Source organism: Canis lupus, chromosome 19 (assembly GCF_003254725.2).
Source record: "Canis lupus dingo isolate Sandy chromosome 19, ASM325472v2, whole genome shotgun sequence".
Classification (NCBI taxonomy): domain Eukaryota; kingdom Metazoa; phylum Chordata; class Mammalia; order Carnivora; family Canidae; genus Canis; species Canis lupus.
Genome location: NC_064261.1, coordinates 24,877,043 through 24,949,131, shown reverse-complemented (window position 1 = coordinate 24,949,131; position 72,089 = coordinate 24,877,043).

Genomic DNA, 72,089 nt, shown 5'->3' with positions numbered 1-72,089 from the left:
TGGTTGATAGTGCCATCTCTCTATCCAGCTTCTTTATGTGGAAATAAAATGAATCCTCTCTCAGAATAGTTTATAACACAAAAGAGACTGAAATAGCTGTGAGGAAAGAAATAATTTTCTCTCAAAAAATGAGCAAAGCTGTCTTCATTGTAATATTCCCAATGTGTCCTTGAGCACTATGTTATTTTGAATTGACTGATTTTATTTTAAAACTTATTTGTTTGTTTGCCTCTCAATGAACTAGGACAGTGGTAAGAATTCAATTAAGCATGTATTTATTGAGTCACTGTTATGTGCCAGGCACTGCCCTCGTAAAAATTCAACCCTGTTCTCAAAAAGTTTTCAATCTAAGAAAGAAATGTGACAACAAATAATAATATGATCAGTGCAATAATAAAAAACAGTTAACAGATATAAGTAGTACTGCGAAAAAAGAAAACTCACTATCAGAAGAATTGGAGAAAGTTTTATAGAGGAAAAAAAGTCACCTAGCAGATTTTAAAAGTTAATGAGGAGCGATGTCACAGCAATAGTAGAATACGGTGCTTCAGGAATTGGTCTCTCCACTGAAATGATTAAGCTAGCAAAAACAGAAAGATGCAACTTTTTTTTTTTTTTGAATACTGGAACCTAGTCAAAAACTTACAGCAACAAGAGGAGTGTTTAATAAGAAAATGAATACTAAAATTAGGTAATCGATTGCTGCATTCATTTGCCTGCCATTCTTTATTCCTCAGCTCAGCATTAACAGTAGGTGTGGTGACCCACATTCTTAATGTGTCTTGCTAATGTGAGAGGTGTCAGAGGGGCAATGTAGACCTTTTCTCAAAATCTGTAATTGTGCATTTTAACTGCCTGATGATTCCCTGAATACTAGCACAAAGGTGTCCCTTTGTTTTACTACCTTGTTATGGAGTGGCCTTCTAGGCAGCATCTGTGGAAAGTATTTTTTTTTTAAGTTTTCATCCATTTATCTAAGAGAAAGAGTGAAAGATGATTTGGATGAGAGAGAAGCAGACTCCCTGCTGAGCAAGGAGCCTGACATGGGGCTCAATCCCAGGACCCTGAGATCATGACCTGAGCCAAATGCAGACACTTTACTGACTGAGCCACCCAGGTATGCTGTGGAAAGCATTTAAAAATATCTCCTGCACATGATCAGCTAAGGCAAAGAGTAGCACATTAAGCAAGCAACAGACAAACCTAATAGCTAGAAAGGAGGAGGTCCAGGAGGAATATGCTTAGGGGAGTAAGGACTTTGAAGGGCTACCATGTATATTGGGGGTCCACAGTACAATGTAAATGTCCAGAGTCAGGTACATGCTCAGAAGATCCCTGAGAGGACACTAGCTTGTTCCTCTAGCAGATTTTTAGACTCTGTATAGAGGAGGTAAAGATGAGTGGCCAGCCTTAGCATTAAATGAGTTCCTCAGTTGGAGCCAATGTGTGATAAAGGGCAGAGGAGAAGGGACATATCTGTCTTACAGCTCAAGGCATTTAAGGAAATTTTGTCAGATCATTGACTGCTGAAATAATGGAACAGAGATTTCAATGATCACATATGATAAAGAATACAGTCTTTTCAAAATAGTTTGGAAAGTCACAAAACAGATAACTGTAGTCCTCAAAAAGCAATAAAAAAAACCCCTGACCAATCTGATTTCCAGACTTACTGTATCATAATATTTAGATAACCTAAATGAAGTGGACAGGTTCCTAGAAACACACAAATTATTGACTCAAGAAGAACTATAAAATCTGAACAAATCTATAACAAGTAAAGAGATAGAATCAATAGTCAAATATTTCCCAATGAAAAGTCCAGGAACCAAATAAATCTAACCATTCAATGCAATCACTATCAAAACCCCAGCAACATTTTGTATAGAAATGGAAAAGTATATTCTCAAATTAATATGGAATTTCAACAGTTCTAGAATAGTCAATACAATTTGGGAAAAGAAGAATAAAATTGTAGGACTCAAAAAAATGTTGTAGGACTCACACTTTCCAAGTGTGAAATTTGAAATTTGAAAACTTACTACAAACTATAGTAATTAAAACAGTGCAGGACTGACATAAGGATAGACAGATGGGCTAATGGAGTGGAATTTAATGGTCTAGAAATAAATAAACAAACCTCTAGTTAATTTACTTTTTTATAAGCAAGGGTGCCACAATCATCCCATGAAGAGAGAATAGTTTCTCCAATAAATGATGCTAGAACAACTGGGTATCCAGGTGCAAAACAATGAAGCATAGTTCATGAAATACATAAAATTAACACAATGGATCAAAAATCTAAAAATAAAAGCTAAAACTATAACACACTTAGAAGAAAACATAGGAGTAAATCTTAATGACATGACCTTTGTTTTTTTTTTTTTTTTTTTTGGTGGATTCTTAAATATGACCCCAAAAACTTGAGTAGCAAAAGAAAGAAAGTATATAAATTGAACTTCATGAAAATTTAAAACTTTTTTCAACAATTATTAAGTGAAAACACAATCTACAGAATGGGAGAAAGTATTTGAAAATGATATATCTACTTAGTGTCTGGTAATCCAAAAGATGTAAAGAAATCTACAACTCAAAAACAAAAAGGCAAACGAATTTATGAAAAATATGCAGGGTTGCCTGGATGACTCAGTCAGTTGAGCATCTGCCTTCAGCTCAAGTGATGATCTCAGAGTCCTAGAATCAAGCCCTCCATCAGGCTCCCTGCTCAACAGGGAGTCTACTTCTCCCTCTCCCTTTGTACCCTCCCACTTGTGCACTCACTGTCTTTCTCTCTCTCTCAAATAAATAAATAAAACCTTTAGGGGCACCTGGGTGGCTCAGTCAGTTTATCATCTACCTGAAGCTCAGGTCACAGTCCCTGGGTCCTGGATCAAGCCCCACGCTAGGCTCTTGCTCAGCCAGGAGTCTGCTTCTCTCTCTCTCCCTGCCCCTCTCCCTGTTCACGCTCTCTCTCTCTCTCTCTTTCTCTCCCTCTCTCTCCCTCTAAAATAAAACCTTTAAATTTTTTTTTTAAAATAAAATCTTTTAAAAAAAGAAAATATGCAATTGGTCAACAAGCACATGAAGAGACTTTCAATATCATTAGTCATTAAACAAATGCAAACCAATACCACAATAAGATTCCAGTTTACAGCCACTAGGACACCTATAACTGAAGACAAATTATCGTATATACATACAATGTAATGTTAATCAGACATAAAAAGGAATAAAAGTACTGGTACATGCTACAACATAGATAAACCTCAAAATCATTATGAATGAAGCCAGACACAAATTTCACCTCAATTAAATATATCTATATTCAATATATATTTAAGTAAATGGAACTTATGGGGGGCAGTGAAAAGGGAATTCCCAGTGGAATCCACACAAATAATGAAATACAATTTACAAATAGGAGAATGAGTATGAGCATCTACAAGTAATTCACTATGGTAGGATCTGACATTTCTAGGCCAGAATTTGTAGGTCAAGAGATCGGACAGACAGGCAGATGACAGTGATGTATACCATGCCAGAGGACTTAATCCAGTGGATGACAGGGAACCACTGGAAGGCTCTGAAAAGAAGAAGAACATGGTCAGATATAGGCTTATACATATCTTGCTACACATTGAATAAAAAGTGAAGGCCTGCAATTATAGGTCAGTAATTATGAAATCTTCTGAAGGAAGTCCATCCAAGAAGTGATAAGGATATGTGTACTTGAGCAGCAGTAAGAGGCATGGAAATAAGAATACTTAAGAAATACTGAAGTGATATAATGGTCAGGACTAGATGACTAATTGGCTTCCATATTTCCAATTGGGTTGTCTGGGTGAATATTAGCACCCTGGGACAGAGGGGAAATCTCATTCAAAATATGTTCTGTCTAAATCCTTGAAAAATCTGGAATAGTGGGGTCAGCTTTCCTGGGATAACAACTTTCATGTGTCACCAAAAGCATATTTCAAGCAGATAGTACAATCTTCCAGGTCACTACTACCATTCAAGAGTCCAATTTACCCCAGTCCTGACTTACCAGTGCCTTTCTCCCGGGGAGTAACCATTATTCTAGAGTTTACCAACAAAGAGGCCTGTTCACGTCACCCATCATTTAAATACTTGTAGTTGATTGCCAACATACAAAGGTTTATAACCTTTCCATTGGATGAAATGCCCTCTGCTTTGCACTGTGCTTAACATCTGGCTATTCTAACAAAGCATATAATTATATTTAATGAATGAAAAGTGTCTGATGGATTGCAGCCAACTGGCTGAATAAGACAGTAAAGCATAAAGGTAATACGCAGAGATTTGCCTGACAGGATTGCAAGGCAAGAGGAGAAGGTGCTCTTTTGTCTAGGTGTACTGCTTTGTGTTCATATCATTTCTAGTAAAACCACTTATTAAGACTGCATGCTGGAGTACACACCATGTTAGGTCCTAGTACACACCACCGTCTACCTTCCAAGAGCTCTTAATCCAGAGGGGAAGGCAGACAAGTCAACAGCCTTAAGAATGTGACAAAAAAATAGGACATAAACCACAAACTGTGTGAGCAAACACTGCCATTCAGACAAGTCTGAGAAGGTAGACATCACATGAAGTTGAAAGGAAGAAGAATTCAAAGAGTAAGCAGCACTTAATAGAACAAAGAAGTAGAAGAGAAATTTAGGCAGAGGCAGCAGCACATGTGAAGCTATAGAGACCTGAAGTAGCATAACAGTACTTTGAGGAATTATACATAGTTCCATAAGGCAGGAAGAAAGTGTGCTACTAAGGGCCAGAGAAGAAGCCAGAAGGATAGCCAGGTCTGGGTCACCGAAGGCCATAGGGCTGAGGGAAACCTTTTGAATGGCATCCTGCAAGATCACTGAAGGATGCTCAGCAGAGGTCTGATGTGAACAAATTTTCTTTTCAACAAGCCTGTGCAATTCTGAGGAGGCGAGGTGGAAGGGGGCTATTTTGGAAGCAGGTAGACCAAGATAACATCAGGAGAAGACTCTTGGAAAAGCCAAGGGAGCAGTGGTAAGATGAGAAGGAGTTGGATGCTGTGAGAGGCATCTACAGGACTAGCGTGACCTTGGGAAAGGCCATGGGAAAAATACTGTTCTGAGACTCAGTTTCTTATCAGTGATATAGAATAACAGGATTTTTTAAAAGATTTTATTTATTTGTCCATAAGAGACACAGAGAGACAGAGACAGAGACATAGGCAGAGGGAGAAGCAGGTTCCATGCAGGAAGCCCAACGTGGAACTCAATCCCAGGATCACGCCCCTGGACAAAAACAAACACTCAACCACTGAGCCAACTAGGCGTCCCTAGAATAACAGGATCTAACTCATAGGATTTTTTATGTTAGGCCCACTAAATGGCAGCCACGTTTGTTTGTTTAGTATTACATAAAAGCAAAACTCCTTAAAAGGCAGATTTATGTTCAGGGCTGGCCCACTCGTTCCAAGTTACAACCTCTTGAGCGTCAGTTGCCTATTTTTAAATGAGGACATTGTTTTTAGAATTAAGTAACGTGGGGAATCCCTGGGTTGCTCAGTGGTTTAGCACCTGCCTTCAGCCCAGGGCGTGATCCTGGAAACCCGAGATCGAGTCCCACATCAGGCTCCCTGCATGGAACCTGCTTCTCCCTCTGCCTGTGTCTCTGTCTCTCTCTCTGTGTGTGTCTCTCATGAATAAATAAATAAGATCTTTAAAAAAAGAATTAAGTAATGTAACTATGACTTTATCACCTAATAAAGGCTCAGTGACCCACCCATTTAGAATTTGCTCCCACTGCCTCCCACATTCTGACATCTCTTATTCCCACATGCTCTACTCTTCTTTGTATTGTTTCATCCTGTAGCCTTTCATCAATATTTATACTACACTATATAACATACTGAATAGTGAATTTAATTATAATGACTTCTTGCTTATAATTTGTCTCTGTTTTCTACCTCCACAACACGCACTGAATATAAGCTCCACAGGGCATGGATCTCATTTTATTCACAGGATAATGCCCAGCATAGTCTAGGTGCTCAGTAAATATTTGCTGAAAAATGAATACATACTTTTATTAACATTTATTAATATCTGATTTATATTAGTATTAATTTTATTTAATACTTGAATATTTAAAAGCCCCTTCTGTCTGACTAGTACTAAAATTCACTAGAGTGGGGCCTACTATTAGGGTGACAACCCATGCTGCTTTATCATCAGTGATACTCACCTCTCAGAGAGTTCTACTAGCAAGACCAGCTGCATTTCACCCAGTCCTCAACCTGATTTAGTTTCCCATGTGAGAGTTTTGAGTTTTCCTCAAAGCTATTCAAACAAGGTAATCACATCTTCCCAAGGGAATCAGGAGATACCCACCTTGTCATTACTACAAAGCCTTCCTCCCATAGGCCCTATTTATTCACTCTATTTCTCAGTGTAACCCCTGAGTGGCCTTGCTTCCATGTGCTGTCTTCCTCCCTCATGCTGTAAATATATGTGAGTAGTAAAATGCTGTAAATCTCACCTGCCCAGTTTCAGGTGCATGTGTTCATCCATCTCATACTATTAAGGCTAGAAAATCTCTCACCAATGGAGTGAATAGGATGTGAGCAGAGCAGAACACAAGGCTTCTGGTTGAATTCTGCAGGGGAGAAAATAGCAATCATAGGGAAAAAGGTGAGAAATCAGGATATTTCTTTACTCACTCTCTTGTCATGTTTCCCTCTGGCCACAACATCTGCCAGGAGCTACGCTATTCATGGATCAACACCACCCCTCAGCCTCTGGCTCTCCTACTCACTCCCAGTGCCCTCAAGCCTCAAGGGTAACGGTGCCACCACATCCTGTATTGGTTCTTCTAACCCTCAAAGCTCTACATAGGACTCCCTTATGAAAAATTGTCTTCAAAATCTCTATTTCCTGCCAGCCCCTGTCTTTAAAAAAATGTGGGTTATTAGCATTTATATGATATTTTAAGCCCCAATACAAGGTGAAGCCACATTAGTAGGTTTAGAAAAAGAATAGCTCCACACACTGAGCTCTGAAGTTAATCAATGTTCAGAAATCAGGAACCTGAAAAGGGACAAGCAAAGGAGATAATGAGGCAAAAAACATTTCAGATAAGAGGAAGCCCCAGGTGACAACCAGCCCTTCCTGTCTATGAACCTCCAAGATGTCCATGGGGTGAGGCTGGTGTGTAAATAGGAGTGCAGAGGGAGGGGCTAATGAGGCAGCCAAGAATCTATCAGGATGACCTTGCGTACAGGGAAGGAAATCAAAGGACCGGGATGTTCCTCCCATAATTTCCTCATATTTCCCTTAATTCATAAAATTTCATTGACCTGCACATTTGTTATTTTAGTCATTACAATAGGGAAATCATTTGAAGTGATCATTCAGGGACTGATCATACTCTTCCACAAACTGATCATCTTTTCTAACAATTTTATGATGTTAATGGATCTGTGGGTTAAGAATCAGATATGGCACGGAGATAATGACTCATCTTTACACAAGATGATCAATCAACAGATGGTGCTTGAATAATCTGAAGGCATCTTTAGTCAGATATCTAGCAGTTGATGCTGTGTATTGACAGGGACCTCAGCTGGGATTGTGGTTAAAAAAAAAAAACCTACAATAGGTTTCTCCATGTGCCCTCTGTTTTCTTATATCTTATTGACCTCAGAGAAGTAGTAGTTTTTCAAAGAAAGCTCTCTACTCCAAGCACAACTGCTCTAGCTAGGAAGGTAGACACCTCAAGAGTTGTACAACATCAATTCTACCACATTCTATGGATTACAAGTGAGTCACAAGCCCACTCAGTCTCAAGAAGAGGAGAAATAGGTTCCACCTCTTAGTGGAGGAATGAGAAGTTCTATAAAAGCATATGGAAAGAAAATTATTGTAAACTTCTTTGAAAAATGCAATCTACTATGTTGAGTACTATTGGAATTTTTCCAAACCTCTTTTCTCTTAATTTGGCTACCCATTTGTTCTCACTGTTTCTAATGTCTCAATAAGGAAGCTAAAATTCATAGAAGTTAAAGTTCACCCCTGAAAACTAGAGGAATAGGGATATACCTGAACCTAAGTCTGTCTCACTCCAGAAAAAGTACACACTGCCCTGAGCCATGCTGAAAGTATTAAACCTAATAGTGAAATGTTTAAGAAGACCATGTACTTATTATCTAGAAAATTAGAAAACAAAACAACACCAACAGGACATATGACTTAGGTTAAATAGACAAATCCCCAGAAAGATACAAGCTATTGAAATTGACAAGGAGGAATATAAAATTTGAATAGATTCAGGAATAAGAAACATTAAACTAACAATTGTAAAAATACCTACAAAAAAGTCCCCGGTCCAGAATGATTCACTGGTAAATTCTATTAAACATTTAATAGGCAAAACCAATTCTCACAAACTTTTCTTTAAAGGTAGACTAGGGGGATCCCTGGGTGGCGCAGCGGTTTGGCGCCTGCCTTTGGCCCGGGGCGCGATCCTGGAGACCCGGGATCGAATCCCACATCGGGCTCCCGGTGCATGGAGCCTGCTTCTCCCTCTGCCTGTGTCTCTGCCTCTCTCTCTCTCTCTCTGTGACTATCATAAATAAATAAATAAATATTAAAAAAAAATAAATAAATAAAGGTAGACTAGGAAAGAACTTCTCAACTTCTCAACTTCCCAACTCATTTATGGAGACTAGCATGACCATGGTATGAAACCAGAAGAATAAAATACAAGAAAAGAAACCTATAAATCCATATCTCTTATGAATATAGACACAAAAATCTTCAACAAAGTACTAGCAAACGGAATCCAGCAACCTATAAAAAGGACCATGCACCATGACCAAATGGGAATTATCCCAGGAATGCCAAGTTAGTCTAACATCCAAAGATCAATTAATGTAATATATCCTACCAATAGAATAAAGAACAAAAAATTATGAGATCATCTACATAGATACAGAAAAAACATTTGATCAAATTGAACACCACTTTACAATTAAAAAAAAAACACTTTAGAATAGAACTTACTCAACTAATAAAGGGCATGTATGACAATCCACAGCTAACATCATACTTAATAATGAAAGATTGAATGCTTCTACCCAGAGATCAGGAATAAGACAAGAATGTTTGCTTTTACCACTGTTTTGCAATATTATGCTAGGGGTTCCCATCAGGAAAATTAGTCAAATATATGTATGGAATCCAGATTGAAAAGAAGGAAATAAAACTGTACTCATAGATGACCTGCTCATGTATATTGAAAATACTAAGAAATAGATTGGAACTAATAATAAAATCAACAAGATCACAGGGTATAAAATCAACATACATAAATCAATTATATTTCTATACACTTTCAATAAACAACACATAGAATGGGAGAAAATATTTGCAAACGCTACCTATAATAAGGGACTTGTATCAGGAAATAGAAGAAACTCTTACAACTCAATAATAAGATAAATAATCCAATGTAAAACTAGGCAAATGATTTGAATGGTCATTTCTTCAAAGACACACAAAGCCCAATAAGGACATGAAAAGGCATTCAATATCATTAACTATCTGGAAAATGGAAATTAAAACCACAATGAAATACCACTTCACACTCATTAGGATGGTTATAATCAAAAAGACAGATAATAACCTATGTTGATGGTGATGTAAAGACATCTCCTGAGACATCACTGGTGGGAATATAAAATAGTGCAGGTGCTTTGGAAAAAAGTGTGTTAGTTCCTTAAAAATGTAAACAAAGAGTTATTGTTTGATCCAACAAATCTACTCCTAGGCATTAGCCAAAAGAAATGAAGGCCTATATCTACACAAAAGCTTGTACACAGATGTTCATAGGAGCATTATTCAACAATAACCAAAAAGTGAAAACAACTAACAAATGGGTAAATAAATGTGGCATGTCCATGCAACCAAATATTATTTGGCAATAAAAATAAATAAAGTATCAATACATGTAACAGCGTGGGCAAACCTTGAAACTGTTTTGCTAAGTAAAAGAAACCAGTCACAAAAGATGCCATATTATACGATTCCATTTATATGAAAGTGCAGAAAATGCAAATAGAGAGAGACAGAAATTAGCAATTGTTTAGGCTGGTGGGAATGAGAAAGTTTGGAAGAATGGGAATGATTGAAAGTGCTTACAGGATATCATTCTGAGTGTTAAAAATGTTCTAAATTTGATTGTTGTGATATTCGTACACCTCTGTGAATATACCAAAAGCCATGGGATTATACATTTTAAGCTGATCTATTGTATGGTGTGTGAATTATATCTCAATAATCTTCATACGTTAAAAACAACAACAGAAAAATCTAAAGTTGTCTACAGTAAATGATTTTTATTTCTTGAAATTTCATCTCACTTTTATTTTGACTGAGAAAGACCTTCCCCCATCAGAAGCAAAAATTTGCATCTGAGACACGAGATTTGGTAATTCTCACCTACTGCCTTTCCCTTCTAGGCTTCCCTTAATCTCCTTTTGGCCTTGGTGGAGATGATGGTCAGCAGGCTGAGAAAACACCTGTTTCCATATGGGCAGTCCCTCTGGAACAGCATCAGGTGTCTCCAGAGTTCGAGATGCACTCCTAAAAGCCCGGAGGCCTTGTTCAAGCCGTGTAACACTGAGCATGCCTCTGAACTTCTCTGGATTTCCCATAACTTCTTTTCTTATTACAAATGCTAGATGCTAAACCATGGTCTAGCTGTTTCACAGGGCCACTATGAAAAATAAAGCCAAAGTGTGTGAAAACAATTAGAACACTTTTAAACTGCTTTACAAATGTATATCAAGCTGTGACAATTGTGCCAACATCCTCATCTCACAGACGAAGTACCAGGGGACCAGGGCTGAGTTCCTGGACCACACAGTGGCAGAGTCAGGCCTAGAATCTGAGTTTTAACTTATCCCTTTTCCTCCAGACAAGACTGCTGGTCACCGTTGAGCTGTTCTCAAAACACCATACCCGTCTCCCAGCAAATTACAGGAATTGATCTTGGCAATACTTCCATGTGGTTTTATAAATCAATTAGGTTTTAAAATATACTGTAAATTTCTGCATCTGCTACTTTGGAATATCGATTGTATCTGTCAAAGATTTATGTGAGTCAGGAATTCTTGTTTGATGAGGTTCACTGAAAAAGATTAAGGAAGTATCTTAAGTAGCCATCAAATGGACTGCTCAATTATCAATAGGCAGATTGTCTAAAATACTTTTTCTCTTTCTGTGCATTACCCTCAGGAGGGGAACAAATTAAGAGGTCAGGTTTGAAGAAAATAATTTATATGAAAAGTGTTTTGTGACTGTCAAACTTGTGAGGATACATATATTATTTAAAAGAGTTCATAATAACACAATAATTATGTACACTATAATGTTACATTAAAAATCAAGAACCAAAATTGTCTATTAACTACATTAAAAAACCTATACACATAAAGAAAAAAAAACGAAAACTATAAAGGATCCCCTGGCCACCCTTGAATAGGCCTCATGCATCTATCTGATAAGCTGCCTCCTCATAAAAGCAGGCCTGGCTTTCAGAAATGCTGGAAGGTCTGAGTCAAATGAGGAAGAGGCTTGACCCACATGGCTGGCATGAGCAAACCTCCTCTGTTTCCCTAGATGGTTCAGAAAGTAGGCTCATTACTTTGCTGCCCATGCTCATACCTGGTGTACATGTGGCCCTGCTGACCGTCTCAAGGGACACAGATGCACAAACAACTCAGCTTCTGTGGGGGCCCCTGGACTTCCAGGACTTTACAAACATCCACATACATGGACATACAGAGGAATCCACACTTCGCTTCCTTATCTTGACATCGTGTCTTGATACTTTCATTCCTGACATTCCACAACCACACAGGACTACAGTACTTGAGTGCAACTTTATTTTACCAGTTCTTAATGGATGGCATTTTCATTCATTCCAGTCCTTTGACATTACAAACAAGGCCCTTGTATGCAATAGGCATATTTTTTATTTCAATACATCATACCAGATTCTTTTCCAGAAATATCAAGCTCATATTTCCATCAGGAAGATTAAGTATACTTATTTCTCCAATATCATGAGCAATATGTGATGTTCTCTGGTGACAAGAAGGGGCTTTCATTTCCATTTCTCTAGCTATTAGTGAGGTTAAGCATCTTTTCATGTAAGTTTTAGGCTTTCGTGTTTTCTCTGTGAATTCATCATATTTTCCCATTAGTCTATTGGAGTATCAGTTTTTCAGTTTGTAGGAGCTTTGAGTACAGATTACCAAATGGCACACAATAGTATTTGCCACACATGGATTATAAGCATGCTGAAATGTGGACAACTTTGTCTTCAGGAGTTCTGTAGCTCAGACGGCTTACATCCCCATTCATTTACCCCCCATTACTGAACTAACATCATCCACTTTTATATGTGCCATGATATGAAATTAGTTGACAAGAGTATATTACAGATAAATCTTTGGTATATGAGTGACAATTTGTATTTACTCAGTCTGTTGTTTAATATTTGCCTTTGTTCATGGCATCACAATATAAACTCTTTGGGGAATTTTATATAAGCATTTATATCTACCTTCCCTTCTGACATTTGATATTCCTGTATAATTGTTTGAATACAGTTTCCCCAAAGGCAAGAATTTTTTTTGTGTTTCATTCACTGCTATATCCTTAATGCCTAGAACAGTGTCTGGTGTGTAGTAGATGCTCAATTAGTCAAACTCATGAATTAGTTACAATGCAGTGGGAAGTGCAATGTGGAAATATATAATGCATGTATGTTTTTCCTTTTAATTTTTTTAATTTAAATTCAATTTGCCAGCATATGGTATAACACCCAGTGCTCATCTCATCATGTGCCCTCCTTAATACCTGTCACCATCACCCAGTTACCCTATCCCCCCACCTTTTAAAAATAAGGCTCCCCATTGGGGATGGGGAGTGGTGTATGTCTTTCACAGTCATTTTAATACATCTTCCCTTTCTCTTTATGTCCTTCCTGTCAGCCTGCTCAGGGCCTCTCTTCTCTGTGTTGAAGATCCAAGGATGAGGCCACAGGCCACACTGGGGCTTACTAGAACTCCAAGAGACAGTTCTGATGAGGTACTTTCTCCAAATCCCTCCACGGGACCCTATTTACTGTGGTGGGTTTCTTCTGTACCTAGCTGTCCACAATTGCCACTACACCGCACTCATCAGTGAGGCCCTGATTTCCTCAGCTACTTCCAGTATCAGGGTGCCTAATGCCACAGAGAAGCATAGACAAGCGAGACTCAAAGAAGTGCTGGTGTGGGTGGTGGTACTGAACATCCAGAGGGACAGTGAAAAGCAGCCAAGTAGGCATAAGTTCAGATTCTGTCTCTGCCCATTACTGGTGCATGACCTTGTGCTTTAATTTCTTTGAACTCAGGTATCTGGTATGTATTAACAATACCTACCACAATGTTGTGATAATTATATGCCGTCAGGCCTCGAAAAGTTTTGGGTAATCAATAATAGCTGTTACTGCTACAGAAACATTTCCAGAGAAGCTACTTTCTGTTACTTTGGCACAAGGCATCCTTTGACAAGACTTTACATATTTGCAGACAACTTCCTGCTGTGTTTCCATTGCAGGTGCAGAGATACTGATAACACAAGATATGTTACCACAAATTACCGTTGGACTCCCTTACCATGTTTAGAGCATGCTTTATCATATCTGCTGATGGGGCATTTGCAGGGTAAGGGAGCTGCAATGCACGAGGCACTTCAGGCAGCAAATCACACTGGGACTCCCTATGCAGGACCCCGTTGCAGACCCAGAGCTGTGCCTACCCTCAGGAAGAAGCTCAGTCAGTATGAAAGCGCAAAATCAAATCAAAATACAGAAAGAGGAACAGTATGTGGGGAACAAGATCATTGCTGGTTATGTCTCTCTCATTTCATCGCCTCTTCTGCTGTCCCACCATCACCCACAGAGAGCCAAGGAGTCCCCATCTCACCCCTGTCTTAAATACTCCCTGACCTTCTTACCACTGATTGCCCTTAGAGTTCTAGTCCTCACACCATTTCTCCACCCCACCCTTTCCATATTCCATCACAGATATCCATCTCTCTTACATTTTTATAACACAGCTAGTGATTCATCACACAACAAAACTTGTATTCAGGTGGCTAAGTACATACCTTTGTTTTGTTTTCTCTCTTAAGACCATAAAATGATAACAGAAGCATAAATGGGAATATATCTATACTAAAATATGGAAATATGAGAAGGGACTCATCAGTGGGCAAATGATCCAACACATTTCTTTCATGGCTTCTGGAGCCATAGGCAAAGCCCATCTGATTCCAGCAGTGGAGCAGGGGCTGGGGTGGGTAGAAGGAGATAATGAATTGCTTTCTCTATTCACCTTGAATTACATCCTACCAGTCACAGGCACAATAATGTACAGACCACCCTCTTCCCTAGAAAACAAACCTGCCATTGCAAATGGTTTGGGGTCAGAAGGAACTTGAAAATTCCAATTTTTACTCTAGAAATTTTAAATAAAAAAATAGGTTTAGTTTTTTAAAGGAATAGGATACTATTGAAAAAAAAAAGGAAAAATAATAAGAACAAGCTATAGGCTAAAGAAGAAAAAAAGTAAGTTTTCCAAAAGTATTTAATTAGAATGTCTGGAAAATCATGTTGAAGAAATTGTCCAAACTGTGGAAGTAAAGGAGATGAGACCACAGAGACAGGGAGTTTCAAAGCTGATGTTCTAAGGAAGATAGCATGAAATGGAAGTGACACATTTAAAGAAGTAATGAAATAACTTCTCAAAGCTAGAGAGAGAGGCATAAGTCACCAAATTGAAAACATGCATCATTAGCTGAGCAAAGTATATAAAAATTAATTCTCACCTTAACACATTTTTGAAACACCAGAATACCCAAATGATAAAAGATTACAGAGCTTCTAACTCTGGGAAACCAACAAGGGGTGGTGGAAGGGGAGAGAATGGGGGATGGGGGTGACTGGGTGGCGGGCACTGAGGTGGGCACTTGACAGGATAAGCACTGGGTGTTATTCTGTATGTTGACAAATTGAACATCAATAAAAAAATAAATTTACTTTTTAAAAAAAAGATTACAGAGCTTCAAAAGAAAGGGAAAGAAAGTTCCTTAGAAACCCATGAGAGGGCAGCCCCGGTGGCTCAGTGGTTTAGCGGGGCCTTCAGCCCAGGGTGTGATCCTGGAGACCCGGGATCAAGTCCAATGTCGGGCTTCCTGCATGGAGCCTGTTTCTCCCTCTGCCTCTCTCTCTCTCTCTCTCTCTCTCTCTCTCTCTCTCTCTCTCTCCTCTCTGTTTCTCTCGTGAATAAATAAAATCTTAAAAAAAGAAAGAAAGGAAAAGAAACCCATGAGAATCATCATTCCATACTTCAGGGATATCATATTTCTCTTTAGCAAAAAGTACCATAGTACAACAACATAAGATTCTAAGGGAAATGATTTTGATCCTAGAGTTCATTCCAAACCCAATGCCAAATTATTGATCAAAAAGGAAGACAAAATAAATGGGTTTTCACATAGAGAGTTTCAGAACATTTACCTCACAAATATCCCTCTTGAAGACATTACCCAAATTCCTCCAACAAAATGAGAAATGAAGCTCAAGATAAAGAAGAACATGGTATACAAGATAATGGGTCTACCCCAAAAGTCCAATGAGAAGAAATTGTAGGATTCCAACCATGCAACAGGTTGATAGGCTACAGTGGGATGGGCTCTCAGGAACAGAAATTGCTCCCTATTCAGTAAATAAATGCTGAAGAAGCTAGAAATTCTTTGTACCATGACAAAGGAAGTATACGTTTCTCCTTTATAAACACATGCATATGCTGTTTGAAAGGAATCTAAAACAAAATACAATAGCAAACCACCTCAAGGAGTATGGACCCCTATAAGGAGGGAGGGAGGGAAATGAAGGTAGAGGAAGTAAAAATGGGACTTCAGCCAAAACTACACATTTTCTTTAAAAAATCCAAGGCAAAAGAAAAGTACAGTTGCTTCTGAGAAATATGATGCAAGGTGAGAAGGGATAAAGCAGGACAGGAAGGGTTACTACTGTTCTTTTTTGCTATAAGACCTCATGCTCCAATGGTTTCCTTCCTAGGTACACATATTATCTAGGTAAGAGATTTATAATTAAACAAATTTATTTTAATTGATTAAGAGTCCAGATATTCCAGTTATATTGCTCTAAGTAGAGTTTGGGTATCTTTCTTTTCAAAAGCCCCAGTGGTGCTTCTAATGTCAGGCATTCACAGAACTGGCATCAAGGAACCTGCACCAACAGTTTCTCTCTTAGACCTCCTGAGTGAACCTCTCACAGGTGGATGGGTATCCCCCACACCATCTTTAGCAGTGGTTTTATGGGCAAAGATCATACCTTCTAAAAAGGACAGAGATCTCTAAGAGGACCAAAGCTGGGCATAGATTTCTGCTTTTCCATAGGACTTATATCATAGCACATGATGTTCAAATTATTTTCTATAGTCAATGAAAAATTAGATCAGCTGAGAAATCATTAGGACTGTAGGATGTTTTCAGCAGTAAACGTTGTTAAGACATCAGCTTTGAAACAAAACATTCCTGTTGCCCTTCTTCTAATTTCCAAGCTTTGAGATTGACTTAAGTGACCTAAGACTGAAAGAAGAGTTACTAAAAAATAACAGCATTTTCAACTGGTTATGTTTTAAAATTTGAGACTTTCAAATTACAGGAAACTGAAAAATAAATTGGATGCTGAAGCTAATGTAAAACTATTAGGTATATTTAAATTTTTTCCAGTGTTTGTCATACACTAATTGTTCTATTGATTAATTTTATAAATAAATCTTATGTATTTATAAAATTAGTATATACTAATGCTCTTTTATCTGTTTTTTTTGTTTTGTTTTGTTTTGTTTTGTTTTTTTTACATGTTGATGTTCCATGACAGATTTCTCCTGAGGACAAAGTTGCTTTACTTGGCATCAGTCAGAACTAGGTGAAAGCCTAGTCTTACTGAGTAGAAGATGCCAGAAAAAGAAATAAAGTTGGAGATGCTAGACAGCTTTATTAACTTCTGGAACCCTTGCTGTAAAAATGGAATAGGAAGGTGTTGCTGTGATCACTGCCTGGAGGGACAGAGAGACCAGGGATCTGTCAGTCACCATCTGTCTGACCCAGGCCTGTGACATCACCTGTCCAGAGATTTAGTCCTCCCCACTATCACAGGATCCATGTGGCCCCTCAGCCTCACAGCACTGTTGTGAGGATAAAGGACACAGGTCCATTACACATGATGCTATTGCCTTCTTCTTAGTCAGCATGCTAAAGTGCTACTTTATGTTACCCTGTACAAGGGAGTCTACTTTCTTCTATTCCCTTCTCAGTATGTTGCTGTGAACAGAAATGTCAGACCTCAATTATCACAGCTGTGTGAACACGGGTTGTCTTCACGGGCCTCTGACCTCATGTGTTTAGATTCCAGCTCTTCCACCCAGGCCCACGGTACATCCAGATGTAAGGTTTCAGTATGCATGTCCATCCACCTCTTGGCACCTCTTAAGTAGAGATTTTAGAGTGGCACAATATTATTATCACTTATTAATATTATTATCATTATTCACCCTCAGCAATAATGATTAATGAAATGCAAATAAACCTCACTGGTCTCCAAATAGTGGTACCTTAAAAACCAAAAGAGTAGCTTCTACTTTGTTATGCAGAAAAGTTCTTCTGATCCTTACTGAGAAATTATAGGCTTTTCGAGACATATTTGACAATCACAAAAAATAGAACTCCATATTTTAAAAACCAGATGAACAATATGTAATTTAAGGCATACTTATGTCAGGAAAAAAGCGTCTTCCACTCACTCATTATGTAATTCACTTTTCGGTGCCAGCCCCTTGACATATGATACGTGAGTGACAGATTAAAAGGATCTGGAAATTCACATGCTTGCTTTATTCCAAAAGGAATAAAAAATTTACGTGACCCCACTAGATAAAAAGGCCTATATTATTTTTAGAATCTCTTTGGTTGGAAGGAGTTTTGTTGGTTTCTCTCAGTAAACTTAAAAAAATGTGTCAGGTCCCCAAAGTCTTTTAACTCGTGCCCCTCCTGAAACAAGAGTTCTCAAGAAAGACTTTCCTTTTCTATCCCCTTTTCCCTGGTCACACCAGAATTACCACATAGGGTAGTAAGCAACCACAATTTCTTACCATCTTGTGCAAGTATGTAGAAGACAGGACATGATGCTGTTGGTTAGCTTATGGGGTGAAGGGTTATGAAGGAGAGTCACAGACAGATCTCAGGAGTGCACACAGCCCTGAGGAATACAGAATTTAGACCACTCACCTTGACCATCCTGTAAGAAAAACAACCTGAGCTCACCAGCCAAGTAACAGCAAATGCCCACAATAGGGTCAGTGACAAAAAGGGCAAGGGACAGTTAGCCCAAAGAGAATGGCACAAGAGCACCAAGCAAATACATGGCTCTCTCCCATCACCATAAACACACACACACACACACACACACACACACACACACACACACAGATCCTCCTCTTGGGGTAGAGAAGGGACAGAATAGTTTCTGAGAATCTTGCTATTGACCTAAAGGAACACATTTAAGCCAAAAGCACCATATTCAAAAGAAATTTAGCTAAGTTTTTTAATTGGCAAGTTTCAGTTTCTCCATTAGCAGGCCAAGTGGGAGCTCCTAGGGAAACTTAGCTGGATTGTAGGGAAGCGGGGAGCATTGTTTTGTCCATCAGGACAGTGGCTTGTATTTGCAACTTCACTAAATGCATTTAACACACATGTGTCCACTTATATGCATATGTAAATGTATATTTGCTGTGTAGTTATTGGTCAATAATCAGTGGGCTAAAAGATCACCATCCCTTCATTTGTAAACAAGCCACTTGTACCAGAGACTCTGTGCTACCTTTATACACAGTCTTACCTACAGCAAGGTTAATGTGACTTCTTAAATTTATAATGCAGAGACTGAGTCTGGAGGACTGAAAAAACATATGCAAGGTTCTAATCCAAATATGTCTGACCCCAAAGTGTGTACTCTTTCCCTGTGCCATATAAGATTCAAATGCAAAACCACATAATGGGAAAACAATGGGACCATGGCAGTGGCAATAAGGTTGAAAGAGGGTCACATTTCAGGATGAATGAAACCAACATTCCAGGGTGGTTTCCCTGGAATGGAAACCATCCCAGTCATTCCAGTGACTGGGGTGAAATTAGGGGAAGGAGGAGACAGGTTTAGGATGGCCTGGTAGTTCTATTGTGATGGAGCATGGAGGACATATGTAGGGGTATTTGCAGAGTATGAGGCTGCTAAAGGAGGCAGCATCCTGCAGACCGGCTCAGGAGTTGAGCACTTAGGCTGTAGGGAATCACAGGAGATCCTTCTTCTCTAGGTTAGGAAAGTTTTGCTGCCTCGAATGATAACTACATGGCCAACCAACTATCTACTTAGGAGATAGAAGTTTGTGTCACTACAGTTGGCTGCCCCTATGATACAATTCCCCCACTATACCTACAGATGATGCACTGCCATGAAAGAAAGGGTTTCTGGCTGTCAAAAATGACCAGTGAGGGATTTCAGCCAGGCCGAATCTTATTTATGGCTGCCAAACATATAAGACTGGCCTACATTATACACCAATCATAAGGCACCCATTAGTGTTAAGGTAGGAGATGGATTTCAACAGCTAATGTGCATCAGCACATTATGGAGGAGTTGTCTGAGGATATGTGATCAGATCAGGGGTCATGACCCAGTCTCAAAACCCACTCCACCTCCCCTAGTTGTGTGGCCTTGGCAAAAGTACTTACTTCTATACAATCAGAGTTTAAAATTCCCCACTGTATGGGATGCCTATATGCCTACAGTTGAACATCTGCCTTCAGCTCAGGGAGTGATCCTGAGATCCAAGATCAAGTCTCTCATCCGGCTCCATGTGGGGAGCCTGCTTCTCCCTCTGCCTGTGTCTCTGCCTCTCTCTCTCTTTCTCTCTCTCTTTCTCTCATCAATAAATAAGTAAATATTAAAAATAAATAAAAATAAATTAAATAAAAACAAAATAAAATTCCCCACTGTAAAATGAGAATAATAATAGCATCTACTCCATAGAGTTGTTAACAAGGAACAAATAAGTTGATTCCTATAAAACAGCTGCACACATTAGCTATTGTTAGTAAGTTACTCCTTCCTGTAAAACTTCACTTTCACATCAGATAATGATGTTTCCTTCACAAGCAGGAATAAGACTTCTAGGGATCAATGGCAGAGTGTGATGGAGAGTGTGGGTTCTGTTGTCAACTAGACTAAAGTAACATATGTACCTGATCTTATCCATGGTACAGTGTGACCTTTAGTAAGTATCAGCCTCAATGTGATCTAGCTCATTCATTCACAAACCAGTGAGAGTACTATACCTCTGGATTCATAGCCCAGCTCCATTCCTTACTTTATCCTCTTGTTGCCTCAGTTTCTTACCTGGAAAATGCAATAACAGCACCTATCTCACTTTCAGGCAGAACCTTTCATAGAAGACTATGCAATTTATCACATTCCCTCTCACAGTTAATGTGATAGTAGGAGCATCTATCAAGATAATGACTCCAACATGAATGACTACAATGAGGAACAATTCCTGTTAACACTTTGGATCTGTAGCATGAGCAAGAAATAAACCTAGGTTATACTAAGCTAATGAAATTTAAAATTGTCTGTTAGTACTGCAGAATCTAGGCTATCCTAAGAGATCATAAGTGTGTGGATGGTATTTGAAGCCATGGGCATCAATTGATTAGATCACCTAAGGCATGAGTATGAGTAGAAAGACAAAAATAAATAAATAGATAGATGGTAGATGATAGATGATAGATAGATAGATAGATGATAGATGATAGATAGATAGATAGATAGATAGATAGATAGATAGATGATAGATAGATAGATAGATAAGAAGAGAAGGGAAGAAAAGGAAGAGGGAGAGAAGGGAAGGGAGAGGAAGGGAAGAATGGAGAGAGATGGAGAGGGAAAGAGACAAGCAGAGATGAAATCCCAGAACATTTCAACAATGAGAAGCCTAGAAAAGAAAATGTTAGCAATAAATGCTAAAAATGAGTTGCCTTTACTTATTTTTATTTTTAATTATATTTTTGTTTATTATTTTTTAGAGCAAAAATGGTGTCACTGAAGTCAAGAGAAGAAAAAGCTTAGAGAAGGAGGATTGGCTGGATAGGATTCTCTTAGAATTTAAGTAACTTGAGTGAGAAAATAAAGTATTCTTTAAATTTGGAAATATGGAGATCAGTATTAACCTTGGCAAGGAAGTTTCAATTGGAATATGGGGATAAAAGTTCTATTTAAATAACCTGAAAAAAATCTAGGATGTGATGAAGTACAAGGCACTCCCCAGGTGATTATAATGTATGGCCAGGTTTGAGAATCACCAGCTTAGATAGGTAATTTCCTTGCTAACTGCTCATGTTTACCCCATCTCTGATCCATTTTCTTGGGTTTCTAGGCTTCTAGTCAGGTTTCCTGGTCCCTGTTTTCCCTTCTGGGTTCTAGCCTTTGTCTATATCATCTTCCTGAAACTATGAGCCTCACATCCTCCCTCTGTCACTGCTGTCCCCTTCCCTTTTGACTTGAAGCTGTTCATTTCCAGTACCAGTTGGTCCTGGCTCCTCCTAGCCAAATCAGAACCAGAGCTATCCAAGGCTCAGAACATGTCTGATGGTGTCGAATGGCCACCAAGTCCTTCACAAGCCATTTCTGCTTTATGCTTTTCCTCTCTGAGAAAAATAAAATCAATTAAAGAAGTATTTGTAAAGTAAAAAAAATTTACGAAGTATGGCAAGGGCATATAAGTATTGAATTAGAAAAAGAACTCTCCTCTTCTGCACTCTTGTTTTGATAAGAACTGGGTGTTGTATATAGGTGATGAATTACTGAATTCTACTCCAGAAACCAATATTGCACTCTATGTTAACTAAGTAAAATTTAAATTTAAAAAAACTGCCTCTTTTGCATATTTCCTTTTTCTGTGCAAGTTTTCAAAGGCCAAATGCTGTAATCAACAGAGAACAAAGCTCACAGGATGTGGTGACCCTGAGGGAACAATGTTTAGACATGAATTTCTACTATTGTTAGCACATGCTTACTGGTGATTCCAACATCACCATAACTATAAAAGGAAATCCTTTCTAAGAATTGCCACATGTTAGTATTCTTATGTCCAGGGTCCATGACACATCTTCTGGGTTTGATTTTTGGCTAACAGGTGTCTGAAATTTATTCCACACCAAGGATTTTCAGTACCCCTAATCACTACTGCAAGAATAAATTTAGCCAATACTTAAGATTTCCTTATTGTTTTCTTCTGATTTTTGCCTCTTTCAACATCTTTTCAAATATCTTGCACATGAGGGGCCTAACCTTCAAAACATCCTTTTGAATGACCAGGTCGGGTGCAGCTCTCTTGACAACAGGAGCAAAATGCTAACAATAAGTCAAATATTTGACTGCAGCAGTCAGGCCCCATGTTTGATGGGGCTGTAGAGGCACCACCATGGCAAGTAATCACATTAGTTCCCATTAGACACTTAGAACGCAAAAAGGAAGACTCTTCTCACAACCAGTTTTTTAAAAAAAGGTTTTAATTCTCCTTTGGCCACATCACAGACAAAGAACAGAAGCAAAGGGCCAGAAAACATCACACCCAGAGGAGAGAAAACCATTTGACTACAGTAAAAACAAATAAAATAAAGCCATTCCCGAAATACACAATTTGTGTCAAACACTTTCCAAATGCACTGGCTGTAAAACTTTTTTTTTGGTTGTTGTAAATTTATCCTTAAAAAGGAATGTCAGTTATGATGGAACACTGAACAATGGTAAACAGTCTGAGAAAATTTGCTAAAGGTTATATACCATGCAGACATATGAGGAAACCAAGCAGAATAGGACAATCAGGTAAAGATTCCAGGACCACACAGAATACTTGGAAAGACTAGTATTCAATTCTCAATTTCTGGACTACCCAATTATTGCAGTAAAGATTCCAGCATCTGGAACGGATCACTGCAAGATGTATTCCTTCCTGTTAAGCTCCTATATTTTTAGAAGTACTTGTTGAGTGTTCATACCCCAAGATGCTCTGTTAATGGTCCTGGCTCCTGATGAAAGATATTAATCTTCACCATAAATGATACATTGTTCTCTTCCACTAGCTACTGACAGGTGTCAGAAGCTCATACTTCCAGCTTGGGCCACAAAAGAATGACTTCTTACCCCTGGCTTCTTGGAACTCTGAGATCAAAAGCTTCTCTGAGCTTTGCTTTCCAACTTTCTGTAGACAGTATTGGTATGGAGAGGGTATGAGAAGGACATTTGTGGTCCAGATGGAGTTTTTATCTCATTCCTTTACCTCCTTCTGTTTCTGCTATGTAACTAGTACTGCCTATAAAGAGACCACAGGGCTAGAATATTTGACTTCAGGGAGTTCGCCTCAAACATGCATCCTGGGGGTCTTTGTTTTAATTTTAATTTACCCTTTCCTGAATGAGGATGTAGAGAGGAATGCAGCATGATCCAACCTCAAACCACCCTCTAACTTTGGCTATGGGTAGCTCATTGGCCATCACACCCTCTTAATTTTTTCAAGACCAGTGAGGACTTGATGTCACTATCACTAGCTCACTCAACTCAACTTAAGCAAGTTAGCATTCTTACATGGGCTATTGAAAGGCTTTTTCATCTGTTTCTGCCTCCAATCTTGCCCTTCCCATCCATCCTCCATTCTGCAACAGAAAACTTGGAAATAATTCTGTTGATCACCTCCAAAATTGGAACAAAACAAGGATGAACAATTGCCATTTCTATTCAGCATAACATCAAAAGTTCTAGACAGAGAAAATGGGCAGAAAAGGAATAAAAGGCATCCAAATTGGAAAATAAAGAGTAAAACTGTCACTTTTCACACTTCACATAATCTTAGATGTAGGAAGCCCTACAGAATACACACGCAGACACACACACACACACACACACACAAACTGTTAGAATTGATTTTTAAAAAGACTCAGCAAAGCTGCAGGCCATAAAATGAGCACAAAAAAGTTCCTGCACTAACAATAAACAATCCACAAAGGAAATTAAGAAAATAATTCCATTTTTAAAGAGCATCAAAAAGAATAAAACATGTAGGAATAAATATAGCCAAGGTGCCAAGAGACTTGTACAGTGAAACTACAAAATATTGTTGAAAGAAATTAAAGAATACACTAACAAATGGAAAGATATCCTATGTTCCTGGATTACATCACTAATGTTGTTAAGATATCAGTATTACACAAAACTATCTAAGAGTCAATGCAGTCTCTCAAAATCTGAAGGTTTTGCTGAAATAGAAAAATCCATCTTAAAATTCATATAGAAACTCAAGGAACCTGGAATAGCTTAAACAATCTTGAAAAAGAAAAACAAGTCTGGAGGAATCAGATTTCCTGATTTCAGAACTTACTACAAAGCTACAGAAATCAAAATAATGTGGTACCAGCCCAAAGAAAGGCATATACAACAATGGAGTAGAAGAGAGAGCCTAGAATTAAGGCTTACATATATGGTCAAATGACTTCTGACAAGGGTATCAAAACCATACAATGAGGAAAACAGTCTTTTCAACAAATGGTGGGGAAACTGGATAACTACATGAAAAGAATGAAATTAAATCCTTATCTTGCATCATATATAAAAATTAACTGAAATGGATCATTGCCTAAATGTAACACCTAAAACTATAAAGCTTTTACAAGAAAACAAAGGGGAAAAGATTCATGACATTGCATTTAGCAATGATTTCCTGGATGTGATACCAAAAGAATAAAAAAACAAAAGAAAAAAATAAATAATTGTATCAAAATTAAAAACTCTTGAACATTAATGAATACTATAATAGAGTGAAAAGGCAATACATAGAATGGGAGGAAATATTTTTAAATATCTGATAAAACATTAATATCTAGAACATATAAAGAACTCCTACAACTTAAAAACAACCCAATTTAAAAATGATCAAAGGATTTGAATAGATATTTCTGGAAAGAAGATATGCAATAGCCAATAAGCACCTGAAAAGATGTTCAATTTCACTAACCATTAGGGAAGTGCAAATTGAAACTACAATGAGATACCATTTTGCACACATTAGGATGGCTATTTTACTTTAAAAATTAAATTAAAATAAAATTTAAAAAAAAACAGAAAATAACAAGTTTTGGCAAAGATGGGAAGGTAAAATGATGCAGTTACTATAGAAAGTAGTATGGCAGTTCCTCAAAAAAATTAAGCATAAAATTACCACATGATCCAGCAATTCCAATTCTGGGTGTATACCCAAAAAGAATTGAAAACAGGGACTCAAGCACATCATTTGTACACCCATGTTCATAACATTATTCATAATAACCAAAAGGTGAAAGCAACCCAACTTCCTTCAATCTATGAATGGATAAATGGCATGTGATATACACGCAATGGAATTTATTCAAAATTAAAAATGAAGAAAATTATGACCAATTCTACAGTGTGGATGAATCTTGAAGACATTACGCTAAGTGAAATAAGTCAATCCACAAAAAAGCAAATAATTATTAATCTATTTATATGAGATACCTGGAATAGTCAAATTCATAGACCCAAAAATTAGAATAGTGTTTTCCAAGGCTGAGGGGAGAGCAAAAGGAGTTAGTTTTTAATGGGTACAGAATTTCAGTTTGAAAAAAATGAAAAAATTCTAAAGTAGGATGGCAGTGATGGTTGCACAACAATGTAAAGGTACCTATTGCCTCTGAACTGTACACTTAAAAATGGTTAAGATGATAATTTTTATGTTACTGATATGTTACCACAATTTTAAAAGCTTCCAATGTCTTGCCATGCTAATAAAGTTAATGCTCTTCACCCAAGTGCAGTTCCCATCACAAGCTGGTTCTATGTACTAGTCTATTGTTATCTCTCTCCACTCCATGCCCATAACTCAGCCATACAGAGCTCCCTGATATTCCTTTAATGTATTCCTCTATCAATCATGTGACTTTGTATATGATCTTTGTCCACTGGGATTTTCATTTTCCTCTTTTCTTTTTTTTTTTTTCTCCTTTTGCCAATACTTTTAGTTGGTAAATGATTTCAAGTGTTATTCTACTCCGGTAAATCTTTCTTGATCTTCACTGTGGATCATCTTCATTTACCTTCCACTCCCACTGCTCTCTGAAAGCACTAATAACACTACAATCTAATCTCCCTATAATAGCAGGAAATAGCTGCTGAAAAGAGAGAGAGAAAAAAAAAAAAAAACTATCTCCTGTGTGTATACTAATGGGAGGTGAGAATTCAATTAGTAGAAATAGACTCAGAAGTAGACCAGAGGTGTCATAGATGGTATAATTAGAAACAAAGATATTTAAAAATTTATTATTGTATTTCATATAATTAAGAAAAAAGGGAAAAGATGAGCATATTAGGCAGAGATATGGAACATGTATAAAAGATACAAATCAAACTTCTAGATATGAAAATATAATGTTGGTAATGAAAAATATCATGGATAGGATTTAAAACAGATTACACACTACAGAATAAAAGATTATTGAGCTTGAAAACATAAAAATAAAAATTGTATAAAAAGAAACACAGAAAGTATCCTAAAAAATTGAAAAGTACATCAGTGATCTGTAGGACAACTTCAAGCAGCCTAATATATGTGTAATTTAAATTCCTAAAGAAGAGTAGAAACGATGACAGAAACAGAAAAAGATATATTTGAAGAAATAATTGTCCCAAAATATCCAAATTGAAAGATGCAAGTCTACAAATCCTGAAATTTCAAGAATAAACCAGCACAAAAAATATGAAACAAAAACTGCACCAAAGTATATCATAATTGAATTTCTCAAAATTAGTGAAAAAGAAAAAATCTTAAAAACACCCAGAGAAAAAATTTTCCTTAAATACAGAAGGATAAAGATTAAAATGACATAAGTCTCTTTGTTGATAAAAATGAACACTAGAAGATAGTAGAGCAACATCATTAAAGTACAGAAAAAAAAACACACTTCACTAAACTCAGCAAAAATACGTTTTGAAAACAAAAGTGAAATCAAGACTATCAAAGCCATGCAAAAAGCTGTGAGAATTCATCATTAGCTGACCTAAACTTCAAAAAATATTAAAGGAAATCCTTTCAGCAGAAGAAAAATGATACTAGATAGAAAACTCGATCTATGTAAAAGAATAAAGAATTCTAAGATGATAAGTATGTGAGGTTTTTTTTTTAAAAAAACATTTTTTTCTTATTTAAAAATCTCTTTAAAAAATAGCAGGTTGCTTAAAAATAATAGCAAAGTATTGTGTAATAAATAAAATGTATGGAAATATAATGTACAATAGCAACAGCATGAAGCCTGGTAATTAAATACAGAAGTATGCTGTCGCAAGTTTCTTCTATATGTGAAGTAGAACTACTTGTAGTTAGACAATTAGAAGTAGAAGATTGCACCCCGATGTTTATAGCAGCAATGTCCACAATAGCCAAACTGTGGAAGGAGCCTCGGTGTCCATCGAAAGATGAATGGATAAAGAAGATGTGGTCTATGTATACAATGGAATATTCCTCAGCCATTAGAAATGACAAATACCCACCATTTGCTTCGACATGGATGGAACTGGAGGGTATTATGCTGAGTGAAATTAGTCAATCGGAGAAGGACAAACATTATATGGTCTCATTCATTTGGGGAATATAAAAAATAGTGAAAGGGAATAAAGGGGAAAGGAGAAAAATGTGTGGGAAATATCAGAAAGGGAGACAGAACGTAAAGACTGCTAACTCTGGGAAACGAACTAGGGGTGGTAGAAGGGGAGGAGGGCGGGGGGTGGGAGTGAATGGGTGACGGGCCCTGGGGGTTATTCTGTATGTTGGTAAATTGAACACCAATAAAAAATAAATTAAAAAAAAAGATAGTTGGATGATGGGGAGTAGGGAGGACACTTGTAATGAACAATGCATGTTATGTGTAAATGATGAACCACTGAACTATATTCCTGAAACCAATATTGAACTGTTTGTCAATCAACTATAAGTAAGTTAGAAAAAATAATAAATAAATTTTAAAATTAAAAAAAAAAAGAAGTAGAAGATACTAATTATAAATCCCAAAGCAACAATTGCTACAGTAGATTGTTTTTAAGATAGGCTCCAGGATCCCATTTTAAAATGTTAATTCTTTTGTAGGATTCTTTCCATCTATGTATGGGCATAACTTGTGACTTACTTCTAACAAACAGAATATGACAATGATGATAGGATGTATGTGATTATGCTACATAATATTGTATCACCTTAATTGTTAGAATTTCTCTCTCCTGTTGACTTTGAGGCAACAAAAAAATAATGGAGTGAATGCTTTTCCACTAATAACATTAGGTGTGATAGTGTTGACACTTAACAATTCTTATCCAGTATCATAATTTCCAATACGATTGGAAATAAATAGCTCAGTTTGTAAATAAAGAATAAAACTCTATTCACAGACTAATTATTATGTATGTAGAAAATGGCAAGGAATTTACAAAAATACTACCATAAGTAATAACTGAATTTAGATCAGTTGCCAGATACAGTGTCAATATACAAAAAACAGTTGCATTCCTATGTACTAGCAATGAAAACTAGAATTAGAAATTTTAATGTTATTTATAGCACTGCCAAAAATATGAAATACTTAAATATAAATCTAGTAAGAATTATGTAAAATTATGTAAAAACTATACCAAAAAATAATCAAGGTGACCTAATTAAATGGGGAGATACATATTACTTATGGACTAGAAGACTTACTATTGTAAGTCAATCATCTTCAAATTGAACTGCATTTTCAACTCAGCACCAATTAAAATTCCAGCATGCAATTTTAGGAATAGAAAAAGTGATTCTAAAATATATATGGAAAGGTAAAGAAGCTAGAATAGCCAAAATTACTTTTAAAAAGTGGTACCAATTTAGAGGAGTCTCAATACCTGATTCAAGACTCCATATAAGCCTACATTAATGAAGACAGTAGAATATTAGAAACAAGATAAAACCATAGGTTAATTGAACAGAATAAAAAGTCCACAATTAGCCCCATGAATATGTGATCAACTGATATTTTACAAAGATGCAAAAAATTACTCAAAAGAAGAATATTCTTTTTTTTACAAACGGTACTGGAACAGTTAAGTATCTGTATGAAGAATATAATAATATTAACTTTTCCTCAAATTACACATGAAATGATAAATTAGATATAATCTGTGCTTTGAAGAATAAAATGACAAGCCATAGACTGGGAGAAAATATTTGCAAATCACATATCTAATAAAGTGTTTATATAGAGTCAATAATATGAAAGCAAACAACCCAATTTAGTAGATGTGCATCAGATATGAATAAAAACTTCATCAAGAATATATATGAATAGCAAAATACTTTAAAAGATGATCAATATTATTAGTTATGAGGGAAAAGCAAAGTAAAACCATGATGAGATATGGCTATACACCTTCAGAAAAGATAAAATAATTATAATAAAAACTTTGATAATACCATGTTCTGGGAAAGATGTGGAATTAGTATAACACTTGTATTTGGTTAAGGGGAATGCAAAATGGTAGAGACAGTTTGAAAAATAATTTTGTAGCATTTTATACTTAAGTAATGGTCCAGCAATTCCACTTCTTGGTATTTACCTTATTGAAATGGAAACTTATGTTCTTATAAAAACTTGTGCAATCATGTATGTATCAAAGTGGTTTGATTTGCAATCCATCCAAACTTGTAAAAGCCAAATTTCCCCTAACTAAGGAACTAATAATACAGTGTGGTACATCAATACAATAGAATACGACTCATCAAGTAAATAGAAAGTAAATAGAAAAAATGACCAGTACACAAAACATAAATGAATCTCATATGCATCATGTTAAGTAACAGAAGACAGTTTCAAAAGGCATAATCCATATGATTCCATTTCTATGATTTTCTAGTAAAGGTGAACTATAGAAAAGAAAAATAGATCAGTGGCTGCCAGAGGCTGGTGGTAAGAATAAAAGCCATTTACAAAAAAGGAACAGAGAATTTTAGGGGTGATGAAAATTATGTTCTTTTTTTTTTGAAAATTATGTTCTATATTATGATTTCCATAGTGTATACATAGCTGCATGCTTCTGTCAATCTTCACAGAATAATACATTTTTAGAAAGGTTAATTTTATTTGTGTAAAATATATATTAAAGAAAACCAGGCAGCCCGGATGGCTCAGCGGTTTAGCGCCGCCTTCAGCCCAGGGAGTGATCCTGGAGACCCAGGAAGGAGTCCCACGTTGGGCTCTCTGCATGGAGCCTGCTTCTCCCTCTGTCTGTGTCTCTGCCTTTCTCTCTCTCTCTCTGTCTCTCTGTCTCTCATGAATAAATAAAACCTTAAAAAAAAAGAAAACCACTGGGGGCAGAACAATATAATCTAAACTCCATAAAATGCACAATTTGCAATTTCCAACAAACAATAAACCCTGCATATATAAATAATAGGAAAATATGAGCCAAGTTCAAAGAAAAAAGTTTAGTGTTTTTTAGTGTTCAAAAAAATACAGAGATGGGAAGCCTGGGTGGCTCAGTGGTTGAGCACCTGCCTTTGGCTCAGGGCATGATCTTGGAGTGGATCCCTGCATGGAGCCTGCTTCTCTGTTTGCCTATGTCTCTGCCTCTCTCTTTGTGTGCCTCTCATGAATGAATAAATAAAATCTTTAAAAACAAAACAAAACAAAAAACAAATGATAAAGATGTTGGAATTAGTAGATAAGGATTTTAAGTCAGCTAATAAAGATTTGTTCAGATTTAAAGAAAAGAGTGACACACATGAGTTAACAGATGTGGAATCTCAGCAGATAAATGAAAATTAAAGACAACCAAATGTAAATTCTAGAGCTACCATGAATGATATGTAAAGAGAAATACTCATTGGTTGGACATAACAATAAACAGGGAATAGAAGATGAAAAGTGAACTAAAAACTATTTTGTATTTTGAAAAGAACAAGCAAAGATTGAACAAAATAAATGAAACTTCAGCGACTGTGGGACAGAGCCAAGTAGTCTGACAAATGTATAACTGGGGTTCTATAAGGAGAGAAGAGAGATTAGAACACAAAACTAAATGATAAAATAATTTTTTAAGGTATCAAATTTGATAAAATACATCAGCTGATAAATCTGACATTTACAGCAAATGCTACACCAAACATAATGACTACAAATATATCTATATATACGTAGATCAGAGTCAAAAAGCTAAAGACTAATGATGACGAGGAAATCATAAAAATAAACAGATGATATAATGTAAGTATTACATGCAAATAATGGTAGAAATTGAACTCACAGCTTCTCAGGAGGCAGGAGGGAAAAAAATGAGAGCAGAAGACAACAGAATGACATCAATAAAGTTCTAAGAGAAAAACTATCAACAAAGAATTTCATATGCAAAAAATATTCTTTAATTCCATATCTGGCAAAAATAAAGATATTCTTGTTAATAACTTATACAAGTTGTCATAAGCATATCTGAACAATAAGAATACAATAATTTTCAGGTTGAAGAAAAATGACAAAAGATAGAAAGATCTATAGGAAAATGAAAACAAGAAGTGATATACGTTGAAAAAATAGATTTTTTTCTTATAAAAAGAAAACTAACAGTTTAAACCAAAAATAAGACTTTGTTTCGGGATTGAGAACGTATGTATATGTTAAATATATAACGAAATACAAAATATAAGAAGTAAATGGAAGAGCAGTGGTATAAGGTCTTTTTTTTTTTTTTGCATATTTTTTATTGGAGTTCAATTTGCCAACATATAGCATAACACCCAGTGCTCATCCCGTCAAGTACACCCCTTCAGTGCCCATCACCCAATCGCCACAACCCCCCACCGACCGACCTCCCTTTCCAACACCCCTTGTTCATTTCTCAGAGTTTGGAGTCTCTCATGTTCTGTCACCCTCACTGATATTTCCCACTCATTTTCTCTCCTTTCCCCTTTATTCCCTTTCACTATATTTTATATTTACCAAATATGGTAAATATATTTACCAAATGGATGAGACCATATAATGTTTGTCCTTCTCCAATTGACTAATTTCACTCAGCATAATACCCTTCAGTTCCACCCACGTTGAAGCAAATAATGGGTATTTGTCATTTCTCATGGCTAAATAATAGCCCATTGTATACATAAACCACATCTTCTTTATCCATTCATCTTTCGATGGACACCAAGGCTCCTTCCACAGTTTGGCTATTGTGGACATTGCTGCTAGAAACATCGGGGTGCAGGTGTCCCGGCGTTTCACTGCATCTGTATCTTTGGGGTAAATCCCCAGCAGTGCAATTGATGGGTCATAGGGCAGATCTATTTTTAACTCTGAGGAACCTCCACACAGTTTTCCAGAGTGGCTGCACCAGTTCACCTTCCCACCAACAGTGCAGGAGGGTTCCCTTTTCTCCGCATCCTCTCCAACATTTGTTCTTTCCTGCCTTGTTAATTTTCCCCATTCTCACTGGTGTGAGGTGGTATCTCATTGTGGTTTTGATTTGTATTTCCCTGATGGCAAGTGATGCAGAGCATTTTCTTATGTACTTGTTGGCCATGTCTATGTCTTCCTCTGTGAGATTTCTGTTCATGTCCTTTGCCCATTTCATGATTGGATTGTTTGTTTCTTTGGTGTTGAGTTTAAGAAGTTCTTTATAGATCTTGGAAACTAGCCCTTTATCTGATACGTCATTTGCAAATATCTTCTCCCATTCTGTAGGTTGTCTTTTAGTTCTGTTGACTGGATCCTTTGCTGTGCAGAAGCTTCTTATCTTGATGAAGTCCCAATAGTTCATTTTTGCTTTTGTTTCTTTTGCCTTCGTGGAGGTATCTTGCAAGAAGTTGCTGTGGCCAAGTTCAAAAAGGGTGTTGCCTGTGTTCTCCTCTAAGATTTTGATGGATTCTTGTCTCACATTTAGATCTTTCATCCATTTTGAGTTTATCTTGGTGTCTGTCTTAAGAGAGTGGTCTAGTTCATTCTTCTGCATGTGGATGTCCAATTTTCCAAGCACCATTTATTGAAGAGACTGTCCTTTCTCCAGTGGATGGTCTTTCCTGCTTTGTCAAATATAGTTGAGGGCCCATTTCTGAGTTCTCTATACTGTTTCATTGATCTATGTGTCTGGTTTTCTGCCAGTACCACACTATCTTGATGATAACAGCTTTATAGTACCACCTGAAATCTGGCATTGTGATGCCGTCGGCTCTGGATTTCTTTTCAGGATCTTTTCTGATTCCACACAAATCTTAAGATGATTTGTTCCAACTCTCTGAAGAAAGCCCATGGTATTTTGATAGGGATTGCATTAAATGTGTAAATTGTCCTGGGTAACATTGACATTTTCACAATATTAATTCTTCCAATCCATGAGCATGGAATATTTTTCTATCTCTTTGTGTCTTCCTCAATTTCTTTTAGAAGTGTTCTATAGTTTTAGGGTATAGATCCTTTACCTCTTTGGTTAGGCTTATTCCTAGGTATCTTCTGCTTTTGGGTGCTATTGTAAATGGGATTGACTATTAATTTCTCTTTCTTCAGTCTCATTGTTAGTGTATAGAAATGCCACTGACTTCTGGGCATTGATTTTGTATCCTGCCACACTGCCAAATTGCTGTATGAGTTCTAGCAATCTTGGGATGGAGTCTTTTGGGTTTTCTAAGTACATTATCATGTCATCTGCAAAGAGGGAGAGATTGACTTCTTCTTTGCTAATTTGAATGCCTTTTATTTCTTTTTGCTGCCTGATTCCTGCGGCTAGGACTTTTAGGACTATGTTGAGTAGCAGTGGTGAGAGTGGACATCCCTGCCTTGTTCCTGATCTTAGGGGAAAGGCTCCCAATGTTTCCCCATTGAGAATGATATTTGCTATGGGCTTTTTGCAGATGGCTTTTAAGATGCTGAAGAATGTTCCCTCTATCCCTATACTCTGAAGAGTTTTGATCAGGAATGGATGCTGTATTTTGTCAAATGCTTTCTCTGCATCTATTGAGAGGATCATATGGTTCTTGTTTCTTCTCTTGTTGATGTGATCTATCACACTGATTGCTATACAAGTGTTGAACCAGCCTTGCATCCCAGGATAAATCCCACTTGGTCATGATGAATAACCTTCTTAATGTACTGTTGTATCCTATTGCCTAGTATCTTGTTGAGAATTTTTGCATCTGTATTCATCAAGGATACTGGTCTATAATTCTCCTTTTTGGTGATGTCTTTGTCTGGTTTTGGAATTAATGTGATCCTGGCCTCATAGAATGAGTTTGGAAGTATCCATCTCTTTCTATCTTTCCAAACAGCTTTAGTAGAATAGGTATTGCTTCTTCTTTAAACGTTTGATAGAATTCTCCTGTGAAGCCACCTGGCCTTGGACTTTTGTGTCTTGGGGGGTTTGTGATGACTGCTTCAATTTCCTCCCTGGTTATTGGCCTGTTCAGGTTTTCTATTTCTTCCTGTTCCAGTTTTGGTAGTTTGTGGTTTTCCAGAAATGCATCCATTTCTTCTAGATTGCCTAATTTATTGGCATATAGCTGTTCATAATATGTTTTTAAAATCGTTTGTATTTCCTTGGTGTTGGTAGTGATCTCTCCTTTCTCATTCATGATTTTATTAATTTGAGTCTTCTCTTTTTTTTTTAATAAGGCTGGCTAATGGTTTATCTATCTTATTAATTCTTTCAAAGAACCAACTCCTGGTTTTGTTGATCTGTTCCACAGTTCTTCTGGTCTCTATTTCATTGAGTTCTTTTTGAATCTTTATTAACTCTCTTCTTCTGTTGGGTGTAGGTTTTATTTGCTGTTCTCTCTGCAGTTCCTTTAAGTGTAAGGTTAGCTTGTGTATTTGAGTACTTTCCAGTTTTTTGAGGGATGCTTGTATTGCGATGTAGTTCCCTCTCAGGACTGCCTTTGCTGTATCCCAAATATTTTGAACAGTTTTATCTTCATTCTCATTAGTTTCCATCAATCTTTTTAATTCTTCTCTAATTTCCTGGTTGACCCTTTCATCTTTTAGCAGGATGCTTTTTAACCTCCATATGTTTGAATTTCTTCCAAACTTCTTATTGTGATTTAGTTCTAGTTTCAAAGCATTATGGTCTGAAAATATGTAGGGGACAATCCCAATTTTTTGGTAGTGGTTAGGATCTTATTTGTGACCCAGTATGCAGACTATTCAGGAGAAAGTTCCATGCCACTTGAGAAGACTGTGTATTCAGTTGCGTTTGGATGTAAAGTTCTGTACATAACTGTGAAATCCATCTGGTCAAGTGTATCATTAAAGTTCTTGTTTCTTTGGAGATGTTGTGCTTAGAAGATCTGTCATTTCCAGAACGCACCGTGTTGAAGTCTCCCAGATAAGTGTATTATTATCTAAGTATATCTTAACTTTGGTTATTAATTGATCGATATACTTGGCAGCTCCCACATTAGGGGCATAAATATTCATGATTGTCAGGTCCTCTTGTTGGATAGATCCTTTAAGTATGAAATAGTGTCCCTCTTCATCTCTTACTACAGTCTTTGGGATAAACTTTAATTTATCTGATATGAAGATTGCTATCCCTCCTTTCTTTTGAGGACCATTTGAATGGTAAATGGTTCTCCAACCTTTCATTTGCAGGCTGTAGGTGTCCTTGCATCTCAAATGAGTCTCTAGTAGACAGCAAATAGATGGGTCTTGCTTTTTTATCCAGTGTGAAACTCTTCGCCTTTTGATGGGATCATTAAGCCCATTCACATTCAGAGTTACTATTGAAAGATATGAATTTAGTGTCATCATAATATCTCTTCAGTCCCTGTTTCTTGTGGCATATTTCTTTGGACTTCCTCTTTCTTTTACAAAGTCCCCCTTAATATTTCTTGCAGAGCTGGTTTGATGGTCACATACTCTTTCAGTTTCTGCCTATTTTGGAAGCTCGTTATCTCTCCTTCTATTCTGAATGAGAGCCTTACTGGATATAGTATTCTTGGCTGCTTGTTCTTCTCATTTAGGACCCTGAATATTTCCTGCCAGCCCTTTCTAGCCTGCCAGGTCTCTGTGGAGAGGTCTGCTATTAATCTCATATTTCTCCCTATATTAGTGAGGGATCTCTTGTCTCTTTGTTGCTTTAAGGATTTTCTCTTTATCTTTTGAATTTTCAAGTTCCACTACTAAATGTCAAGTTGTTTAACAGTTTTTATTGATTTTAGGGGGGGAAATCTCTCTATTTCCTGGATCTGAATGCCTGTCTCTCTCCCTACGTTAGAGAAGTTCTCAGCTGTGATTTGTTCAAATATGCTTTCTGGTCCTCTGTCTCTTTCAGTGCCCTCTGAAACCCCAATTAAACATAGGTTTTTCCTTCTGAGGCTGTCATTTATTTCCTTTAACCTTTCCTCATGATCTTTTAATTGTTTTTCTCTTTTCTCCTCTGTTTCCTTCCCTGCCTTCAACTTGTCTTCTATGTTACTCACTCATTCTTCTACCTCATTAAGCCTCATTGTTAGGACCTCCAGTTTGGATTGCATCTCATTTCATTGATATTTAATTTTGGCCTGATTAGATCTAAATTCTGCAGTCATGAAGTCTCTTGAATCCTTTATGCTTTTTTCCAGAGCCACTAGTAGCTTTATAATTGTGCTTCTGAATTGGTTTTCTGACATTGAATTGTATTCCAAATTATGTAACTCTGCGGCAGAAAGGACTGTTCCTGATTCTTTCTTTTGTGGTGAGTTCTTCTTCCTAGTCATTTTACTCAGTGCAGAGTGGCTAAAATGAGTTGTGTTGGAAAATGGAAGAAGAAAAAAGAAAGAAAAAAAAGAAAAACAAAAAACCCGGAGGGGTATCTTCTGGTTCTATATACTGTAAATCCCTCGACTCCCCCTGGAGCTTTCCAGTGCTGCTCGGTCCAGAACTTGCTCTTCCCCTGTCCTTCCAGCTGGTCTTCTGGGGGAGGGGCTGCTGTGCTGATTCTCAGGTGTGTGCATCTGGGGGCGCTACCTCGCCCCCTGCCAGGTGCACGCCTCGTGGGAGCTGTTTATCACTTGAGGTCTCTGTTCCCTGGTGGCCCTGCTCCATCCCAGGCACAGGGTGACACCAGGAGAGACAACAGTGGTGGCGGTCAGCTCTCTAGCTCTGGCGGCAGCTCCCCACAGTAACTACCACTCCTAGTCTCCACTGGCCTGGATGCTCCCGGGCATGGGGGTGCTGAACTGCACAGCTATGGGGCGCCCGATGGCAGGAGGGTCCTCGCTGCCCTGTGCCTTCCCCGCCTCTGCCTGTCCCCGGCCGTGAGTGCGGACTGTGGGCTGTGTCCCCCACACCCTGCGATCCAGGGCTGGAATTGCGCTCCCAGGACTCAGCCTCCAAAGGTAGCAGGGCTCAGCCCCCTGCACGGAGCCGGAGCGGCCTGAGCTTCCCCTGAGGCCCGCCCCAGCTCCGCCCACAGGGTGTGGCGCCCTCCCCCCGCCCCAGGGCGCACCTCCTCTGCCGGCGACCCCAGTCTGGAGGCCCCACCGCCCTCCTGCGGAGCTGCCCAAGTCTCCTGCTAAGCACCTTTCATCCGGGAAGAATCTGGTGCGGATTTTTAAAGTTCCTGCTTCCAGGGCTGGGCTCTCCTGATCTGGAGGCTTTAGCCTGGCTCCTTATTTTTCTTTCCGTCTTCCTACCTTGTTAGCGCAAACTCTTCTCTGTAGCATTCCAGCTGTTCTCTCTCTCTCTCTCTTTTTAATTTTTATTTATTTATGATAGTCACAGAGAGAGAGAGAGAGGCAGAGACACAGGCAGAGGGAGAAGCAGGCTCCATGCACCGGGAGCCCGACGTGGGATTCGATCCCGGGTCTCCAGGATCGCGCCCTGGGCCAAAGGCAGGCGCCAAACCGCTGCGCCATCCAGGGATCCCGCCAGCTGTTCTCTCTTTAAATCTCATGTCAAATTCACAGGTTTTCAGGATGATTTGAAGGTTATCTAGGTAAGTTGGTGGGGACAGGTGACTTGGGGACCCTACTCCTCCGCCACCTTGCCCCTTAGGGAAAAGATATAACATTAAATCTAAGGAGACCTTGATAAGATTACATTATATACCAGAATTCCTGAAGTAATTAGTTAATAATATAAAACAAATGTAGCTAAAAAGCCATTATAAGTGGAAGATAGAATAAAAATATTTGAAAGAAATACTTGAAAATTTTCACTATGTTAAAAAATATTTAACATATTTGAATATTTGAAGAAAATATATAATTAAAAAGAGAGAAGAACAAAAACTCATATGTAACAAATGAAAATAAATAGCAAGGAAGTGAACTTAAATTCAACTCATTAAATAATTACATAAAACATACATAGATGAAACAATACAATCAAGAGGCAGACTGATATATATACATAAAAACAAAACACATATATTATCCACAAGAAATAAACTTTAAATGTAAAGGCAGAGATGAACTGAAAGTAAAAGAATGGGGGAAAAAAAGATACGTCATGAAAATAATAAGGATAAAAAAGTTGGTATGGCTATATTACTATCAGAAATGTATATGTTAAGATAGGATTATTATCAGAGAAAAAGAAATATGGGTATTAGATTACTCATTAGAGTTTACAGTCATGCTTCCACTGATGCATAAATCAGATAATTCTTAAAAGAGAAGTGAGAGAAGGTACTGGAATGGCTTCCCAGTCATGATAATAAAAAGGGTTAATTCACAAGGTAATATAAAAATTGCAAATTTCTAATTACAAGGTTTTAAAATACATGAGGCATAATTTGACAGAACTGAAAGTAGATATAGCCACAATTATAAATTAGATATTTGACCACTCTTCTCTTTCAAACAAAAAAAAAAATGGTAGAACAAGCAGACATAAAATCAATAAGGACATAGAGAACTGAAACAACATACCAATCAATTTGACTATTAGAAAGATACACCTAAAAACTGCAGAATTAGAAGTATTTTCAAGTGCACACGAAGTACTCCCTCTCATATGATAGTATATGTAATAGTTTCAGTAGTTAAAAAATGAAATCTTGCAGAATATTCTCTCTAACCAGAAAAGAATTATAATAAATAACAATTCATATATATGTATATATTTAATCACTAAATACTTAAAAATAAGCAGCAATAATAAATTATTCTTGAATCAAAGGAAAAATAGAAAATATATCAAATTAATGGTTAAAGAATACACCCAAACCTGTGGGTTACAGGTTGAGCAGTACATAGAAAAAAGTTGCACTTTTAAATTGTTTTGTTATAGAAGAAAGTTTAATTGTCAATAATCTAAATTCTCTTATTATAAGCTGGTGGAAAAACAGTAAATTATACCCAAATTAAATAGAAGGAGGGAAATAACAAAGATAAAATCAGAAATTAATCAAATAGAAGCGATGACATAGCAACATGGTGGAGCAGGAGATCCTAGCCTCTGTGCCCCCACAAAGAACAATTAGACACTATGAATAATATTGAATGAATACTATATTTTTCTTCCTGAAAATAGTTCTGAGAAAGCTCAGGGGCCCACTTAATGAAGCTTCATGAACACAGTGCAGTAGTGAACCTGAGAATCCTCACAAATAGGGTAGGAAAGATGATTTCATTTAGCTCACATCATCTCATTCCTCAGGCTGGTTCTGCTCAATGCCAAGAGGGTACTCCCTGGCCCAAGAGTGTTCTGTTTACTGGGTGAGTGACCAGTTTCCCTAGCTTATGGAATCATTGCACAAAGGAACAAACAACTTGAGTTTCACCCCATCCAGAACACAGAGGAGACTGTCATAGCTAGGATTTCTGGAGGCAGCAACAAAGAATGAAAGGGATTATCAATATCAGCCAAGCAGTAGGAGCAATCCACAAAGCTTTCAAAACTGAAGACTCCATCACAGACTCAGAGGAACACTCCACAAAAGATCCCAGTAGCTTCTGCTGCCAAAGAAACCAACAGCCAGCAGAACTGCTAAGGATCTCTTGCAGCTTTTGCCACTGAGGACCCCACAGGTTTTTTGCATTTGCAGATTCCAGAAACCTGAGTTTCCCCCAACCTGCCAAAGTGACACAGCCATCTTAGCTGTGAATACCCTGAACCTCGGGACTCATCACAGCCACTGTACTCATTGCCATCCCAGGCTCCCATGACCACACAAATGCATGCAGCTGGCTGCCACAGCATTACACACATGACTAATCCCTGCAGCTGCAGGAATGCACAGCAACAGCCTCAGTTAAAAAAAATCAATAAGGAAATCTTGGATTTGAATTAAGTTTTAGACCGAATGGACCTAACAAACATACCATTCAATAGCAGTAGGATACACACATTTCTTAAGCACACATGGAACATTTTCCAGGATATGTCATATTTAGGCCACAAAATAAATCTAAACAAATATGAAAAACTTGAAATCCTACCAACTATCTCTTTCCTTACCATAACAGTATGCAACTAGAAATCAATAACAGGAGGAAAGCTGGAAAATTCACAAATATATGGAAATTGAGCAACATGCTCCTAAGTCAAAGAGGAAATAAAAGGGAAAATCATAAACATGTCTTGAGACAAACAAACATGAAAATACAAAGTACCAAAATATATAGGATACAGCAAAAGCAGACCTAAGAGGGAAATTCATAGCAATAAATGTAAGAAAACAAAAGATCTCAACATAAATATGCATAACTCTTCCATGTTTATTACATTCTTCAATAATATCATCCTCAATCTCTGTATCCCCTCCAATTTGGCAGGTGATTTTCTGGTAAAATAACAGCAGCATGTGTATCTCTTCCAACTTATCACAACCTCTTCCCTGATTGTATGACAGTGACACAACTATTGGTTCCAAGTAGATGATGAAGATATAGTCTCTTATGTAAAGAGCTTTTTTTTTTCTTGAGAATTCATCTTGAGTTATCTTTTATTTAGATAAAAATAAAGAAGCAGGGAAGCCCTGGTGGCTCAGAGGTTTGGCATCACCTTCAGCTCAGGGTGTGATCCTGGAGACCTGGGATCAAGTCCCACATCAGGCTCCCAGCATGGAGTCTGCTTCTCCCCATGCCTGCATCTCTGACTCTCTCTCTCTCTCCCTCTCTGTGTTTCTCATGAATAAATAAATAAAATCCTTTAAAAATAAAAAAAAATAAAATAAAATAAAAATAAATAAAAAATAAAGAAGCAAAGATCCACTGTTATTTTATACAATTCCTGTTACCTTGAAAAAATTAAAATGTTAACAGGGAAAAAGAGGGAAAAGAAGATCAAATAAACAACCTGAATTTATACCTTAAGAAACTAAAAAAAAAAAAAAAAAAAAAAAAAAAAAGAACTAAGCCCAAAGTTAATAATAAAATGGAAATGACAAAGATCAGAATAGAAATAAATGAAGTAGAGACTAGAAAAATAAAAAAGATCAATGAATGTAAGAGCTGATTTTTAAAAGAATAAACAAAGTTGATTAGCTAGACTCAGAAAAAAGCAAACATAAAATCAGGAAAGAGGAGACTAAAACTAAGAACACAGAAGTACAGAGGATAATTAAGAGAATGCTATGAATAATCATATGCCAATAAATTGAATTCCTCAGAAGAAATGGATATAATCCTAGAAACATACAATCTTACAGGACTGAATCATGAAGAAATAGAAATATTGAATCGACCAATATGAGTTAGATTAAATCAGTATAGAACCAGATGATTTCATTGGTGAATTCTACCAAACATTTCAAGAGGAGTTAGTACTAATCCTTCTCAAACTCTTCCAAAACTTTGAAGAAGAAGAAACACATATAGGTTCATTTCATGAGGCCAGCACTACTGGATACCAAAGCCAGACAAGGACATTACAAGAATGAAAAATTAAGGTCAATATCCCTGATGAGTACAGTTATAAATATCCCCAATAAAGTGTAGACAAACTAAATTCAGCAGCACATTAAAGAATTATATAATATAATCATGTGTGCTTCATCCCTAGGTTGCAAGGATGGTTCAAGATAAACAAATCAATATATGTTATATACCATATCAACAAGATAAATGTTGAAAATCTTATGATCCTTTCAATAAATGCAGAAAAACAATTTGACAAAATTTAATATTTTTTCATGATAAAAACTCTCAACAAACTAGGTTTGAAAGGAATGTACCTCAATATAATAAAAGCCCTGCATGTCAAACCCATAACCAATTTTATACCTTTCAGTGGTGAAAAGTCAAAAGCTCTTCTTATAAAATCAGGAGCAAGACAATGATGTCTACTCTTAAGTCTTTTATTCATCATAATACTGGAAGTCTTAACCAGAGAAATTAGGGAAGGAAAAAAATGGCTCTAAATTGGAAAAAAAAGAAGTAAAATTATCTCTGCTAGCAGATGGCATGGTATTCTACATAGAAAGCACTAAAGACTCCACCCTAAAACCTTGTTAAAACTAATAAATTTAATAAAGTTACAGGACAAAGAAATCAATATATAAAAACCAGCTGTATGTCTATACTTTAGCAATGAGTTATCAAAAAAAAAAAAAGACATTAAGGAAACAATCCCATTTGCAGTAGTACCAAAGGAATAAAATACTTAAGAGTAAATTTAACCAAGGGAGTGAAAAATTTGTACACTGAAAACCATAAAACATAGATGAAAGAAACTGAAAAACAAAAACAAATCATATCCTATTTTGTAGATTGGAAGAATTCATATTGTTAGAATGTCCATTCTATACAATATAATATACAGATTCAATGCGATCTCAATCAAAATTCTAACTGCATTATTCACAGAAATGGGGGGAAAAGTTCTAAAATTTTTATGGAACCACAGAAGACCCAAAATAGCTAAAGCAATCTTGAGAAAAGAAGAGCAAAACCGGAGGCATCATACTTCCTGACTTCAAACTATAAATTACAAAGCTATAAGAATCAAAACAGTACAGTACTGGCCTTAAAATATATATATATATATATATATATTTTATATATATTGGCATATATATATATATATATGCCAATGGAATAAAACAAAGTACCTAGAAGTAAACCTATGCATATACAGTCAACTAATTCTGAAAAAGGTACCAAAAATACACAATGGGGAAAGGATAGTCTCTTCGACAAATGATGTTGAGTATATTGAATATCCACATGCAAAATATGAAAATGGATCCCCAATTAATATGTTGCACAAAAAAAATCAGCTCGAAATGGATTAAAGACTTAAACATAACATAAAACTTATACAAGAAAATGGAAGGTTAGCTCCTTAACATTAGTCTTGGCATTGATTTTTGGAATTGATAAAAAAGCACAGGAAACAGAAGCAAAAATAAATAAGTGGGCTACATAAAGCTAGTTTCTCCCCAGCAAAGAAAACAATCAACAAAATGAAAAGGCAACCTATGTAAAAAGTGACAATATTTACAAACTATATATCTCATAAGGATTTAATATGCAAAATAAATAAGTGACTCATACAACTCAGTAGCAAAAAATAACACAAAATATGGGCAAAGGGCCTGAATAGATATTCATCCAAGGAAGACATACAGAACGCCAAAGGTAAATGGAAAGATACTCAATATTACTAATCATCAAGGAGATGCAATCAAAACCACAAATGAGATCACCTCCTACCTGTTTGGCATGACTATTATCAAAAAGGCAAAAAAGTAAGTGTTTGTAAGAATTTGGAGTAAAGGGAACTTTCTTATGCAGTTGGTAGGAATGTAAATTGCTACAGCCATTATAAAAGAATATAAAATTCCTCAAAAAAAAAAAAAAAAAAGGAACCACCATATGATCCAGCAATCTACTTTCTGGGTATACATCCAAAAGAAATAAAATCACTAAGAGTTATATGCACTCCAATGTTCACTACATTATTTACAATAGCCAAGATATGTAAACAACCTAAGTATTGTCAAGAAATGAATGGTTAAAGAAAATGTGATATATAAGTATACAATGGAATGTTATTCAACCTTAAAAAAGAAAGAAATTGTGCCATTTTTAACAACATGAATAAACCTGGAGGATGTTATAGTAAGGGAAATAAGCGAGACACAGAAAGACAAATATCACAGATCTACATATATGTTGAATCTAAAAATATATATATATTTTTTAAAGCCACACTTGGTTCTCATTGTATCATTACATCAGTGCCTCCTTAATGAGCACTGGGTGTATTATGCAACTGATGAATCACTAAAGTCTACCTCTCAAGCTTAAAAAAAGGGGGTAGAGGGCAAAAGCCACATTCATAGTAAGAGAGAATAGAATAGTCGATATTAGAGGCTGGGGTGGTAGAAGGAGGAAAGACATTGATCAAAGAGAATAAACTTTCTGTTATAAGATGAATAAGTTTGATGACCTATTGTACAGTATGATGACTATAGTTAGCAGTAACATTTTATACACGAAAGTTTCTGAGAGTAAATTTCAATTGTTTTCGTCACACACACACACACACACACACAAAAGGTAGCTGTGTGAGATGATGGATGTATTAGCTTGATCATTATGCTCATTTTATAATATATAAATATCAAAACACCATGTTGTATACCTTAAATATATATATAATTTTGTTTGTCAAAAATAAGTAACTATTGAAAACACAATAAAAAATAAATAGAGACAAAAAATAGATAAAAGTAACTCTTAAAAGGTTTTTAAAAATAATCAATAATATTGATAAAATCCTTAAACAATTATCCAGAAAAAAATAAGAGAAAAAGCACAAATTATAAATTTGGGCAATAAAAAAAGGCATATAACTACCTATTGCAAAGACACTTAAAATATAATAAAGGAATATTATGGTTAACACTATTCCAATAAATTTGGCATTTTTTAAAAACACAGTTTACCTGACTAAAGAAGTAGTAATAGACAATTTATTAAGACATTTATAACATATATGCAAACAAATACATTTATGGAGATATATGTGACATATTTGCACAGAAATCTAGAAAGTATTTATTAAAAACATAAGTAGAGACACCTGGGTGACTCAGCGGTTGGGCAGCTGTCTTTGGCTCAGGTCATGATTCTGGGATCTAGGAATGAGTCCCGCATCGGGCTCCTGTGAAGAGCTTGCTTCTCCCTCTGCCTATGTCTCCGCCTCTGTGTGTGTGTGTGTGTGTGTGTCTCTCATGATTAAATAAATAAATCTTTAAAAAAATAAAAATATAAGTAAACATATACATTAGGAAAATGAATTCATAGTCAAAATGTCCAGGCCTCAATGAGTTCATTAGTGAATTGATCAAATATTTAAGGAAGAAATTATAGCAACTTTGCATGGAGGCTTTCAGAAAGCAAGGGAGGAAAGAACACTTTCCAAATGTATTAGGGCAGCATAAACCCACAACATCTAACAGAGTTATTATACCACTAAAAACAGGAACAAAAAAAAAATGCCCAATTATGTTCACAAAAATAAATACAAAAACCTTTAATAAAATAATAGCAAATAGAATCTCATGATATTTAAGAAGCATAACACAATATGATTGATTTGAGGTTATCCCAGGAATGTAAGGTGATTTAATATTCTGAAATTAATCAATGTTATTCTTTATATTAACAAATGAGAATAAAATATAATAAATAATGAGAAAAAGTAAAATTTGATAAGTGGAAAAAATTGATAAAATTCAATAATTTCCCATGACAGAAACTATCAGCAAAGTAGAAATGGAAAGGAACTTTTTAATCTAATAAAGGACATCATGTGAAGCCTACAGTAAGCTTTATGCTGATGGTAAAAGACCAAATAATATCCCTATATGTTCAAAAACAAATAAGGACATCTATTCTCACCACTTCCATTTAATACTGCCTGGGGCCAGGTGAGGGGGTTCTACTCAGCTCAATATGGCAAAAAAATAAAGGTCACACTTACTAAAAATAAGTGACATTTTCTTTTTTAACAGAAGAGATGGTTGTGATGGTTGTGCATGTGAAGTCCAAAGGAACCAACAAAAACTAAAAATTTAGATAAATCAAGTTCAAAAGTCATAGGATAAAATGTCAGTATAAGACCCTAAATTGTACTTCTATCTACTAGCATTAAATGATGTGTTGGCTTTGTACTACGTCAAATTAGCTAAGCTGATTAAAGGACTACAAGGTAATTTTATGTATCTTGAAGATGGAAGTAAAAGAGTACCACTCTGATACCCAGAAATATAACAGAAAGAAGGCGCTGTCAGAGCTCACACATGCTGCTATTCATCAGCTGGCCTACTTCAGTTGAAGGAAGCCACAGCTGGACCTAACCTTCTGCAGCTTCCTCAATCTTTACAAAACTTCTACTAATCCTGGGCCATTGAGTGAGCACCTACATAGTGAAGAACATAAGCTTATCCTGCAAGTCATTTGAATCATAAAGATGGGAGGTTGTTTTAGTCTACTCAGGAACCCATAACAAAATACCACAGACTGAGTGGCTTAATCAACATAAATTTCTTTCTCACAGTTATGGAGTCTGGGAGGTCCAAGGTCAGGTTGACAGCATGGTCAGTTCCTGATAAGAGCTCTCATCCTGGTTGATAGATGATGGCCTTCCCACTGTATCTTCACATGACAAAAAAGAGACATCTCTCTCTCTTTTTTTTTTTTTTTTTTAATTGGAGTTCAATTTGCCAACATTTAGCATAACATCCAGTGCTCCTCCCATCAAGTGCCCCCCTCAGTGCCTGTCACCCAGTCACCCCCCCCACCTTCCTTTCCACCACCCCCTGTTGGTTTCCCAGAGTTAGGAGTCTCTCATGTTCTGTCTCCCTCTCTGACCTTTTTTTTTTTTTTTTTTCTGTAAGGCCACCAGTCTTATTGAATTAGGACCCCACACTTATGACCTTATTTAATCTTAATTATCCTGTAAAAAACCTATCTCCAAATATGGTCACCCTGGGGATTAAGGTTTCAACATATGAATTTTGAGGTGACACATTTCAGTCCAGGAGTGAGAGGCAGACAGTTCCATTTTTTTTTATGACAGGTTCTGGATCATCCCCAGCTTCTCCTACTCCATGTATATTTTCCATTTTCAACCACCAGCACTGAATACTTGAAGCTCTGTACCAGACAGAGGTAACAGCTCTATACACTGCTTAACAACCTCCTATAACTATATAAAATCCAATAACTGTAATTAATCCCTCATTCAACATTACTTTTGATTCTGCTCCTCTGATTGAACCCTGGCTGTTACATACCATTACATGATGAAAAATGAAATTTTAAAATATGTCATTTACTTTGCATCAAAATCACAAAATATTTAGGAATAAATTTAGTAAAAGTACAACAGCCATGCACTGTAAAACATGCAACATTGCTAAAGCATATTAAAGATGACCTAAATGGAAAGAAAGGCATGACATGGCCATGAATTATAAGATTTAATATTGTTAGTATGTCAATTCTCTACAACTTGATATAGATTCAACGTAATCCCAATTGAAATCCTCATAGGCTATTCTGTAGTAGTTGAAAAGCTGACTATAAAATTTATATGGAAAGCTAAACGATTTATAAAAGACAAAACAATCTTGAAAAAAGGGCGAAGTAGAAGACATACCCTTTGAATTCAAAACTTATTCTAAAGATACAATAATATGACAGTGTATTATTAATATAAGAATAGGCAATATTGTCGATGGAATAGAGTACAGAGTTCCAATAGAAGAGAGTCGAGGAATAAAACCACACACTAATCCATTTTCTACAAATTTTTTTCAAGAATCATTGCCTTAAATGTAAATGTTAAAAAAGACTGAAGCTTCTGGGAAAAAAAAAATGTAGGGGTAAAGATGGACTTTTTAGAAAGGACATGAAAATGAAAACTATAAAAGAAAAAAAAGAGATATATTCAAAAGACCTGCATAGTTAAGAAAATGAAAAGACAAATCACAAAATGGGAAGAAGTGTTCACAAAATTCATAATTGACAATGGCCTGTGTGTAGGACATATAAAGACTCTTAACACTCAATAATAGGAATAGAAACAACCCTATAAAAATGATCAAAATATTTGAACAGATGTTTAATTTGTGCTGAGCTCTGCGCAGTGACTTGCAATCAGTAAGTATCCAATTGATGCACACTCCCTTCCTCCTGCTAGCCCTTACCAGCTAAGAATGACCAGTTCCAGTGACCAAAGGGAAAGTTCTCCATGAACATATGGGATAGAGAAAGAATGAGACATTCAAAACTAGGAAAGAACAAACAAATGTGTTCACTAGTCGGCTGAGCCTCTGAAAGAAAGAATCTTCCTCTGGGATTCATCTCTCATTCCACAAAATAAATATACACGCAAACACGAGGTGGCAATGTTGCTTCCTTGGATTTCCTGAGACCGTCATTAACAGAGCATGTTTATTGCAAATAGCTAATTATGGACTCTGTTAACATTCACACTCCTAATTAAAGACATTTGTTCTTTGTGAAATGTGTCCCATAAGCTTGCAGGAGCCCAGTCATGAGGCTTTCCCTGGGCTCCTGAACAACATATTTATAAATGAGAAGAGTCTCCAAGTAAAAAACACCAATTAAATTATTAGTTTCCTATTAAATATAGTTCATTTTCATTTATGCCTTTCACTCTCCCTTTCTCTCCTCTTCTCTCCTCCAAGGACAATCTTCTAAAAAGTAAATATCTATGTTCAATGTATGCCACATGGCTTTAAAAAAACTGAATTTAAAAAATGAGGAAAGGGCAATTCTCAGCAGTTTGGGGCATTTCTTTCATAGTAGAACAATTGACTCAATCAGTCCTCACAAGTAAGTCAAATTGTCTAACAACTTTTCAAACCCTGAGTTTGGTCTGCAGATCCCCTGGCAGGCAGGGTGTGGAAGGGGAAAGTGGATGGGTTTGGGGTCGCAGAAGTCCCATCTAGGTGGGCTGTGTTTGCAGAGTCCTACCCAGCCCTGCCCTTGTCTGTCCAGTGGGATGACAGCTGTAGTCACTGCCAAGGCTGTGGCACAAATTAAATGGAGCATGTGGCACTCAATGAATGCACTTTCCTTTCTTGTCCTTACCCATAGAAAAACTGTCTTTTTTTTTTTTAACTGTATCTTGAACACAGCAATCACTTCTGTCATTCTTGTTCAAATTGAGTGGAGGAAAAACCTCATCCTAACTCCTCTTTTCTAATGGAGTCCTGTTTCCAAGCTTGTGACACCTTCCAGAGATAATCCACTTTCAAGTATGTACTTTTACCTTTTAGGGGACTCATCCACAGAGATTTGCCCAGAATCTCCTTCTTGCCAGGTTTCCTTCCCTTCTCCAAATGTTGATGGGCATTTTCTCTAATCAAATTGTCCTAGGAAGTCCGGGGGTGTCCCGACAGCCTGCAAGAGAGACCCAGAACTCTCCATCCTGAACATCAACTATACTTCTTATCACACATTGGCCTTATGTCCAGGCTTATGCCCATCAGCAACTATATTTGGCATCTACCATTCAACACACCACTACCAAAGCCAGGCTGTCATGCAAATTTTACCTTCCTAATGCCTTCCACATCAGCTTTGTTCAAATAAAGAATATTTTCTCTTCTTGCTATTCTGCCTATAGAGATATTCCCCATGCTTCAACTCATTTCCTCTAGCTTAGCCTCTAGAGACTTCTGCCCCTCTTCTGAACCCTGATAGTGTTCACATTCACTTGTGCAAGCTTCAGAAATTAATTTCAGTCTGCCTTATGCTGTTCTTTAACTGATAGAAGTGACCTTTCTCCTTGAGGACATTAAGTGTCCATTAATGACATTGCAGGATTCAGGGATCAAGATACAAAGCCTAGAGTATGCCAAGAAGCCTAATTCCGTGAAGCTGGAACCTGAAGCGCTACACCTTCAGTATAAGTGTGAACAAGAAGTAAACATATATTCTGCATTCATTGCCACTTACTCAGGCCCACATTTACTGAAAGGAAAATGATGAAACACACCTGTCTGTCACAGTACTGAGTGAAGGAAAAACAAATCTACCCTGAGAATTGTTAACAAAATTTTGTTCTCACTCAAATTGCCGCATAAATCAACACTACCTGAAAGGTTTGAAAAAACTCAAGCTGAAAGCTAGGTTTAAAATAACAATTCTAGATAACTAGTAGAAGCAAATATTAAACAAAAGCTTGGTAGAGTCCCCCCAGATGAGCTGTCAAGGATTCTGATTTCACAGTCTAAAAAAAGAAAAAAAAAATGCACAAGGAAAACAGGCATCCTGAGTAAGAATCAGCAGTATAACAGAAGATGATGCATTTATACCATCTTCAGAATTACCAGCAAGAATATAAAATATGTATATTTAATGCATTTAAAGAAAAAATATTTGAGAAGATGAACAGATAATGAGAGATTGAGAGACATTAAAATGTCCAAACCATTTGACAAAAAACCAGGGTGTCAAAGAATAACAATTAAAGAGCCTAATGGATCGTTTTAACAGAAAGAATTTTGAAACTGAAGAGATATTTAATAAAACAAAAACTAGATCTAAAGCCATTTTCTATAATACTATATAGAATCATGGTCAGAAAATAACAACGGAGAATGAGAAGACATGGAGAATAGAGCAAAGAAGTCTAATGTTTGTCTGGAAGCATAGAATAAGGCCATGAGAGATAGGGAGTGATATTCAAAAAAACTATGAGTGAAATATTTCAGAACTGATAAAAGGCATTATTGCTTATATTATAAAAGCAAGTGTATCTCAAGCAGAATAAAAATTAAAAAAGAAAATCCACACAGAAATACTATAATACCAAAGGGAGCAAGAGACTATTTTAAAAATCTTCAGAGAGAAAAGACAGATTTTCAATAAAGGAATGACAAAAAGCAAGTGAAAGTCATAAAACAGTAGAATAATATCTTAAATGTGCCAAGAGAAAAACAACTTTACCCAGTGAAAATATCTTTCAAAGAGGAAGAAGGAAGGAAGGAAGGAAGGAAGGAAGGAAGGAAGGAAGGAAGGAAGGAAGGAAGGAAGGAAGGAAGGAAGGAAAAAAGAAGAAGAAGAAAGAAGAAAGAAGAAGAAGAAGAAGAAGAAGAAGAAGGAGAAGGAGGAGAAGAAGAAAAAGAAGAAGAAGGAAGAAGAAGAAGAAGAAGAAGAAGAAGAAGAAGAAGAAGAAGAAGAAGAAGAAGAAGAAAGAAAGAAAAGAAAGAAAAGAAAGAAAAAAATAAAAAAATAAAAAAAGAAAAGAAAGAAAGAAAGAAAGAAAGAAAGAAAAAGATATTCAGACAAAAACCAAGCACTGTACTTAAAAGACCTTCACTTATGATATTCCAAAGGCTATTCAATTAACAAAATTAAAGCAATCAGATGGAAGTTCTGAGACATAAGAATAAATGAAGAGTAAGGAAAATAGTAAATATGAAATTAAATCTATTCAGATATTGACTAAATAAGACAAAAATAATATTGTCTATTAAGTGTAGAGGGATAATAAAACAGATCTAAAACACTTGTCCAATAATATGTCATTAGGAAAAAGTAAGATTACAGTTAATTTATAATTCAGTTCTTGTATTATCCAGTAGAAAAGTAAAGATAGTAAGTATCTTCATTTGGTAAGGTAACCATTGACAGAACAAGAAATAAATAGAATTAATCAGTTACAAAATAGTAGTAAAGTAACAGTGCAATAAGAAAATATGCTTAGAGATGCCTGGGTGGCTCAGCAGTTGAGTGTCTGCCTTCAGCTCAGGGAGTGATCCTGGAGTCCCGGGATCAAGTCCACGTCAGGCTCCCTGCACAGAGCCTGCTTGTCTCTGCCTATGTCTCTGCCATTCTCTCTGTCTCTCATGAATAAATAAAATCTTAAAAAAGAGAAAATATGCTTTAAAAAAAATCAAAAGAAGAGGGAAAAAGGAAAGAAAAAATCATAGGAAATGTATAATACACAAAAAGATATTAGATATATGTATAATTATAATAATAATTAGAACACATGAAACAAAAATTAAGAATTAAAAAATATTTCCAAACTAGATAAATAAAATCTAGTGTTATGCTATTTGTAAGAAACATTTCTATCTCATAAGTATTAGAAAGAATAATAGTAAAAAAATGCAGAAAATTATACCAGGTGAGTACTAAACAAAACAAATACATAGGTACAATAATAACAAAAGTCTGACTTTAAGGCATAAAGCACTAACAGATAATCACTACTAAATAATTAAAGGTCTAATTTTCAAGGAAGATATAATAATTGTAAAATTGTATGCATACAACAACATATCCTAAAATATATAATAAGCAGAAATTGAAAGGATTATATGGAAAAAAACTCACCATCACCATCATCATCATCATCAACAACAACAAAATGTAGTGAGTTATTTTAACACAATTTTCACAGTTAATAATAGATTAATCAGGAAAAAAATCAGTATTCATAAACAGAATTCGAATAATGCAACTAGCAAATTTAAACACACTTAGCTAGCATATTAACACAACCAGTATAGAATATAAATCTTTTTTTAAAAGGTTTTATTTATTTATTCATGAGAGATACAGAGAGAGGCAAAGACATAGGCATAGGGAGGAGCAGGGTCCCTGCAGGGAGCCTGATGCACGACTAGATTCCAGGACCCTGGGATCATGCCCTGAGCTGAAGGCAGATGGTCAAGCATTGAGCCACCCAGGCATCCCAAGAATATAAATCTTTATTAGGTAACTATATAATACACAAAAGTTGATCAAGAGGACTATAATTCAAACATCAAAAAATTAATGCAATTAACTAGATGTAAGAAACTAGAAAGAAAACTTAGAAATTCCTGAGATCCCTCAAAATTAGAATTTCTCAGGGTCCCTGGGTAACTCAGTTGGTTAAGCATCTGCCGTTGGCTCAGGTCATGATCCTGGGGTCTGAGGATTGAGACTGGCATTAGTCTCATGGCTCAGCAGGAAGTCTGTTTCTCCCTCTCCCTCTGCCCCTGCTCTTGTCCCCTCTTGCTCTCTCTCCCGTGTGCTCTCTCTCTCAAATAAATAAATAATTTTTAATTAGAATTTCTCATATCTTTATACTCTTACAAATTAGAAAGCAATAAAACAAACAAAAATTATTTTTAAAATACAGTTTAAATAATTTATGGATCAAATAAGTCATAGTTATGTTAAAATACATTAAATACATGGATTCAATAATGAAACTACAGCTTAACAAAAAAGGGAAATATATAACCTAGTCATTTATATTTAAAAACTTAATAAAAAAGAAATTAGTGTGCTAAGAATCCAGATTGAGAGCTTACAACATAAATAGAAAGAAGGAAATATAGAGCAGAGAGTAATCCAATTAAAAACTGACAGTATGTAACATTAATGGGAAGAAATAGTGTTAGAAATAACAAATGCATATACCTGCAGATTTGGACAAAGTAAAAACATTTCATGACTAACTTTATGCTGATAAATTTGAAGACACATCAACTGGACAAATTACTTGAAAGTACAACATAAAAGTCAACACCAGATAAAATAGAAAATGTAAATAATCCTATAAATATTTGATAAATTAAATCAGCAGTTAGATATCTTTCCACAAAGAAAATATAGGCTTCCAATGGTTTGTCCCTATTAGTCCTGCAAGGAACAAATAATCTTAAACAAATATTATGGAGATAGGATAGTGGAAATACTTTACAACTCATTTTATCAGAAAATAAAATTATAGGATCATTTCATGAATCTATGCAAAAAAAGTCAAATAAATATTAGCAAACTGAATCCAAGATGTATGGAAAAAGTAATACAATATGCCAGTAAGAATGCAAGGGGATTTAACATAGAAATCATTTTAGGTAAGTTCTATGTTAACATTTTTAAAGAGAACAAAGAATTTTTGTTTAGTGAAAAAATTCCATTTATGTTTTTAAAATTAATAGCAAACTGAAAAAATTAGGAGTGAATTTTCTGAAGCTGGCACAATATAGTCACAAACACCTTCAAACAAGCATCATACTAAACAAAAAAAATGCTGAAATAATTTTCTTTATGAACAGAAAATGAAAAGCTGCCTATTATCACCATTTCTACTCAACACACACTGGTGATTTACCATGCAATAAGATAAAGAAGTACAAAAATAAGGACAGAGAGAGAGAGAGAGACACAGACGGCAGGAATGGAATGAAAGAAAGGGAGAAGGGGAGAAAGGAGGAAAAGAAGGAAGAAAGAAAGGGAGGGAAGGAGGGAGGAAAGAGAGAAGGGAGGGAAGGAGGAAACTATAGATAATGTGATTGTTAAAGTAGACAGACAAATTATTAGAATTAAAGATATGTTTAACATAGTAGGATTATTTAAATATATACACAAGAGCAGGAAATATTTTAAAAGTATAATTAAGTAAAATTCTATTTAAATACCTTGAAATTATAAAACTCCTATGATTAAATTTAGCTCAAGATCTTAAGCTTTCTGAAAATTAAATTTTAAAACTATATTAAAATACATAAAAGAAGATCCAAAGAAATGAAAGAATAAACCATTTTCATGGCTCAGAAAATGGCAGTGCTTAAAGATATCAATTATTTCCAAGACAATACACAGTTCAGTGCAAATCCAATTCAAATCTTCAGTTATATTGTGGTCCTCAAGAAGCAGTTTCTAAAATGTATATGGAAGACCAAAGGAGGAAGAATCAGTAAGATACCCCTAAAGAAGAACCCAGTTAAGGTGTCCTACCTCACTTGACCTATTAAAAAGTCATGATAACTATGAACAATGTATGGCACTGGTGCAGGGATGCCTTAGTAAACACACTAAGCAGGAGAGAAAGCCCACACACAGATCTTAATATATGAAAATATGATGTATAACAAGGGGAAAACATGAGCTTTTCAATAATCTTCCCTAAGACAATCAGTTATTCACATAAAGAGAAAACAAATTGGAGTATTACCTCATATTATACGTAAAAATTAATTCCAGATGCTTTAAAGATGTAAATGTATATATAGTATGAGGCTGTAAACATCTTAGAATACCATATGGAAGACTATCTTTATGACTGCAGGATAGGAATGGATTTTTAAGATTCCAAAAACTCAAATCACAAAGAAAAAAATAAATGTAAACACGTGAAAATAAGAACTCCTCTTCATCATAAGAAACCATTGTAAAAATGTACATAAGCCACAAATTGGGAAACATATTTGCAAGATATATAACTGACAAAGAACTAGAATACAAATTACTTAGAAAACAGCTATAAATCAGCAGGAAAAAAATAATCCAAAAGAGATTGTACTCAGAAATAGTACGCTCTGCCACAGAGTTATTTACAAAAGAGAAATGTACAGGGGGCGGGGCAAGAAGGCAGAAAAGTAGGGTCCCCGCCAACTTACCTAGATAACTTTCAAATTATCCTGAAAACCTACGAATTCGGATGAGATTTAAAGAGAGAACAGCTGGAATGCTACAGAGAGAAGAGTTCGTGCTTCTAACAAGGTAGAAAGAGGGAAAAAATAAAAATAAAAAAGAATCCAGTGGGGAAGGGGCCCCCACGAGGAGCAGGCTAGGGCCCCGCGGCAAGAGCCTCCAGGACAGGAGAGCCCAGCCCCCGGAGAAGCCGGAACTTTAACAATCTTCCCGGATGGATGGAAAGGCGCTCTCAGGGAACTCAGGCAGTATCCCAGGAGGGGCAGGGGAGCCTCCAGGTTCCCAGGGTCAGTAACAGAGGAAGTAAGTGCGCATCAGAGGAGAGCGCGACACCCCGCTGGACGAACCCAATAAAGGGCTGGAGCATGCGCCAGGCAGGGCCTTGGGAGCAGCTCAGGCGGTGGCTCCACGCAGAGTGGGCTGCGGAGGCCCCAGGAGGGAGATTCCAGTGGTGCAGGCCCCGAATCCCAGGGCGCCGGGAGACACAGCCCAGGATCCTGCACTCACCCGTGGGACAGGCGGATGTCAGGAAGACGCAGGACAGTGAGGACGCGCCTGCCACGGAGCATGCCTGAGCTGTGCAGCTCAGCGACCCCTTACCCCAGAGCATCCAGGCCAGTGCAGACTGGGAGCTGTGTAGTTATTGCGAGAGCTGACTCCAGGGATGGAGAGCTGGCCACCGCCACTGTTGTTGTTCCTCCTGGTGTCACCCTGTGCCTGGGACAGAGTGGGACCAACAGGGAACAGGGACCTCAAGGGATAAACAGCTCCCACTGAGCCATGCACCTGGCAAGGGGCAGGGCAGCTCCCCCAGGTGCACGCACTGAGAATCAGCACAGCAGCCCCTCCCGCAGAACCAGCTGGAAAGACAGAGGAAGAGCAACTTCTGGACTGAGCAGCACTGGAAATCTCCAGGGGGAGTCGGGGGGTTTACAGTATATAGAACCAGAGGATACCCCTCCTTATTTGTTTTTTCGTTTGTTTGTTTGTTTTTGTTTTTTGTTCTTTGTTCTTATGGATTTTTTTTCCTCTTTTTTTTTTCCTTTTTCCAGTACAACTTGTTTTAAGACACTGCACTGAGGAAAATGACTAGAAAGAACCCACCACAAAAGAAAGAATCAGAAACAGTACTCTCTGCCACAGAGTTACAGAATTTGGATTACAATAGGATGTCAGAAAGACAATTCAGAAGCACATTATAAAGCTACTGGTGGCTCTGGAAAAAAGCATAAAGGAATCAAGAGATGTCATGACTGCAGAATTTATATCTAATCAGGCCGAAATTAAAAATCAATTAAATGACATGCAATCCAAACTAGAGATGACGGTTAATGAGGTAGAAGAACGAGTGAGTGACATAGAAGACAAGTTGATGGCAAGGAAGGAAGCTGAGGAAAAAAACAGAAAAACAATTAAAAGATCCTGAGGAAATGATAAGGGAAATAAATGACAGCCTCAGAAGGAAAAATCTACATTTAATTGGGGTCCCAGAGGGCACTGAAAGAGACAGAGGAGACAGAGGACCAGAAGGTGTATTTGAACAAATCACAGCTGAGAAATTCTCTAACGTGGGGAGAGAAACAGGCATTCAGATCCAGGAGATAGATTCCCCCGCTAAAATCAATAAAAACCGTTCAACCCTCGCATTTACTAGTGAAACTTGCAAATTCCAAAGATAAAGAGAAGATCCCTAAAGCAGTAAGAGACAAGAGAACCCTAACCTATATGGGGAGAAATATTAGGTTAACAGCAGACCTCTCCACAGAGACCTGGGCAGGCCAGAAAGGGCTGGCAGGACATATTCAGGGTCCTAAATGAGAAGAACATGCAGCCAAGAATACTCTATCCAGCAAGGTTCTCATTCGGAATAGAAGGAGAGATAAAGAGCTTCCAAGATAGGCAGAAACAGAAAGAATATGTGACCACCAAACTGCTTTGCAAGAAATATTAAGGGGGACTCCGTAAAAGAAAGAGGAAGTCCAAAGAAACAGTCCACAAAAACAAGGACTGAATAGGTATTATGATGACACTAAATTCATATCTTTCACTATTAAGTCTGAACATGAATGGGCTTAATGATCCCATCAAAAGGCGCAGGGTTTCGGACGGGATAAAAAAGCAAGACCCATCTATTTTCTGTCTAGAAGAGACTCATTTTAGACCAAAGGACACCTACAGCCTGAAAATAAAAGGTTTTAGAACAATTTACCATTCAAATGGTCCTCAAAGGATAAGAGATGAAGAGGGACACTATGTCATACTTAAAGGATCTATCCAACAAGAGGACCTGACAATCATGAATATTTATGCCCCTAATGTGGGAGCTGCCAAGTATATCAATCAATTAATAACCAAAGTTAAGACATACTAAGAGAATAATATACTTATACTGTGAGACTTCAACACAGCGCTTTCTGTAAATGAAAGATCTTCTAAGCACAACATCTCCAAAGAAACACAAGAGCTTTAAATGATACACTGGACCAGATGGATTTCACAGATATTTACAGAACTTTACATCCAAATGCAACTGAATACACATTTATCTCAAGTGCACATGGAAATTTCTCCAGAAGAGACCACATAGTGGGTCACAAATCAGGTCTTAACTGATACCAAAAGAATGGGATCATCGCCTTCATATTTTCAGACCATAATGCTTTGAAACTAGAACTAAATCACAATAAGAAGTTTGGAAGGATTTGAAACACATGGAGGTTAAGGACCATCCTGCTAAAAGATGAAAGGGTCAACCAGGAAATTAAAGAAGAATTTAAAAGATTCATGCAAACTAATGAGAATGAAGATACAATCATTTAAAATCTTTGGGATACAGCAAAAGCAGTCCTGAGAGGGAATTACATTGCAATACAAGCATCCCTCAAAAAACTGGAAAGAACTCAAATACACAAGCTAGCCTTACACCTAAAGGGACTGTAGAGAGAACAGCAAATAAAACCTACACCCAGCAGAAGAAGAGAGTTAATAAAGATTCAAGCAGAACTCAATGAAATAGACAAAGAAGAACTGTGGAACAGATCAACAAAACCAGGAGTTGGTTCTTTGAAAGAATTAATAGGATAGATAAACCATTAGCCAGCCTTATTAAGAAACAAAAGAGAAAAGACAAAAATTAATAAAATCACGAATGAAAAAAAAGATCGCAACCAATACCAAGGTAATACAAACGATTTTTGAAAAAATATTATGAGCAACTATATGCCAATAAATTAGGCAATCTAGAAGAAATGGACGCATTTCTGGAAAACCACAAACTACCAAAACTGGAACAAAAAGAAATAGAAAACCTGAACAGGCCAATAACCAGGGAGGAAATTGAAGCAGCCACCAAAAACCTCCCAAGACACAAAAGTCCAGGGCCAGATGGCTTCCCTGGGGAATTCTATCAAATATTTTAAAAGAAACAGTACCTATTCTACTAAAGCTGTTCCGAAAGATAGAAAGGGATGGAGTACTTCCAAACTCGTTCTATGAGGCCAGCATCACCTTAATTCCAAAACCAGACAAAGACCCCACCAAAAAGGAGAATTATAGACCAACATCCCTGATGAACACAGATGCAAAAATTCTCAACAAGATACTAGCCAATAGGATCCAACAATACATTAAGAAGATTATTCACCATGACCAACTGGGATTTATCCCGGGGATGCAAGGCTGGTTCAGCACTCATAAAGCAATCAACGTGATAGATCATATAAACAAGAGAAAAAATAAGAACCATATGATCCTCTCAATAGATGCAGAGAAAGCATTTGACAAATACAGCATCCATTCCTGATCAAAACCCTTCAGAGTATAGGGATAGAGGGAACATTCCTCAGTATCTTAAAATCCATCTACAAAAAGCCCACAGCAAATATCATTCTCAATGGGGAAACACTGGGAGCCTTTCCTCTAAGATCAGGAACAAGACAGGGATGTCCACTCTCACCACTGCTATTCAACATAGTCCTAGAAGTCCTAGCCTCAGCAATCAGGCAGCAAAAAGAAATAAAAGGCATTCAAATTGGCAAAAAAGAAGTCAAAATCTCCCTCTTTGCAGATGACATGATAATGTACTTAGAAAACCCAAAAGATTCCACCCCAAGATTTCTAGAACTCATACAGCAATTTGGCAGTGTGGCAGGATACAAAATCAGTGCCCAGAAGTCAGTGGCATTTCTAATCACTGAGACTGAAGAGAAATTAAGGAATCAATCACATTTACAATTGCACACAAAAGCAGAAGATACCTAGGAATAAACCTAACCAAAGAGGTAAAGGATCTATACCCTAAAGACTACAGAACACTTCTGAAGGAAATTGAGGAAGACACAAAGAGATGGAAAAATATTCCATGCTCACGGATTGGAAGATTTAATATTGTGAAAATGTCTATGCTACCCAGGACAATTTACACATTTAAAGCAATCCTTATCAAAATACCATGGACTTTCTTCAGAGAGTTGGAACAAATCATCTTAAGATTTGTGTGGAATCAGAAAAGACCCCAAATAGCCAGGGGAATATCAAAAAAGAAAACCATACCTGGGGGCATCACAATGCCAGATTTCAAGCTGTGCTACAAAGCTGTGATCATCAAGTCAGTGTGGTACTGGCACAAAACCAGACACATAGATCAATGGAACAGAATTGAGGATCCGGAAATGGGCCCTCAACTAATATTTGGCAAAGCAGGAAAGACTATCCACTGGAAAAAGGACAGTCTCTTCAATAAATGGTGCTGGGAAAATTGGACAGCCACGTGCAGAAGAATGAAACTAGACCACTCTCTTTCACCATACACAAAGATAAGCTCAAAATGAATGAAAGATCTAAATGTGACACAAGAACCCATCAAAATCCTAGAGGAGAACACAGGCAACACCCTTTTTGAACTTGGCCGCAACGACTTCTTCCAAGATACATCCATGATGGCAAGGGAAACAAAAGCAAAAATGAATTACTGGGACTTAATGAAGATAAGAAGCTTGTGCACAGCAAAAGAAACAGTCAACAAAACTAAAAGACAACCTACAGAATGGGAGAAGATATTTGCAAATGACGTATCAGATAAAGGGCTAGTTTCCAAGATCTATAAAGAACTTATTAAACTCAACAGCAATGAAACAAACAATCCAATCATGAAATGGGCAAAAGACATGAACAGAAATTTCACAGAGGAAGACACAGACATGGCCAACATGCACATGAGAAAATGTTCCACATAACTTGCCATCAGGGAAATACACATCAAAACCACAATGAGATACAGCCTCACACCAGTGAGAATGGGGAAAATGAACAAAACAGGAAACAACAAATATTGGAGAGGATGTAGAGAAAGGGGAACCCTCTTGCACTGTTGGTGGTAATGCAAACTGGTGTAGCTACTCTGGAAAACTGTGTGGAGGTTCCTCAAAGAGTTAAAAAATAGAACTCCCCTAAGACCCAGCAATTGCACTGCTGGGGATTTACCCCAAAGATACAGATGCAGTGAAACCCCAGGACACCTGCACCCCAATGTTTATAGCAGCAATGTCCACAATAGCCAAACTATGGAAGGAGCCTCGGTGTCCATCGAAACAATGGAATATTACTCAGCCATTAGAAATGACAAATACCCACCATTTGCTTCAATGTGGATGGAACTGGAGGGTATTATGCTGAGTGAAGTAAGTCAGTCGGAGAAGGACAAACTTTGTATGGTCTCATTCATTTGGGGAATATAAAAAATGGAGAAAGGGAATAAAGGGAAAAGGAAAGAAAATGAGTGGGAAATATCAGTGAGGGTGACAGAACATGAGACACTCCTAACTCTGGGAAATGAACAGAGGTAGTGCATAGGGAGGTGGGTGGAGGGAGGGGTGACTGGGTGATGGGCAGTGAGGGGGGCACTTGACGGGATGAGCACTGGGTGTTATGCTATATGTTGGCAAGTTGAACTCCAATAAAAATAAAAAAATAAAAAAATTTAAATTAAAAATATGTGCAAAAGACTTGAAATAATACTTCAGGAAAAAACTCCAATGGCTAATGAAAATATCAAATATCAAAAAATGCTCAACTCATGATTAATCAGGATAATTCAAATAAAAAAAAAGACAATTAGATGCCTTTTTACACTCATCAGATAGCAGAATTTTCCAAGTCTCACAAAATCAAGTTTTGGCAGGGATGTTCAGAAAAACCTACTGCTGTGGGGTAACAATCTGCTATTATCTAGTAAAATTGAAGTTGTATACTCTCAAGATACAGGCATTCCTTTCCTAGGGTTGAATGGAAGCACTTGTGTACATATGCTTTGGGAAATATCTACAAAATGTTCATCTCAGCACTGTATAATAGCAAAACTCAGAATGAAGCCAAATGCCCAAAGATAGGAGAATGCATAGAGACTGGTACATTGGTACCACATGGTACTGTACAGAGTGGAAATAAATGAACTACAGCCATGAGCATCTGGTGACTCACTCTCAGAAGAGTACACTGTGCAGTATAAAGCAAGCTGCAGATGAATACATATGGTACAATTCCATCTAAGTAAAGCTTAAAATTCACAGCACTAAGCACTATTTTATTTTGAGGGCTGCGTGTCAAAGCTGAGCCAGTCCTGTACTGCACCAATACAGCAGATAAGCTCTAGCAGCGTATGGTGCATGTGCTCCAAAGCATTTTGGGGTGGCACTGCTACAGACACAGCCATAGTCGTTAAACTGAAGAGATGCAAGAAAAAAGACACATTCTGTGTAGTGGCTACCTCTAGGTAAAGAGTAGATGGAGTTAGAAAGAGATACTCACTGGGCTTCCAGGATCATAGTGATGTTCTGTTTCTTAAACTGTGTGGGGGATATATTGGCATTGATTATATTATTTTTATATTTATTACTTATATTCCATAAATATTATTATATTGTATCTAATATGTAATAAAAGAAAATAAGACCCGAATAGTTGTGGCCTTACACAGACCCCATGATGGTACTTTTTCCGATCCTAATGCGTGTTCTCCAGAATTCTGGATGCCTTCTCTCACTCCATCATGAGTGAACTCTTACTTTCTATGGGTCATGAAAACCAGTGACCCAGAGAAAAGCTATATAGTAAGGACAGGGAAACAAACAGACGCTGACCTCGGTCAAATTCCTGTTGGAGAATTTAATGCCTTGGGATCCTTACTTAACCTCCCTGACTCCAGTTCTCCTCATCTTTAAAATGGACATAATAACATAGAGCATGCAATGCTATGTTGTGGAAGTTGAACCATATAAGCAGATAAAGCATAAATTAGATACAGCATTGTTGGTTAATAATTTGTAGAAACTATTAAAATATTAAATGCCCCTGTCAGTTAACCAGCAAATCAATTACTTTTAATCTATTCTAGAAAAATGCTTTCCAAACTTTCCATAGATTTATATTCAACCTAGGTCATTGGAGCATTGCTTTGGATAAAAAAAGAAAAACAGCTATCAGAATTGTTAAATTATGGTACATGGATACTTGGAAATACATTAATAGTCACTAAAGTGAGTAAGATAGACAATGTCTTGACATAGAAAATCTCTGTGATATATGACTAGGTGAAAAATATCCTCATTCCTATATGAAGAGTGTGAAGTCCAGAAAAGATGTCCCATTTCCCCAGCCAGAAAGGGGGCAGGACAGGAACTGCCATCCATATAACATAATTCCCAAATGAGAATTATTCCTGCTTCAACACACAACTATCCTTAAGAAATCTACAGAGAGCTCAGATTCTACTTCTCCCTCTCCTAGAAGTTTTTTTTTTTCCTGTTATTCACAGTTATAACTGAAGGAATGAAAACCTGATCTTTTTAAGGACTTTCTGAAATCTAAAAAATCCACTTGTGAAAGACAAGTTCTGTGAGGTGAGGGCACTTGTGTTAGAGGAAAGATTGGAAAGGAGCTTCTACATTTGGGGCATACCATTTGTTCTTATTCACACATTCACCACCTATTTGTAGGACTAGTTTTTGCCTGAAAAACTGTGTTGGAATGTCACATATGGCATCTCCAAGGTGCTTAAATTAATAAGTTTGTAATTCTCTGGTTGTTCAGTGGTATTTTTCTCTAAAGTGTGATCATAGAAGGGAAGGGAACTTGGGAAGGCACCCAAGCTGGTGCCTTCCTCTGTTGTAGCTCAGTTACACCTGCTTATCTCTCTCTTGACACCATAAAACCCTTGAAGGCAGATTCAAAGAATAATTAGAAGAGTCACTGGGGAAAAAATAGATGTTCATTTGAAGGGGTTTCTTGAACTCCGAGAAGTGGCCGAGGGCAAAAGAACCATCCATTTTGTGTCCCAAAAGCAAAGGTACTCTCAAAATGAAGAGGGCAATTAAGTTCTTGTGTTTTGATGTTTAGCTTTTTAAGAATTTCTTGCAATGGAATGGCCTAATCATTTTCAAAGCTAATTGTGATATTGCCTAAAAATGCCTTTTAACTGGTGCCTTTCCACTGCAAAAGACTAGAATAACCTAGAGGTGTTGATATGTGTTAGTATATATCTGGGCAGCCAGGAGCACAGGTCGAGTCCAAGTCCTCCTGCCAAAGTGGAGGAGGCTGAAAGGGACTGCAAATCCAGGCTGGCAGACTCCTTGCCCAGTGCTCCCTCTCATCCAGAGCTTAAGATCAGAGCACATCTGTGACATGTGAGAGAATGCCTAGTACAAGACTGGGCTCGGGGACAATCCTCCGCTAGCCAATGTGTGGAGGGACTGATTGTTAGTGGTGTAAGGAAATGACAAGCCTTGTGAGTGAGGACACAGGAAGTGGGGCCATCGGTATTATGAGCCAAGTACACACACAAACTCATATAATCCACACATACAATTGCACAGTTTATAGCCTGATTTTGCAGATGAGGAGTGTGAGATTCAGAGCTTAAGGAATTGCCAAGATCTCTCTATCTCTGTGTGATTGGCTTAGAATTTAAATCCACCCAGTGCAATTCTAAAATCCATGTTTTTCTCATAAGTCCTCCTTTCACAGACATTGATGTGGTCAGAGCTGTTCCAAGCCATCATGAATTAAATTTCATCCACAGCATTTTCTGTAAGTTCCAGCTAAGTTTGACAGCTCACCGGATTGAAATCTCACAGTAGATCCCCCAAAACCAGAAGGCTTGGTGGAGGTTAACTGCACCCTGTCACATAGTAGGATTTCATTGCCTGGAAGAGGACAGAGGTTGCTCTTCCACCTCCTCTGCAAGGAGTGCCACCAGGGACATCCAGTACAGATAGCTTCTCCCCATGCTGTTCCTATTAATCCAGGACAGCTTTGTGAGAGGGTTCCAGACTTGCTATTTCTATACCAAGAACTATTCCAGGGGCTTCATAGGATTTAAAGCCCCATGACCCTTCAGGGTAAGCATGGTTATCTCCATTTGACATACGATGAGCCCAAGCCCACGTTCTACATGATGCACAATTGATGTCTATTTTATGCACCTAAAGTTATATGAACGTAAGCTGTGAGCTGATAAAGACCCAAAAATATACAAGGAAAGTTATTGTCCTACTCCTCAAGATGCTGGCCATCACATCAAGGAAAGAAGCAATAATACACTATGCAAGAAAAGTCACAGTTCAGGGTAATGAACTGTCTATGTCACACCAGGCTAGAATGCTTTCCTGGTCAGGAAACACCTCTCCCAGGAAGCCTTCCCAGAAAGCTACAGGTAACAACTACTCTTGTGAGTACTTTTGTCCTCCCAATTCTCTGCACATTTCTGTCTTTGCACATGGCATCCGTTTAGGAAATAATTTGCTTATTTGCCTGTTTTCTCAGTGGACTCAGAACTCACTGAGGGCAGACACTGGGACTTATGCTTTCTGTTCTCCTAAGATCCAGCAAAAAATTGGCACCAGAAAAGAAGTGTTTATTGGTGTGAGATTTGGGTAGTGAGGGCAGGTTTCCGAGGTCTGGCTCGGGCTGCGAGTTCCTTGCTGAGGGAGAGGAAGTGACACAGTGAACATGGTTGTAACCTTATGTCATTGATCTCATTGCAGCTCTGTAGTCCCTAGTGTCTCACTCCTTGTTGCCTAGCCCTACCTATATTTAAGTACTGTATCTCAGCGGTGTGTGGATACAATTTTTAAAAATTACAAAATGCTCCAAAATGGTCAGAAAAGGGTCACTAGACTATGAGCCAAGGGATCAGAGTTTTGTTTTTTTTTTTTTTTTTTTGGAGGGATCAGAGTTTAAACATTACTTCTGTCACTCACATATTCTGAAACAGTGAGGTGACTTCAACACTTCTCTGAGCCTCAGCGTCTCCATCCATATAATGAGAGGGTTGAGCTAGTTGAAACAGAGACCTTTCCAATGTTTAAATTCTATTCACCTGAGAAGAACATTATGCAGAGGCCAGCTAGCCCCCCTGTAGCTGGCAAAGGACAATATTAAGCCTGGACATTAGAGAAAACAGGAGCCTTTTGAATAATGACTTTGCAGATAGGCATTGGGGCATCATAAACCTCCCTTGCCATTTTCCAAGTTATAATTCCACCTCATTGTCACTAACACCCTAGTTTCTGCAGTAATTTCATTTAATTTTATGGCCTGGCTCCTCCAGCCTTCCTAGACAGATAAGCGGGTTTGACAGCGCTGAGGACAACCCTGGGCAATGATTTGCAAGGTTGAGAGCGCTGAACAACCCAGCCAGATCAACAGCATCGGTGGCTGGAGGGAATTAGTTTACCTCTGGAGGCAAGGGCCAGACTGCCTTCCAAGCAAAATGACCAAGTCAGTGTGGTGGAGGCACATGATGTGTTCCTTTAGACGCACATGTGCACGGGCTCATAGGTGATCCTGGGCACAGAGAAGGACAGGTGGGAACCAGTTCCTCCCTGGGAGGGCCTCAAGATGCCCAAAAACAAGAGCAGAAACACGTAGGCAGTGAGTTGGGGATCACTTATTACTGTCATGTGTGGAAAGGCAGATACTCCCATGTCCCTCTCCCTTGGGCATGTTTCTTAACCTTGCTGAGCTCTAGTTTCTCAGTGGTGAAGGGAGGACAATTACAACTGTCACCAGAGCTGTTGTGAATGTGATATTTATGAAGAAGCTCAGTGTTATAGCCAACACAGTATGTAGTGCATATGAGCTGACATCCTCTTGTCTAGGCCAGACTCAGCTCCAGAATTTCAGGTCCAGATTCTAGAAGTTTGATGGCTGAGAAGGCCTCCTGTTGTGAACATTGACATCTATTCAGTGTGTTCATGCTTGTCTGCAAGTTTCCTATGGGCAAACACGGGGTACATCTTATTTTGCTTTGTATCACAAGGGTATAGCAAAGGTCCTGACCAGTAGGGCCTCAGGGCACATTTGAAGAGGCCTGGAGGCAACCCATGGCACCCAACCCAGGGAAGAGGTCACAGAACAACTGCCTCCAAAAAGGCCTGGAGTGGGAAGGAGGATCCTGCATAACCTAAATAAATCCTTCCATGGAGAGTTCTCTGAAGTGATTAAGCACCTACCTGCCTTGCTTTCTGGAAGGGAGTTAACCAGTAGGTCAAGGTTAAACCCACTGAAGGCCAACTCCCAACTGGTCAGGTGAGTTTGAAATGTAAATGTGGGACAGAGGAAAGGGATCCTCACAGGGTCGAGCAGAGCTGTGTCCTGGAGACCAGGAGGCCAGGAGGCCTGGGAATCAGGAGGCCAGGAAGTGAGACTGGAGTCCAGTAGGGTGAATGTTGCATGCAGTGTAGTTAGCAGGGCTGTGACTCCCCAAAGGCCTTAAACTCCACTGGGAATGGTGCTGTGTGTCCAGTGAACAGTTACTGACCTGCTGCCTGCCAGGTATTGTTCTAAGTACTTTGCATGTACTAACTCATTTCAGCCTCCCATAGCCATGAGGCATGTGCTCTCAGTGAACCCATGTTATAGATGGAGGTGCCAGCCACAGAGAAGGTAAGAAACCTACTCGAGGTACACAGCTAGTAAAGAGAAAGAGGAGTTTGATATTAAAGCTTTTCCACTGCAGCATTATTGACATTTGGGAATGGGTCATTTTTTGTTGCTGGGCTTTTCTGTGCATTACAAGATGATTAGCAGCATCCCTGGCTTCCACCAACAGATGCCAACAAGACCTCTTTATGAGTTGTAACAATCAAAAATGTCTCCAGACATTGTCAAATGTCCCATGAAGGACAGAATCAGCCCAAGTGGAGAGCCACTCTCCTAGAAAGTAGCAGAGATCAACAAAAAGACATGATTTCAATATCCAGTTTACTACCTGCTGAGATGGAAACTAGAATTGTTTTTTTTTTTAGAATTTTTTAAAAAGATTTTATTGATTTATTCATGAGAGACACAGAGAGAGGCAGAGACATAGAAAGAAGGAGAAACAGGTTCCTCAAAGGGAGCCCAATGTGGGACTCAATCCCCTGACCGGGATCACGCCCTGAGATGAAGGCAGAGGCTCAACCACTAAGCCACCCTGGTGGCATCCCAAAATGGAAACTAGAACTTGAGGTGAGGGCCCCTGAGAGAACAGGGAGGGGGTCTGAGCTCAATCCGCTGAGTCAACTGGAGGAGTAAGCTGAACTGAGGATGAGGAGGACTCAGCCGGGATAAGAGGGTGGCAAAAGGTGTCCCACACAAAGAGAAAAGGATGTGAGTGGGAGCTGGTGGTGAATCCAATCTGTCTGGAAACTTTTCATAGACGCAGTTGTCCAGAGGTGCCCTGTTCCCATGCCCACAAGGTCAGAAGCTCCAGGGTAGAGTCCTGGGATCTACATTTGAATAAATGCCTTAGGTAGTTTGTGCACAGTCAGCCATCACTGAGATTTGGGAATCATAGGAACTTTTTACGGTTAATGCTTAAAGTGTGAGCAGAGTTTGGACAACCTCAGTAGACCCTGTGAGCAAACTCTCAGTGGCTCAGGATGGAGAGGCACTGGGTGTGTAGATGTAACAATGTCCTACTTCTATTATCTCGATGCAACAAGTTTCTCCTTACTTAAAATCTAGTTGTAACTGGGCTTTCTCACCCAGCCAGACGGCCCTAGCACAGTCTTTGTGTGGTTGAGGGAAAACAGCATAAATTTCAAAGTCAAACAGAACTAAGCTTGAATCTACTCTTTGTAGCTTATCTCCATTGGCTTTTTTGAGACTCAATTTTCTTATCTGTGATATGAGTACAGAAATATATACCTCCTAGGCATTTTACGGCTGGAACTAAATATTTGAAGCTTGACAATGTAGTTGTCCTTAAGGCCTTCTGCTGACTGAATCCAGCACCAAGTAGCTATTCAGTACACAGCCCTCCCAATGTTAATGACATTTCTGAGATTTATGCAGACTGCACCCATCAGAGACTTTGAGAAGATTTATTAAAAAACAGAGATGTCCAGATTTGAACCAGGTGCCCAGTGCCTGAGGCTTTTCCTACAAGCTGGTTTCTAGTTTTATCATCACAACTGTGATTTCTAAACCACACCCCAGATCTGCCCCTGCCTGGGTAGAATATGATAGATGAGCTCAGACCTAGATCTCTGCTTTGATGACCAGAGCCAGATGCCCACCCAGGCCCCAAACCCATTTTCCAGGCAGGCTGACCCTCAGAGTTTCTGGTTGAACCTTGAGAGCTCTGACCACCACACTATTCACTTCTTACTTCATTCAATCATTCACTCGTGAGTGTGGGTCTTTCTTCCACCACTACTGAAAATTAAAACCAGTACCTGTATGTGAACATGTGGATACTGCATTTTTATCAGAAGCTTTGAAATCCTTTCACAGCAGGCCTTTTATTCTACACTCAGAAATCCTATAGTGGCTCAGTTTTCTCTGCAATATATCCCAAATCTGCTGGTTGCACCCAAAATCCGTATTTTAACCATGCATTTGCTTCTGGGTTTAAAAAGCTTCACTGCCTTCCCCTACAAATAAAATCATAGCTATCAAGCATAATACATGTAATTTTTTAGCTGTACCTGCAATTTGTGAATGAGTCTATTAAATTGTGAAGGGAAATGCAGCATTTGAGGCAGCCTTGAAAATGATACCATCAGGTGTGCTTTCAATTTTCATCCATTTTGATGACTAAGAAGCAGAATCAAAGAGCTGATCCATTGTCTGTTCCAAACCCAGCAAATCTCTTCTCTCACAGACTTGAGTACAGGGTCTCTAAATAGATGAATGATGGTAGATGGAATTGATCAAGGGCGAATGGTGAGGGGAACAGGGAAGAGATAGTAACATTAACATTGCTGAATAGTTGCACTGAGCCAGACACTGTGTGAAGACTTTGTACATGTGTTAGTTAATACTTCCTGTGGTGTTCTCAGGGGACATTAGGCAATACTTGGAACTATTCTGTGTTGTCATGATTTGTAGGTGGGTGTGTGCTACTGACATTTAACGGATAGGGATGCTCTGCTAAACATCTACACAGGAGGTTTAGTACAGCACAGCTTGCCCCACAACAAAGAATTATCTCATCCAAAATGTCAATAATATCAATATTGAGAAAACCTGGCTTATGAAACACTGCAGTGTCCAGATGAGGAAACTGAGGCCCAGAGATACTAAATCACTTCCCATAGATCAGTAAGTGAAGAAAGTAGGACTAACCTTGAGGTCTGTCTGACCTCACAACTCCATAGTAAAATTGAGGATGTTGGTGTTTAAGTCATGGGGAATTCCCCGCATCTAGCAAAGAGATATTTGCATGGCCGGTTCTTAGCATGTTCTAAAGCTACGACGTTAACCACACACCTAAAGGAAAGCACAAATGAACAAAGGTGCACATACAAGCACAGTATTCAAGTTGAGGAACACAGATTGCACTCCTCTGTTACCAAATTGCTGAGTGGCATTAGTCATATCTCTTAAAGTCTCTAACATTCATTTTTTTAAAGAAAATTAATCACACTAAGGTTATAATTACTGAGAATTACCTAATACGGCTCTGCTTGTATGCAATTCCCCCAGCTAATTAATCAATGTGAACATTTATTAGTCCTATCTAAATTTTGATTTGCACATTGGAAGGAGCCTCACCTTAACCCAGAGGAATGAAAGGTGAATGATGGCATTTCAGGAAGCATAGCAAACTGGCGAAAGAGATACTCCGGAGTGGAGAGTACTACTGTTTTTCCTGGAACTACTGCATCTATCTTAGGACCAAATGAAAACCAGCTTGAAGACAAAACTGATGTAATTAAAGGAGGCAGAAATTTCTATGACAGATATAGACCTTGGGACGTGAGCTTGTCAGTAGCCAATTTCACTGCTGCTTTATGAGGTCTCTATGCCTGCTCTTGGGATAATATGAAGTATTATGCCTGGCTCTGGGCATTCCTCTCCCTCTGATATGGAGATAACAGCCACCAGGCCAAAGGGCTTGGTCTAACTGAGGTGGGGAACAGAAGGCTCTTGAGGTCTTGTGAGTGGTGGACTAATATCATCACTTTATTTTCGAAAGAAATTATTATTTAGAACCTATTTGATGTAAATAACATAAACTCTCTTGGTAGAAAACTCAAAAGAACTGGGGGAAGCTATAAGAAGACAGGCCTACTCAAAGGGAAAACTTCATTTCAGAATTTTGTAAGGAGAAAAAAAAAAGAATCTTGTAAGGAGAAAGTTGGCTGCTATAGTCATTAGTGAGTTTCCCATCACTGGAGAGATTCAAACAGAAGCTCGGTTTTTCTCTTGCCTATTACTCATCAGCTTCTGCTGTTCTTTCTTTCTGCTAATTGAGTAAAAGGGGAGATATGGGACCACTTTTCCCAGGTTCCCTGGTAGTAGCTGGGTGTGGACATCTGATAAGGGGTCACTGAAAGAAAGTAGACCTTTGCCATTTCATTGCAAGTGTCATCCTCTGTATTTGTCCCCCTTCTTGTGATCAGAAACCTGGAGACACTAGGCCCAGATAACCATGAGGATGAGAATGGTGGAATAACAGAGGAAAATTTGTGATTGTTTCAATAGGTGCAGGAAAAAAAAAGAAATTGACCAAACTCAACTTCCATTGCTTAGAAAAAAAAAAAATCAAAAAACTGAATAAAAGAAAACTTCTTTTAAGAACCTGTAAAGCCCTGCAGTTAACTTCATACACAATTGTGAAAAGTTCAATGCTTTCTACATGACATCTGGAGCAAAGCATAGACATTAGTTCTCATCATAACACTTAACATTTTACTGGAGATCCTAGCCAGTGCAATAAAGCAATAAAAAGAAATAAAATCCATATAATTAGAAAGGAAAAAGTAAAACTGCCTTTATTTAGAGACAGCATGATTGTTTATGTAAAAAAAAAAATAGTGAAACCATAAAACAAAAAGTATAAAAAACGTATACACCTGACAAATGTATTTAGCAATATTGTAGGATAAAAGATCATACACAAAAAGAAAAAAGATCATACGCAAAAATAATCTAGTTTCTG